General features: G+C 51.4%; 3 protein-coding genes across 6 annotated transcripts; 2 read left to right on the top strand and 1 right to left on the bottom strand.

Moving 5' to 3' along the window:
• Positions 1-15,344: 15,344 nt before the first annotated feature.
• cntrob (centrobin, centrosomal BRCA2 interacting protein) lies at positions 15,345-41,882 on the bottom strand. Of its 3 annotated transcripts, none has more exons than XM_072493324.1 (12): positions 41,783-41,882; positions 40,698-41,379; positions 40,081-40,165; positions 39,577-39,721; positions 37,624-37,810; positions 28,761-28,877; positions 26,582-26,698; positions 25,411-25,509; positions 23,935-24,171; positions 23,617-23,763; positions 19,168-19,301; positions 15,345-15,491 (listed from the first exon to the last, which is right to left on the bottom strand). In XM_072493324.1, exons 2-12 carry the CDS (start codon positions 41,307-41,309, stop codon positions 15,362-15,364), a joined length of 2,010 nt encoding a protein of 669 aa, XP_072349425.1. In that variant the 5' UTR covers positions 41,310-41,379; positions 41,783-41,882; the 3' UTR covers positions 15,345-15,361. The 3 variants fall into 3 exon arrangements, with proteins under 3 accessions (XP_072349425.1, XP_072349426.1, XP_072349427.1); XM_072493325.1 differs by having other exon boundaries at positions 39,616-39,721; XM_072493326.1 differs by lacking the exon at positions 19,168-19,301 and having other exon boundaries at positions 15,346-15,491.
• Positions 41,883-42,012: 130 nt separating this feature from the next.
• Positions 42,013-51,183, top strand: trappc1 (trafficking protein particle complex subunit 1). Its single transcript, XM_072493323.1, has 5 exons — positions 42,013-42,156; positions 43,732-43,830; positions 46,739-46,809; positions 47,816-47,954; positions 50,660-51,183. Exons 2-5 carry the CDS (start codon positions 43,732-43,734, stop codon positions 50,786-50,788), a joined length of 438 nt encoding a protein of 145 aa, XP_072349424.1. The 5' UTR covers positions 42,013-42,156; the 3' UTR covers positions 50,789-51,183.
• Positions 51,184-56,734: 5,551 nt separating this feature from the next.
• Positions 56,735-66,595, top strand: LOC140404671 (uncharacterized). 2 transcript variants are annotated; one of them, XM_072493321.1, is made up of 9 exons: positions 56,739-57,110; positions 57,329-57,388; positions 58,691-58,750; positions 59,489-59,560; positions 59,867-59,985; positions 61,685-61,757; positions 61,935-62,100; positions 63,313-63,510; positions 66,306-66,595. In XM_072493321.1, the coding sequence occupies exons 2-9, from the start codon at positions 57,371-57,373 to the stop codon at positions 66,425-66,427; spliced, it is 828 nt and encodes a 275-aa protein (XP_072349422.1). In that variant the 5' UTR covers positions 56,739-57,110; positions 57,329-57,370; the 3' UTR covers positions 66,428-66,595. The 2 variants fall into 2 exon arrangements, with proteins under 2 accessions (XP_072349423.1, XP_072349422.1); XM_072493322.1 differs by lacking the exon at positions 63,313-63,510 and having other exon boundaries at positions 56,735-57,110.
• Positions 66,596-70,688: the final 4,093 nt, after the last annotated feature.

Here is a 70,688-nt window from a genome sequence, read left to right as displayed (position 1 = left end):
TATGTACATCTCTCTCAGTACTACCCTGGGAGTGTGGATCTGGATTATGTACATCCCTCTCAGTGCTACCCTGGGAGTGTGGATCTGGATTATGTACATCACTCTCAGTACTACCCTGGGAGTGTGGATCTGGATTATGTACATCTCTCTCAGTACTACCCTGGGAGTGTCAGCCTGGATTATGTACATCTCTCTCAGTACCACCCGGGGGGTGTGGATCTGGATTATGTACATCACTCTCAGTACTACCCTGGGAGTGTGGATCTGGATTATGTACATCTCTCTCAGTTCTACCCTGGGAGTGTCAACCTGGATTATGTACATCTCTCTCAGTGCTACCCTGGGAGTGTCAACCTGGATTATGTACATCTCTCTCAGTACTACCCTGGGGGTGTGGATCTGGATTATGTACATCTCTCATAGTGCTACCCTGGGGGTGTGGATCTGGATTATGTACATCAATCTCTCAGTACAACCCTGGGAGTGTGGATCTGGATTATGTACATCACTCTCAGTACTACCCTGGGAGTGTGGATCTGGATTCTGTACATCACTCTCAGTACTACCCTGGGAGTGTGGATCTGGATTATGTACATCTCTCTCAGTACTACCCTGGGAGTGTGGATCTGGATTATGTACATCTCTCTCAGTACTACCCTGGGGGTGTGGATCTGGATTATGTACATCTCTCTCAGTGCTACCCTGGGAGTGTGGATCTGGATTATGTACATCTCTCTCAGTGCTACCCTGGGGGTGTGGATCTGGATTATGTACATCACTCTCAGTGCTACCTTGGGAGTGTCAGCCTGGATTATGTACATCACTCTCAGTACTACCCTGGGAGTGTGGATCTGGATTATGTACATCCCTCTCAGTACTACCCTGGGAGTGTCAGCCTGGATTATGTACATCTCTCTCAGTGCTACCCTGGGAGTGTGGATCTGGATTATGTACATCTCTCTCGATGCTACCCTGGGGGTGTCAGCCTGGATTATGTACATCTCTCTCAGTGCTACCCTGGGAGTGTGGATCTGGATTATGTACATCTCTCTCAGTACTGCCCTGGGAGGGTGGATCTGGATTATGTACATCAATCTCTCAGTGCTACCCTGGGAGTGTGGATCTGGATTATGTACATCTCACTCAGTGCTACCCTGGGAGTGTGGATCAGGATTCTGTACATCTCTCTCAGTACTACCCTGGGAGTGTGGATCCGGATTATGTACATCACTCTCAGTACTACCCTGGGAGTGTGGATCTGGATTATGTACATCTCTCTCAGTACTACCCTGGGCGTGTGGATCTGGATTATGTACATCTCTCTCAGTACTGCCCTGGGAGTGTGGATCTGGATTATGTACATCAATCTCTCAGTGCTACCCTGGGAGTGTGGATCTGGATTCTGTACATCTCACTCAGTGCTACCCTGGGAGTGTGGATCAGGATTCTGTACATCTCTCTCAGTACGACCCTGGGAGTGTGGATCCGGATTATGTACATCACTCTCAGTACTACCCTGGGAGTGTGGATCTGGATTATGTACATCAATCTCTCAGTGCTACCCTGGGAGTGTGGATCTGGATTATGTACATCTCACTCAGTGCTACCCTGGGAGTGTGGATCAGGATTCTGTACATCTCTCTCAGTACTACCCTGGGAGTGTGGATCCGGATTATGTACATCACTCTCAGTACTACCCTGGGAGTGTGGATCTGGATTATGTACATCTCTCTCAGTACTACCCTGGGAGTGTGGATCTGGATTATGTACATCTCTCTCAAGTACTGCCCTGGGAGCGTTGATCTGGATTATGTACATCGTTCTCAGTGCTACCCTGGGAGTGTGGATCTGGATTATGTACATCACTCTCAGTACTACCCTGGGAGTGTGGATCTGGATTATGTACATCTCTCTCAGTACTACCCTGGGAGTGTCAGCCTGGATTATGTACATCTCTCTCAGTGCTACCCAGGGGGTGTGGATCTGGATTATGTACATCACTCTCAGTACGACCCTGGGAGTGTGGATCTGGATTATGTACATCTCTCTCAGTACTACCCTGGGAGTGTCAGCCTGGATTATGTACATCTCACTCAGTGCTACCCTGGGGGTGTGGATCTGGATTATGTACATCTCTCTCAGTGCTACTCTGGGAGGGTGGATCTGGATTATGTACATCTCTCTCAGTACTACCCTGGGAGTGTGGATCTGGATTATGTACATCTCTCTCAGTGCTACCCTGGGAGTGTGGATCTGGATTATGTACATCTCTCTCAGTGCTACCCTGGGCGTGTGGATCTGGATTATGTACATCTCTCTCAGTGCTACCCTGGGAGGGTGGATCTGGATTATGTGCATCTCTCTCAGTACTACCCTGGGAGTGTCAGCCTGGATTATGTACATCTCTCTCAGTACTACCCTGGGAGTGTGGATCTGGATTATGTACATCTCTCTCAATGCTACCCTGGGGGTGTGGATCTGGATTATGTACATCTCTCTCAGTGCTACCCTGGGAGGGTGGATCTGGATTATGTGCATCTCTCTCAGTACTACCCTGGGAGTGTCAGCCTGGATTATGTACATCACTCTCAGTACTACCCTGGGAGTGTGGATCTGGATTATGTACATCTCTCTCAGTGCTACCCTGGGAGTGTGGATCTGGATTATGTACATCTCTCTCAGTGCTACCCTGGGAGTGTGGATCTGGATTATGTACATCTCTATCAGTACTGCCCTGGGAGCGTTGATCTGGATTATGTACATCGTTCTCAGTGCTACCCTGGGAGTGTGGATCTGGATTATGTACATCACTCTCAGTACTACCCTGGGAGTGTGGATCTGGATTATGTACATCTCTCTCAGTACTACCCTGGGAGTGTCAGCCTGGATTATGTACATCTCTCTCAGTGCTACCCAGGGGGTGTGGATCTGGATTATGTACATCACTCTCAGTACGACCCTGGGAGTGTGGATCTGGATTATGTACATCTCTCTCAGTACTACCCTGGGAGTGTCAGCCTGGATTATGTACATCTCACTCAGTGCTACCCTGGGGGTGTGGATCTGGATTATGTACATCTCTCTCAGTGCTACTCTGGGAGGGTGGATCTGGATTATGTACATCTCTCTCAGTACTACCCTGGGAGTGTGGATCTGGATTATGTACATCTCTCTCAGTGCTACCCTGGGAGTGTGGATCTGGATTATGTGCATCTCTCTCAGTACTACCCTGGGAGTGTCAGCCTGGATTATGTACATCTCTCTCAGTACTACCCTGGGAGTGTGGATCTGGATTATGTACATCTCTCTCAATGCTACCCTGGGGGTGTGGATCTGGATTATGTACATCTCTCTCAGTGCTACCCTGGGAGGGTGGATCTGGATTATGTGCATCTCTCTCAGTACTACCCTGGGAGTGTCAGCCTGGATTATGTACATCACTCTCAGTACTACCCTGGGAGTGTGGATCTGGATTATGTACATCTCTCTCAGTGCTACCCTGGGAGTGTGGATCTGGATTATGTACATCTCTCTCAGTGCTACCCTGGGAGTGTGGATCTGGATTATGTACATCTCTCTCAGTGCTACCCTGGGAGTGTGGATCTGGATTATGTACATCTCTCTCAGTACTACCCTGGGCGTGTGGATCTGGATTATGTACATCTCTCTCAGTACTACCCTAGGAGTGTGGATCTGGATTATGTACATCACTCTCAGTGCTACCCTGGGAGTGTCAGCCTGGATTATGTACATCTCTCTCAGTGCTACCCTAGGAGTGTAGATCTGGATTATGTACATCACTCTCAGTGCTACCCTGGGAGTGTCAGCCTGGATTATGTACATCTCTCTCAGTGCTACCCTGGGAGTGTGGATCTGGATTATGTACATCTCTCTCAGTACTACCCTGGGATTGTGGATCTGGATTATGTACATCCCTCTCAGTGCTACCCTGGGAGTGTGGATCTGGATTATGTACATCACTCTCAGTACTACCCTGGGCTGTGTGGATCTGGATTATGTACATCTCTCTCAGTACTACCCTGGGGGTGTGGATCTGGATTATGTACATCTCTCTCAGTACTACCCTGGGAGTGTGGATCTGGATTATGTACATCCCTCTCAGTGCTACCCTGGGAGTGTGGATCTGGATTATGTACATCACTCTCAGTACTACCCTGGGAGTGTGGATCTGGATTATGTACATCTCTCTCAGTACTACCCTGGGAGTGTCAGCCTGGATTATGTACATCTCTCTCAGTACCACCCGGGGGGTGTGGATCTGGATTATGTACATCACTCTCAGTACTACCCTGGGAGTGTGGATCTGGATTATGTACATCTCTCTCAGTTCTACCCTGGGAGTGTCAACCTGGATTATGTACATCTCTCTCAGTGCTACCCTGGGAGTGTCAACCTGGATTATGTACATCTCTCTCAGTACTACCCTGGGGGTGTGGATCTGGATTATGTACATCTCTCATAGTGCTACCCTGGGGGTGTGGATCTGGATTATGTACATCAATCTCTCAGTACAACCCTGGGAGTGTGGATCTGGATTATGTACATCACTCTCAGTACTACCCTGGGAGTGTGGATCTGGATTCTGTACATCACTCTCAGTACTACCCTGGGAGTGTGGATCTGGATTATGTACATCTCTCTCAGTACTACCCTGGGAGTGTGGATCTGGATTATGTACATCTCTCTCAGTACTACCCTGGGGGTGTGGATCTGGATTATGTACATCTCTCTCAGTGCTACCCTGGGAGTGTGGATCTGGATTATGTACATCTCTCTCAGTGCTACCCTGGGGGTGTGGATCTGGATTATGTACATCACTCTCAGTGCTACCTTGGGAGTGTCAGCCTGGATTATGTACATCACTCTCAGTACTACCCTGGGAGTGTGGATCTGGATTATGTACATCCCTCTCAGTACTACCCTGGGAGTGTCAGCCTGGATTATGTACATCTCTCTCAGTGCTACCCTGGGAGTGTGGATCTGGATTATGTACATCTCTCTCGATGCTACCCTGGGGGTGTCAGCCTGGATTATGTACATCTCTCTCAGTGCTACCCTGGGAGTGTGGATCTGGATTATGGACATCTCTCTCAGTACTGCCCTGGGAGGGTGGATCTGGATTATGTACATCAATCTCTCAGTGCTACCCTGGGAGTGTGGATCTGGATTATGTACATCTCACTCAGTGCTACCCTGGGAGTGTGGATCAGGATTCTGTACATCTCTCTCAGTACTACCCTGGGAGTGTGGATCCGGATTATGTACATCACTCTCAGTACTACCCTGGGAGTGTGGATCTGGATTATGTACATCTCTCTCAGTACTACCCTGGGCGTGTGGATCTGGATTATGTACATCTCTCTCAGTACTGCCCTGGGAGTGTGGATCTGGATTATGTACATCAATCTCTCAGTGCTACCCTGGGAGTGTGGATCTGGATTATGTACATCTCACTCAGTGCTACCCTGGGAGTGTGGATCAGGATTCTGTACATCTCTCTCAGTACAACCCTGGGAGTGTGGATCCGGATTATGTACATCACTCTCAGTACTACCCTGGGAGTGTGGATCTGGATTATGTACATCTCACTCAGTGCTACCCTGGGAGTGTGGATCAGGATTCTGTACATCTCACTCAGTGCTACCCTGTGAGTGTGGATCAGGATTCTGTACATCTCTCTCAGTACGACCCTGGGAGTGTGGATCCGGATTATGTACATCACTCTCAGTACTACCCTGGGAGTGTGGATCTGGATTATGTACATCAATCTCTCAGTGCTACCCTGGGAGTGTGGATCTGGATTATGTACATCTCACTCAGTGCTACCCTGGGAGTGTGGATCAGGATTCTGTACATCTCTCTCAGTACTACCCTGGGAGTGTGGATCCGGATTATGTACATCACTCTCAGTACTACCCTGGGAGTGTGGATCTGGATTATGTACATCTCTCTCAGTACTACCCTGGGAGTGTGGATCTGGATTATGTACATCTCTCTCAAGTACTGCCCTGGGAGCGTTGATCTGGATTATGTACATCGTTCTCAGTGCTACCCTGGGAGTGTGGATCTGGATTATGTACATCACTCTCAGTACTACCCTGGGAGTGTGGATCTGGATTATGTACATCTCTCTCAGTACTACCCTGGGAGTGTCAGCCTGGATTATGTACATCTCTCTCAGTGCTACCCAGGGGGTGTGGATCTGGATTATGTACATCACTCTCAGTACGACCCTGGGAGTGTGGATCTGGATTATGTACATCTCTCTCAGTACTACCCTGGGAGTGTCAGCCTGGATTATGTACATCTCACTCAGTGCTACCCTGGGGGTGTGGATCTGGATTATGTACATCTCTCTCAGTGCTACTCTGGGAGGGTGGATCTGGATTATGTACATCTCTCTCAGTACTACCCTGGGAGTGTGGATCTGGATTATGTACATCTCTCTCAGTGCTACCCTGGGAGTGTGGATCTGGATTATGTACATCTCTCTCAGTGCTACCCTGGGCGTGTGGATCTGGATTATGTACATCTCTCTCAGTGCTACCCTGGGAGGGTGGATCTGGATTATGTGCATCTCTCTCAGTACTACCCTGGGAGTGTCAGCCTGGATTATGTACATCTCTCTCAGTACTACCCTGGGAGTGTGGATCTGGATTATGTACATCTCTCTCAATGCTACCCTGGGGGTGTGGATCTGGATTATGTACATCTCTCTCAGTGCTACCCTGGGAGGGTGGATCTGGATTATGTGCATCTCTCTCAGTACTACCCTGGGAGTGTCAGCCTGGATTATGTACATCACTCTCAGTACTACCCTGGGAGTGTGGATCTGGATTATGTACATCTCTCTCAGTGCTACCCTGGGAGTGTGGATCTGGATTATGTACATCTCTCTCAGTGCTACCCTGGGAGTGTGGATCTGGATTATGTACATCTCTATCAGTACTGCCCTGGGAGCGTTGATCTGGATTATGTACATCGTTCTCAGTGCTACCCTGGGAGTGTGGATCTGGATTATGTACATCACTCTCAGTACTACCCTGGGAGTGTGGATCTGGATTATGTACATCTCTCTCAGTACTACCCTGGGAGTGTCAGCCTGGATTATGTACATCTCTCTCAGTGCTACCCAGGGGGTGTGGATCTGGATTATGTACATCACTCTCAGTACGACCCTGGGAGTGTGGATCTGGATTATGTACATCTCTCTCAGTACTACCCTGGGAGTGTCAGCCTGGATTATGTACATCTCACTCAGTGCTACCCTGGGGGTGTGGATCTGGATTATGTACATCTCTCTCAGTGCTACTCTGGGAGGGTGGATCTGGATTATGTACATCTCTCTCAGTACTACCCTGGGAGTGTGGATCTGGATTATGTACATCTCTCTCAGTGCTACCCTGGGAGTGTGGATCTGGATTATGTACATCTCTCTCAGTGCTACCCTGGGCGTGTGGATCTGGATTATGTACATCTCTCTCAGTGCTACCCTGGGAGGGTGGATCTGGATTATGTGCATCTCTCTCAGTACTACCCTGGGAGTGTCAGCCTGGATTATGTACATCTCTCTCAGTACTACCCTGGGAGTGTGGATCTGGATTATGTACATCTCTCTCAATGCTACCCTGGGGGTGTGGATCTGGATTATGTACATCTCTCTCAGTGCTACCCTGGGAGGGTGGATCTGGATTATGTGCATCTCTCTCAGTACTACCCTGGGAGTGTCAGCCTGGATTATGTACATCACTCTCAGTACTACCCTGGGAGTGTGGATCTGGATTATGTACATCTCTCTCAGTGCTACCCTGGGAGTGTGGATCTGGATTATGTACATCTCTCTCAGTGCTACCCTGGGAGTGTGGATCTGGATTATGTACATCTCTCTCAGTGCTACCCTGGGAGTGTGGATCTGGATTATGTACATCTCTCTCAGTACTACCCTGGGCGTGTGGATCTGGATTATGTACATCTCTCTCAGTACTACCCTGGGAGTGTCAGCCTGGATTATGTACATCTCTCCCAGTACTACTCTGGGAGTGTGGATCTGAATTATGTACATCTCTCTCAGTACTACCCTGGGAGTGTCAGCCTGGATTATGTACATCTCTCTCAGTGCTACCCTGGGAGTGTGGATCTGGATTATGTACATCTCTCTCAGTACTACCCTGGGGGTGTGGATCTGGATTATGTACATCTCTCTCAGTACTACCCTGGGAGTGTGGATCTGGATTATGTACATCCCTCTCAGTGCTACCCTGGGAGTGTGGATCTGGATTATGTACATCACTCTCAGTACTACCCTGGGAGTGTGGATCTGGATTATGTACATCTCTCTCAGTACTACCCTGGGAGTGTCAGCCTGGATTATGTACATCTCTCTCAGTACAACCCGGGGGGTGTGGATCTGGATTATGGACATCACTCTCAGTACTACCCTGGGAGTGTGGATCTGGATTATGTACATCTCTCTCAGTGCTACCCTGGGAGTGTCAACCTGGAGTATGTACATCTCTCTCAGTGCTACCCTGGGAGTGTCAACCTGGATTATGTACATCTCTCTCAGTACTACCCTGGGGGTGTGGATCTGGATTATGTACATCACTCTCAGTACTACCCTGGGAGTGTCAGCCTGGATTATGTACATCTCTCTCAGTGCTACCCTGGGAGGGTGGATCTGGATTATGTACATCAATCTCTCAGTACAACCCTGGGAGTGTGGATCTGGATTATGTACATCACTCTCAGTGCTACCCTGGGAGGGTGGATCTGGATTATGTACATCTCTCTCAGTACTACCCTGGGCGTGTGGATCTGGATTATGTACATCACTCTCAGTCCTACCCTGGGAGTGTCAGCCTGGATTATGTACATCTCTCTCAGTACTACCCTGGGGGTGTGGATCTGGATTATGTACATCTCTCTCAGTGCTACCCTGGGGGTGTGGATCTGGATTATGTACATCAATCTCTCAGTACAACCCTGGGAGTGTGGATCTGGATTATGTACATCACTCTCAGTACTACCCTGGGAGTGTGGAACTGGATTCTGTACATCACTCTCAGTACTACCCTGGGAGTGTGGATCTGGATTATGTACATCTCTCTCAGTACTACCCTGGGACTGTGGATCTGGATTATGTACATCTCTCTCAGTACTACCCTGGGGGTGTGGATCTGGATTATGTACATCTCTCTCAGTGCTACCCTGGGAGTGTGGATCTGGATTATGTACATCTCTCTCAGTGCTACCCTGGGGGTGTGGATCTGGATTATGTACATCACTCTCAGTGCTACCTTGGGAGTGTCAGCCTGGATTATGTACATCACTCTCAGTACTACCCTGGGAGTGTGGATCTGGATTATGTACATCCCTCTCAGTACTACCCTGGGAGTGTCAGCCTGGATTATGTACATCTCTCTCAGTGCTACCCTGGGAGTGTGGATCTGGATTATGTACATCTCTCTCGATGCTACCCTGGGGGTGTCAGCCTGGATTATGTACATCTCTCTCAGTGCTACCCTGGGAGTGTGGATCTGGATTATGTACATCTCTCTCAGTACTGCCCTGGGAGTGTGGATCTGGATTATGTACATCAATCTCTCAGTGCTACCCTGGGAGTGTGGATCTGGATTATGTACATCTCACTCAGTGCTACCCTGGGAGTGTGGATCAGGATTCTGTACATCTCTCTCAGTACTACCCTGGGAGTGTGGATCCGGATTATGTACATCACTCTCAGTACTACCCTGGGAGTGTGGATCTGGATTATGTACATCTCTCTCAGTACTACCCTGGGCGTGTGGATCTGGATTATGTACATCTCTCTCAGTACTGCCCTGGGAGTGTGGATCTGGATTATGTACATCAATCTCTCAGTGCTACCCTGGGAGTGTGGATCTGGATTATGTACATCTCACTCAGTGCTACCCTGGGAGTGTGGATCAGGATTCTGTACATCTCTCTCAGTACGACCCTGGGAGTGTGGATCCGGATTATGTACATCACTCTCAGTACTACCCTGGGAGTGTGGATTTGGATTATGTACATCTCTCTCAGTACTATCCTGGGAGTGTGGATCTGGATTATGTACATCTCTCTCAGTACTACCCTGGGAGCGTGGATCTGGACTATGTATATCTCTCTCAGTCCTACCCTGGGAGTGTCAGCCTGGATTATGTACATCTCTCTCAGTACTACCCTGGGAGTGTCAGCCTGGGTTATGTACATCTCTCTCAGTACTACCCTGGGCGTGTGGATCTGGATTATGTACATCACTCTCAGTACTACCCTGGGGGTGTGGATCTGGATTATGTACATCCCTCTCAGTGCTACCCTGGGAGTGTCAGCCTGGATTATGTACATCTCTCTCAGTGCTACCCTAGGAGTGTGGATCTGGATTATGTACATCACTCTCAGTGCTACCCTGGGAGTGTCAGCCTGGATTATGTACATCTCTCTCAGTGCTACCCTAGGAGTGTGGATCTGGATTATGTACATCACTCTCAGTGCTACCCTGGGAGTGTCAGCCTGGATTATGTACATCTCTCTCAGTGCTACCCTGGGAGTGTGGATCTGGATTATGTACATCTCTCTCAGTACTACCCTGGGAGTGTGGATCTGGATTATGTACATCCCTCTCAGTGCTACCCTGGGAGTGTGGATCTGGATTATGTACATCACTCTCAGTACTACCCTGGGAGTGTGGATCTGGATTATGTACATCTCTCTCAGTACTACCCTGGGGGTGTGGATCTGGATTATGTACATCTCTCTCAGTACTACCCTGGGAGTGTGGATCTGGATTATGTACATCCCTCTCAGTGCTACCCTGGGAGTGTGGATCTGGATTATGTACATCACTCTCAGTACTACCCTGGGAGTGTGGATCTGGATTATGTACATCTCTCTCAGTACTACCCTGGGAGTGTCAGCCTGGATTATGTACATCTCTCTCAGTACAACCCGGGGGGTGTGGATCTGGATTATGTACATCACTCTCAGTACTACCCTGGGAGTGTGGATCTGGATTTTGTACATCTCTCTCAGTGCTACCCTGGGAGTGTCAACCTGGATTATGTACATCTCTCTCAGTGCTACCCTGGGAGTGTCAACCTGGATTATGTACATCTCTCTCAGTACTACCCTGGGGGTGTGGATCTGGATTATGTACATCTCTCTCAGTGCTACCCTGGGAGTGTCAACCTGGATTATGTACATCTCTCTCAGTACTACCCTGGGAGTGTGGATCTGGATTATGTACATCAATCTCTCAGTACAACCCTGGGAGTGTGGATCTGGATTATGTACATCACTCTCAGTGCTACCCTGGGAGGGTGGATCTGGATTATGTACATCTCTCTCAGTGCTACCCTGGGAGTGTGGATCTGGATTATGTACATCACTCTCAGTCCTACCCTGGGAGTGTCAGCCTGGATTATGTACATCTCTCTCAGTACTACCCTGGGGGTGTGGATCTGGATTATGTACATCAATCTCTCAGTACAACCCTGGGAGTGTGGATCTGGATTATGTACATCACTCTCAGTACTACCCTGGGAGTGTGGATCTGGATTCTGTACATCACTCTCAGTACTACCCTGGGAGTGTGGATCTGGATTATGTACATCTCTCTCAGTACTACCCTGGGAGTGTGGATCTGGATTATGTACATCTCTCTCAGTACTACCCTGGGGGTGTGGATCTGGATTATGTACATCTCTCTCAGTGCTACCCTGGGAGTGTGGATCTGGATTATGTACATCTCTCTCAGTGCTACCCTGGGGGTGTGGATCTGGATTATGTACATCACTCTCAGTGCTACCTTGGGAGTGTCAGCCTGGATTATGTACATCACTCTCAGTACTACCCTGGGAGTGTGGATCTGGATTATGTACATCCCTCTCAGTACTACCCTGGGAGTGTCAGCCTGGATTATGTACATCTCTCTCAGTGCTACCCTGGGAGTGTGGATCTGGATTATGTACATCTCTCTCGATGCTACCCTGGGGGTGTCAGCCTGGATTATGTACATCTCTCTCAGTGCTACCCTGGGAGTGTCAACCTGGATTATGTACATCTCTCTCAGTGCTACCCTGGGAGTGTCAACCTGGATTATGTACATCTCTCTCAGTACTACCCTGGGGGTGTGGATCTGGATTATGTACATCACTCTCAGTACTACCCTGGGAGTGTCAGCCTGGATTATGTACATCTCTCTCAGTACTACCCTGGGGGTGTGGATCTGGATTATGTACATCAATCTCTCAGTACAACCCTGGGAGTGTGGATCTGGATTATGTACATCACTCTCAGTGCTACCCTGGGAGGGTGGATCTGGATTATGTACATCTCTCTCAGTACTACCCTGGGCGTGTGGATCTGGATTATGTACATCACTCTCAGTCCTACCCTGGGAGTGTCAGCCTGGATTATGTACATCTCTCTCAGTACTACCCTGGGGGTGTGGATCTGGATTATGTACATCAATCTCTCAGTACAACCCTGGGAGTGTGGATCTGGATTATGTACATCACTCTCAGTACTACCCTGGGAGTGTGGATCTGGATTCTGTACATCACTCTCAGTACTACCCTGGGAGTGTGGATCTGGATTATGTACATCTCTCTCAGTACTACCCTGGGAGTGTGGATCTGGATTATGTACATCTCTCTCAGTACTACCCTGGGGGTGTGGATCTGGATTATGTACATCTCTCTCAGTGCTACCCTGGGAGTGTGGATCTGGATTATGTACATCTCTCTCAGTGCTACCCTGGGGGTGTGGATCTGGATTATGTACATCACTCTCAGTGCTACCTTGGGAGTGTCAGCCTGGATTATGTACATCACTCTCAGTACTACCCTGGGAGTGTGGATCTGGATTATGTACATCCCTCTCAGTACTACCCTGGGAGTGTCAGCCTGGATTATGTACATCTCTCTCAGTGCTACCCTGGGAGTGTGGATCTGGATTATGTACATCTCTCTCGATGCTACCCTGGGGGTGTCAGCCTGGATTATGTACATCTCTCTCAGTGCTACCCTGGGAGTGTGGATCAGGATTCTGTACATCTCTCTCAGTACTACCCTGGGAGTGTGGATCCGGATTATGTACATCACTCTCAGTACTACCCTGGGAGTGTGGATCTGGATTATGTACATCTCTCTCAGTACTACCCTGGGCGTGTGGATCTGGATTATGTACATCTCTCTCAGTACTGCCCTGGGAGTGTGGATCTGGATTATGTACATCAATCTCTCAGTGCTACCCTGGGAGTGTGGATCTGGATTATGTACATCTCACTCAGTGCTACCCTGGGAGTGTGGATCAGGATTCTGTACATCTCTCTCAGTACGACCCTGGGAGTGTGGATCCGGATTATGTACATCACTCTCAGTACTACCCTGGGAGTGTGGATTTGGATTATGTACATCTCTCTCAGTACTATCCTGGGAGTGTGGATCTGGATTATGTACATCTCTCTCAGCACTACCCTGGGAGCGTGGATCTGGACTATGTATATCTCTCTCAGTCCTACCCTGGGAGTGTCAGCCTGGATTATGTACATCTCTCTCAGTACTACCCTGGGAGTGTCAGCCTGGGTTATGTACATCTCTCTCAGTACTACCCTGGGCGTGTGGATCTGGATTATGTACATCACTCTCAGTACTACCCTGGGGGTGTGGATCTGGATTATGTACATCCCTCTCAGTGCTACCCTGGGAGTGTCAGCCTGGATTATGTACATCTCTCTCAGTGCTACCCTAGGAGTGTGGATCTGGATTATGTACATCACTCTCAGTGCTACCCTGGGAGTGTCAGCCTGGATTATGTACATCTCTCTCAGTGCTACCCTAGGAGTGTGGATCTGGATTATGTACATCACTCTCAGTGCTACCCTGGGAGTGTCAGCCTGGATTATGTACATCTCTCTCAGTGCTACCCTGGGAGTGTGGATCTGGATTATGTACATCTCTCTCAGTACTACCCTGGGAGTGTGGATCTGGATTATGTACATCCCTCTCAGTGCTACCCTGGGAGTGTGGATCTGGATTATGTACATCTCTCTCAGTACTACCCTGGGAGCGTGGATCTGGACTATGTACATCTCTCTCAGTACTACCCTGGGAGTGTCAGCCTGGATTATGTACAGCTCTCTGTGCTACCCTGGGAGTGTGGATCTGGATTATGTCCATCACTCTCAGTACTACCCTGGGAGTGTGGATCTGGATTATGTCCATCCCTCTCAGTGCTACCCTGGGAGTGTGGATCTGGATTATGTACATCCCTCTCAGTGCTACCCTGGGAGCGTGGATCTGGATTATGTACATCTCTCTCAGTACTACCCTGGGAGTGTCAGCCTGGATTATGTACATCTCTCTGTGCTACCCTGGGAGTGTGGATCTGGATTATGTACATCCCTCTCAGTGCTACCCTGGGAGTGTGGATCTGGATTATGTACATCTCTCTCAGTACTACCCTGGGAACGTGGATCTGGACTATGTACATCTCTCTCAGTACTACCCTGGGAGTGTCAGCCTGGATTATGTACAGCTCTCTGTGCTACCCTGGGAGTGTGGATCTGGATTATGTCCATCACTCTCAGTACTACCCTGGGAGTGTGGATCTGGATTATGTCCATCCCTCTCAGTGCTACCCTGGGAGTGTGGATCTGGATTATGTACATCCCTCTCAGTGCTACCCTGGGAGCGTGGATCTGGATTATGTACATCTCTCTCAGTACTACCCTGGGAGTGTCAGCCTGGATTATGTACATCGCTCTGTGCTACCCTGGGAGTGTGGATCTGGATTATGTCCATCACTCTCAGTACTACCCTGTGAGTGTGGATCTGGATTATGTCCATCCCTCTCAGTGCTACCCTGGGAGCGTGGATCTGGATTATGTACATCCCTCTCAGTGCTACCTTGGGAGCGTGGTTCTGGATTATGTACATCTCTCTCAGTGCTACCCTGGGCGTGTGGATCTGGATTATGTACATCCCTCTCAGTGCTACCTTGGGAGCGTGGTTCTGGATTATGTACATCACTCTCAGTACTACCCTGGGAGTGTCAGTCCCCCTTCGAACACTCGCCCTTCAATGCGACGCTCCAGAATGTTTCCTCGAAGCTGGGACACAAACAGAACAGCCCCGACCTTATCAAATGGTGCAGCAGGCCTAAGGGGCCGAATGGCCTACTTATGCTCTTATTTCGGATGTTTGAAGTTATGTGGCAATTAGGAACTACTGCATGGTGCGAGGAGGCCCAGAAACGCAAAGATAAATTAGAGAGAGCGTCAGTGGCAACCAAGTGGATACCAGAGTCGAGGCTTTTCCTCCTACCTCATCTCGTAGCCTTCAATTAGGCGACGGTACTTCTCGTCCCGTTCCTGCAGTTCCAATCTGAACTCGGCTAACTGCTTACCCATCTCATGCTCATGTTGGGCAGTCAGCTCCATGGTCTGTTTCCTAAACAGCAACACAGAGAACAAAAAGAGGAATCAAAGCACGGGTTCAACTTCAGACGCTGCCTGCCGAGGGTGAAAGGCTTCGACCACAAGGTTTACGTTAGCATTCTCTGGCAAAGTTCTTTGGCGGCTCCAGTGAGCAAGGAAGGTGAAGGTTCACTTCAGCCGTCAAGAGCGAAAATCAGAGGATCCGAGCGCTGTCTGGGTCAGGACGAATGCGGATTTAAATTGCATCATTCACAACATCAGGGTGTCTCATCATGAACACCGGAGAACTTCCTTTGACGTTCAGTCGCTGAGGTGGTGTCTGCGAGGCAGCAGTCAATTTACGCACAAACTCCCACACACGATAATGGCCTGCTTGTCCATTTGTTCGGCATAGAATTTACAGTGCAGAAGGAGGCCATTCGGCCCATCGAGACTGCACCGGCTCTTTGAAATAACACCCTACCCAATCCCACACCTCCACCCTATCCCCATAACCCAGTAACCCCACCCAACACCAAGGGCAATTTTGGACACTATGGGCAATTTATCACGGCCAATCCACCTAACCTGCGCGTCTTTGGGCTGTGGGAGGAAACCGGAGCACCCGGAGGAAACCCACGCACACACGGGGAGAACGTGCAGACTCCGCACAGACAATGACCCAGCGGGGAATCGAACCTGGGACTCTGGCGCTGCGAAGCAACAGTGCTGGCCACTTGTGCTACCCGTGTACTCAAATCCCACACCCTACTTGCTAGTTGATATTTTTTCAATTGAGGCAGAGAAATAAAGCATAAAGGCAGTGTCCAGTCTGCATGCTAGATGTACCCTTGTCATACAGAAGGACCCGAGGTTAAAGATTGATACAGATGAGGAAAGCCATTTGGCCCATACTATCTCATCCAGAATCTACAATTCCACATCATAGTAATAATAATCACTTATTGTCACAAGTAGGCTTTAATGAAGTTACTGTGAAAAGCCCTATTCGCCATATTCCGCCGCCTGTTCGGGGAGGCCGGTACGGGAATTCAACCCACCCTGGTGCCTTGTTCTGCATTACAAGCCAGCTGTCCATAGAATTTACAGTGCAGAAGGAGGCCATTCGGCCCATCGAGTCTGCACCGGCTCTTGGAAAGAGCACCTTATCCAAGGTCAACACCTCCACCCTATCCCCATAACCCAGTAACCCCACTCAACACCAAGGGCAATTTTGGAAACGAAGGACAATTTATCATGGCCAATCCACCGAACCTGCGCATCTTTGGACTGTGGGAGGAAACCGGAGCACCCGGAGGAAACCCACGCAGACACGGGGAGGATGTGCAGACTCCGCACAGACAGTGACCCAAGCCGGAATCGAACCTGGGACCCTGGAGCTGTGAAGCAATTGTGCTATCCACAATGCTACCGTGCTGCCCCCACAATGCTACCATGCTGCCCACTGTGCTAAACCATCCAACTGTCTCTTTGAAATATCCCTGAATGTTTCTCTCCGTCACCCTATTCCTCATGTGCGAATCGTTTGGTTATTAATCCAGAGCTGGACCAGGTATCACGGGGAAGCAGGGTGGATAGGGGTGGATAGAGGAGAACCAGTAGATGTAATGTATTTAGATTTCCAAAAGGCATTCAGTGAGAGCAGAGCTTGCAGTAGTGAGGGTAAAAGATAGGTGGAGGGGCAGGTAGTATGGAGGAGGTGGGGAGGCTGCAGAAAGATTTAGACAGTTTAAGAGAGTGGTCCAAGAAATGGCTGGTGAAATTCAACGTGGGCAAGTGCGAGGTCTTGCACTTTGGAAAAAAGAATAGAGGCATGGACTATTTTCTAAACGGTGACAAAATTCATAATGCTGAAGTGCAAAGGGACTTGGGAGTCCTAGTCCAGGATTCTCTGAAGGTAAACTTGCAGGTTGAGTCCGTAATTAAGAAAGCAAATGCAATGTTGTCATTTATCTCAAGAGGCTTGGAATATAAAAGCAGGGATGTACTTCTGAAGCTTTATAAAGCATTAGTTAGGCCCCATTTAGAATACTGTGAGCAATTTTGGGCCCCACACCTCAGGAAGGACATACTGGCACTGGAGCGGGACCAGCGGAGATTCACACGGATGATCCCAGGAATGGTAGGCCTAACATACGATGAACGTCTGAGGATCCTGGGATTATATTCATTGGAGTTTAGGAGGTTGAGGGGAGATCTAATAGAAACTTACAAGATAATGAATGGCTTAGATAGGGTGGACGTAGGGAAGTTGTTTCCATTAGCAGGGGAGACTAGGACCCGGGGGGACAGCCTTAGAATAAAAGGGAGTCACTTTAGAACAGAGATGAGGAGAAATTTCTTCAGCCAGAGTGGTGGGTCTGTGGAATTCGTTGCCACAGAGGGCGGTGGAGGCCGGGACGTTGAGTGTCTTTAAGACAGAAGTTGATAAATTCTTGATTTCTCGAGGAGTTAAGGGCTATGGAGAGAGAGCGGGTAAATGGAGTTGAAATCAGCCATGATTGAATGGTGGAGTGGACACGATGGGCCGAATGGCCTTACTTCCGCTCCTATGTCTTATGGTCTTAATAGGTGTCCGCATGGATAGAGGTGGTTAGCTAACCTAACAGGGAACGGAGTCAGGATAGATGGGTCGTTTTCAGATTAGCGAATTAACTGGCGAGTGCCACAGCGTTCGCTGCTGGAGCCTTCAAATACTTTGAATATGTATTAATGACCTGGATGAAGGGGCGGGGTATCCTGCGGTCAAACTGGCTCAGTACTACCCTGGGAGTGTCAGCCTGGATTCTGTACATGATTGAATATATTCAAGATTGAGTCAGAGAGATTGTTCACCGACAAGGGAGCTGAGGGTTACAAAGGGAGGAAAGTGTTCAAGGCGACAATCAGATGAGCCATCATTTTACCGAATGGCGTACCAGGCTCGAGGTCTGGTCGCGTTTAGGGTCGTCTTTCCCGTGCCGATTTCCGAACTTTCTGGGAGGAGATTTGACCGTGGCGATGACAGGTCTGGACAGAGTAGACGGGGAGGAACTGTCCCCGCTTGCGAAAGGATCGATAGGGCACAGATTTTAAAGTAATTGGCAAAAGCGACACGAGGAGAAACGGGTTTTCGCGCGGCGAGTGGTTAAGGTCGGAAATGTGTTGCCCGAGAGGGTGCAGGAGGCAAGAGTCAATCGAGGCCTTCGAAAGGGGATTAAAGGAGGATGAATCTGCAGGGCCACATGGAGGGGCCGGGGGGGGCGGGGGGGGCAGATATGACGGGCCGAATGGCCTTCTCTGGCTCTAACCATTCTGTGATACTGTCAGATATCAATGGGTACACCTGCTTCTCACTGCAGAGTCTGTCTATCCTTGGCAGGAGAGTGGAAAGAAGACGAGGGAAGAAAGGGGAGAGCAGGACTATGGGAGATGGATGTGAGCAGAGAAACTCCTCTCAGCCATCGCTTACTCACGCACCCTGGCTTTCCAACCCTGCCAAAGGTCTCTTCCGGTCCCCTGCCCGAGGCTCCAGGGATCCAGAACCGCAGCCCTCAGCTTTCCGGAGCTGGGAGCTTTTCATCATTGGGAAAATGAATACTGCGGATCGCACATGGAGCGCAGGCCGTGTGGGGGCGGGCGAAACAGCGGAGCTCCACGAGGCAACAGCACGAATGCAGCTGGCACTAGCGAGACGGGGCGGGGTTTACCTGTGCTGCTCGCGGACTGCGGACGCCTGCCGGGTGCTTTCTTCGTGGACGGTGGTTAGTCGCTCAGTCACCTGCTGCTCCAGGGTCATCTTGAACTCTGTCTCACTCTTGACTCGCTGCGATTCAAAGCGGGCCTGGAGCAGAGACAGATTGTTTCAATAGTCAACGCCGAAGAAGCAGTTTTTACAGCAAGTCTTCTCTCCCCCTCTTTTCCCGAAGGTAGCCATGATGTGGAGATGCTGACGTTGGACTGGGGTGAGCGCAGTAAGAAGTCTTACAACACCAGGTTAAAGTCCAACAGGTTTGTTTCGATGTCACTAGCTTTCGGAGCACTGCTCCTTCCTCAGGTGAATGAAGAGGAATGTTCCAGAAACACATACATAGACAAATTCAAAGATGCCAGACAATGCTTGGAATGCGAGCATTAGCAGGTGATTAAATCTTTACAGATCCAGAGATGGGGTAACCCCAGGTTAAAGAGGTGTGAATTGTACCAAGCCAGGACAGTTGGTAGCATTTCGCAGGCCAGATGGTGGGGATGAATGTAATGCGACATGAATCCCAGGTCCCGGTTGAGGCCGCACTCATGTGTGCGGAACTTGGCTATAAGTTTCTGCTCGGCGATTCTGCGTTGTCGCGCGTCCTGAAGGCCGCCTTGGAGAACACTTACCTGGAGATCAGAGGTTGAATGCCCTTGACTGCTGAAGTGTTCCCCGACTGGAAGGGAAAATTCCTGCCTGGTGATTGTCGCGCGATGTCCATTCATTCATTGTCGCAGCGTATGCATGGTCTCGCCAATGTACCACGCTTCGGGACATCCTTTCCTGCAGCGTATGAGGTAGACAACGTTGGCCGAGTCGCACGAGTATGTGCTGCGTACCTGGCTGTTGCAGTACTCAACACCGACAACTGTCAATCTCCAGACGCAATTCTGCAACTCATCCGCTTCATTCTGGATTACAACGTCTTCACCTTCGACAACAAGTTCTTCATCCAGATGCACGGAACAGCCATGGGGACCAAGTTCGCACCCCAATACACCAACATCGTCATGCACAAGTTTGAACAGGACCTACTCACCGCACAGGACCTTCAACCGATGTTATACACCAGATACATCGATGACATTTTTTTCCTTTGGACCCACGGCGAAGAATCACTGAAACGACTACACGATGACATCAATAAGTTCCATCCAACCATCAGACTCACCATGGACTACTCTCCAAAATCAGTTGCATTCTTGGACACACTCGTCTCCATCAAGGGTGGTCACCTGAGCACTTCGCTTTACCGCAAACCCACGGATAACCTCACGATGCTCCACTTCTCCAGCTTCCACCCTAAACACATTAAAGAAGCCATCCCCTATGGACAAGCTCTCCGTATACACAGGATCTGCTCATATGAGGAGGAGCGTAACAGACATCTACAGACGTTGAAAGATGCCCTCGTATGAACGGGATATGGCACTCGACTCATTGATCGACAGTTCCAACGCGCCACAGCAAAAAACCGCACCGACCTCCTCAGAAGACAAACATGGGACACAACCGACAGAATTCCCTTTGTCGTCCAGTACTTCCCCGGAGCGGGGAAACTACGCCATCTTCTTCGCAGCCTTCAACACGTCATCGATGAAGACGAATATCTTGCCAAGGCCATCCCCACACCCCCACTACTTGCCTTCAAACAACCATGCAACCTCAAACAGACCATTGTTTGCAGCATACTCCAAAGCCTTCAGGAGAACAGCGACCACGACACCACACAACCCTGCCATGGCAATCTCTGCAAGATGTGCCAGATCATCAACATGGGTACCACCATGACACATAAGAACACCACCCACCAGGGACGCAGTACATACTTGTGCAACTTGGCCAAAGTTGTCTACCTCATACGCTGCAGGAAAGGATGTCCCGAAGCGTAGTACATTGGCGAGACCATGCAGACGCTGCGACAACGAATGAATGGACATCGCGCGACAATCACCAGGCAGGAATGTTCCCTTCCAGTCTGGGAAAACTTCAGCAGTCAAGGGCATTCAGCCTCTGATCTCCGGGTAAGCGTTCTCCAAGGCGGCCTTCAGGCCGCGCGGTAGCGCAGAATCGCCGAGCAGAAACTTATAGCCAAGTTCCGCACACATGAGTGCGGCCTCAACCGGGACCTGGGATTCATGTCGCATTACATTCATCCCCCACCATCTGGCCTGCGAAATCCTACCAACTGTCCTGGCTTGACACAATTCACACCTCTTTAACCTGGTGTTGTAAGACTTCTTACTGAGCTTTTCCCGAAGGTACAGATTCGACTGGGGTACCAATCAGCAAGTGCTAGGCGCCCTCCCTCTAACGTCAGGCTGAGGCCTCGAGTGTTGACCGGCTGTTTGACCATGGGGTGCTTATTATTTTACTTCATCCATAGGGTGTGGGCATCGCTGGCTAAGCCAACATTCATTGTCCATCCCTAATTGCCCCTTGAGAAGATGGTGGTGAGCTGCCTTCTTGAACCGCTCCAGCCCTGTTAGGGAGGGTGTTCCAGGATTTTGACCCAGTGACAGTGAAGGAACGGCCGATATATTTCCCAGGCGGGGCGGTGAGTGACTCGGAGGGGAACCTCCGGGTGGTGGGGTTCCCAGGTATCTGCTGCTCTTGTCCTTCTAGATGGTAGCGGTCGTGGGTTTGGAAGGTGCTGCCTAAGGAGCCTCGGTGAGTTGCTGCAGTGCATCTTGTAGACGGTACGCACGGCTGCCACTGTGCGTTGGTGGTGGAGGGAGTGAATGTTTAAGGTGTTGGATGAGGGTTGCAATCAAGCGGGGCTACTTTATCCTGGATGGTGTCGAGCTTCTAGAGTGTTGTTGGGGCTGCGCTCATCCAGGCAAGTGGAGAGTATCCCATCATACTCCTAACTTGTAGATGGTGGACTGGCTTTGGGGGGGTCAGGAGGCGAGTTACTCGCCGTGGAATTCCGTGGCTCGGACCTGCTCTGGTCGCAACACTAACAATATGACTGGTTCAGTTCAGTTTCTGGTCAGTGGTAACCCCCCCAGGATGTTGATAGTGGGAGATTCAGCGATGTTAATGCCATTGAACATCATGGGGAGATGACACACACACACACACACGATACAAAATTTTTTTTATTTTTTTTTAAATCCCTGAACCCAATCGGCGGTACTCCAAATACTCTCAGCATCAGCTAACTCAGTCCAGTCGCCTGGGAGATGGAAAAAGTCTCTCTTGCGCGACCTCCCCTTGCAGCATGGGAACTGGACCGACTGGATTGCTCTACAGAGGGCCAGCATGAACGCAAATGGGCCGAAAGGCCTGCGTCTGTGCTGCAATACTTTATCCCACCCAGCAGTTTTCTCCCTCCTGCTCACAGTCATCAGCCTGGCTGGCTTTTCTCCCCTCACTGCTTCAGGGGAGCTGCGTCCCGTTGGGCAGCGGCTATAGCTTCAGCCCAGATAGAGCAGCTCGACACAGCCAAGGCTTACCTGGAGTGAGAGGCTGAGTGAATCGGGGCCTATACTCTCTGGAGTTTAGGACAAGGAGCCAATCATTCAGGACTGAGCTGAGGAGAAACGCCTTCATTCAAAGGGTTGCGAATCATTGGAATTCTCTCGCTCGGGGGGTGTGGGAGCTCCAACCTTGCGTATATTTGAGGCTGAGACAGAGTCTCTCAGGGGAATCGAGGGCCACAGGGAGCAGGCAGGAAAGAGAAGGCGCAGCCAATGATCAGGCAGGGTCGGCGGGGCAGGCTCGAGGCGCTGATGTCATGAGAATGTCGCTTTAAGAAATGTTTGGCTGCTCATATTACTGCAGTGATGTCAGAGAGTGGGTGGAGCTGGGCTGTCCGTCAGCATTTTACTTTCGTTTTAGGCTTTTTGCTGCAGGGTGTGTTTTAGTTTCATTTTCAGTGTTGGAGCTGAAGCCAGACAGAGCAGGTGTACTGCTGTTCTCTCTGCCATCAAAAGACTATCTCGATCATTTGGTGAATTCAGAACTATAAATATTCTCAGCAGTGAATGTAAACCTGATGTGCTTCTGGTAAAAGGTGTTTCTTGTGTCTTCTGGATGAAGTTATTAAGGATTATTCAGCGTTGTATTCTTTGGGGGTTGTATTTGAATTAATGTTGCTAAGATGTTCACTGTATGTTTTAAAAAGGTGAACTTGAGTTCATAGAATAAACATTGTTTTGCTTTAAAAAAATACTTTTCCAGTTCTGCTGTACCTGTAGAGTGGGCCGTGTGCGCCCCATTCCACAATCTATTAAAAGATGTGGGTCAGGGGAACTCCATGATACACTTTGGGGTTCTCTAAACACTGGCCCATTACACTGAACGGGATAATCCCGCGCCTATTTCTTACGCTCCGGGCTCCTTTCCTGCACAGGATGGTCGCCCTGACCAACAGAGATATCAGAAAATGATGCGCGTGCTTCACCTTGACCAGGCTGAGATCCATCTGCAGATTTTCCTTGTCGCGTTTGGCCGCGTCCAGCTCGATTTCCAGCCGCTGGAGCTCTGTCTGGACGGAGGCGAGGACCTGCTGTGCGTCCTGGGCCCTTTGCGTTTCGCGCTGAGCGCACACCTGTGCAACAGACACAAACAAAATTCAAACCCAAACAGGAATCCGAAATGCAGTCAGGACGGCGGGGAAGGGAGTCAGAAATTTCAGGGAAATGAGACCGGGAAACCCCCCCCCCCCTCCACCCCCACAGCTGGCCAGATGGTCACCCCGTCTACCACCCCCCCCCCCCACCTTCTCTCTTTCCAGCTGCTTCTGAAGTTCTTCCTCCCGCTCGGCGTTCCTCTGCTCCAGCTGCTTCTCCCGTTGGCTGCCCACTTCGCGCTCCTCCCCCAGCTTGGCGAGCAGGCCCTCGGCCTGCTTCCGCTCATGCTGCCTGCCGCTCTCCGCCCCGTCCCGCTCGCTCTGCAGCCTCTGGCAGCGCTGCTGCTCCGTTTCCAGAACCTTCTGCAGCTTCCGGTTCTTCTCCTCCTGCAGGATGGGGGGGGGGGGGGGGGTAGTGACAAAAGCCAGAAACGTCAAGTAATTGCTTCATTTCTGATAATATTTTACCATAAATGAGTCATTGCAACAACCCCGACTCGGTAAAAGACACTTCGGAACATCAAACACATGCAACGGGTTAAAAGGTGTTTCTTTTGTCTTCTGGATGTTGTTTGGGAAGTTATTAAGGATTACTTAGTGTTGTATTCTTTGGGGGGTTGCATTTGTATTAATGGTTGCTAAGATGTTCACTGTATGTTTTAAAAAGGTTAACTTGAGTTCATAGAATAAACATTGTTTTGCCTTAAAAAACACTTTTCCATTTCTGCTGTCCCACGCCTGTAGAGTGGGCCGTGTGCTCCCCATACCACAATCTAGTAAACGTTGTGGGTCAGGTGAACTGCATGATACACTTTGGGGTTCTCTAAACCCTGGCCCATAACAAGACACGTGCAAACGTACAGGATTTGTTAAAGGATTGGACAGGGTTGATGCCGAGAGGCTGTCTGGCCGGAGAGTTTGGACGATGGTGTAACGGCCTCAGGATGGGGGCCGGCTCTACCCCAGTGAGCTGCGCTTGCTCCGCCATTGCGTTTAATCGACACAGAGACGGACAGATTTGGGGACACCAAAGGGATATGGGGATTGGATAAGAAGGTGGAATTGAGGTAGAAAATCAGCCATGATCATATTGAATGGTGGAACAGGATGGAGGGGCCGAATGGCCGACTCATTTATCCTGCCCTCTTACACCACCGTTCAAACCAGATAGGACTCGGGTCAGTTCCAATCCCTGGGCCGCGACCCGTTAACTATTCGCAGTGACGGGGCACTATATTTGACCCGTGTGATAGGGGAAGGGGGTCTGGACAGGGCTCCTGATACAATACCTCCTGGCCCTGGCTCAGTGGGTAACTTTCCCGCTTAGGAGTCAGAAGGTCGTGAGTTCACGTCGCACTCAGGAAACATGTACATATCCCAGGCCGACATTCTTCGAGCAGGCAAGGCCTCGGTTTGACATCCCGCCCGAAAGACAGCGCCTCCGACACTGCAGCACTCCCCCAGCAGCCGTGTCAGCCCACTGAGTGCTCACGTCTCTGGAGCGAGGCTCGAGCCCTTAGGCTTGTGGCTCAGAAGCAAGAGAGAGTTGGCCACTGCGCCACAACACAGATCCAAATTGTAATTTAGTTTATCTGATGTCAGTCAGGGGACAGCACTTTCCCTTACCAACACGCTCCTCTCCTCCTCCAGCAGACCCTTCTCTTGCTGCTCTTTGGCCAGTGTTTGATTTGCTTGCGTTAAATGGTGCTCCAAACTGAACAGCGCCTGGGAAGAAAGTGGAAATACTGCATCACTTTTATTGTCAGCTTCTGATGGGGAGGCCCCTTTCCCTTCTTGCCAAAGACAGCGATCCCTCCCGAGCAAATGGCTCAAAGAATTTCCTCACAGATTATGGAACGAGCAAACTGAGGAATTCTGATCAATAGCGGTGCCGTGAGGCACCACTGTCGCTGGGGCAACATCCTGGAATTCCCTCCCAAACAGCACCTACACCACACGGACTGCAGCGTCTCAAGAAGGCGGCTCACCCACCACCTTCTCAAGGGGCAATTTGAGGTGGGCAAAACATGCTGACCACACGCACATGCGTACACACACGTGCGCGCACGCACACACACACACAAACATGCACATACACACACGAGGGCGCACACGCACACAAACACACACACACACACACACACACACACACACACACACACACACACACACACACACACACACACGGGCAGGGCAGCACACATAAATGAGGACGCAGGACGCACACTAAACTGTAGCCCTGGGGCAGAGGGGCATTACAGCATCACTGGGACATCCCTGCTTCCAAATTCGTCGTGGAGTCCAGGATAGAGTTTCCTCCACAACTCAACAGCGATTGTCACGAGGGGAGGTTTCCTGTGGAAATCGGCCCGTCGCGGATGAGAGAGGGGAAAATAAAGCCAGGTAGAAGTGGGAGAATTAAATTCCGGACTTCCCTCCCGAAACCTCCCTCTACTCCTTTAACAAGCTCGTTAACACCTACCTCTGCAACTGAGCTTGGTGTCAGGCTTGGCGTCAGATATTGCTCGATAACATTCCCGTGGAGCACCTCGGGAGGTTTTACTAAGTTCAAGGCGCTGTGCAAATGCAAAGTGTTGTTGAGAATTAGAAGAATGAAAACAGGGCAGGAGGAGGTGATGGTGGGAGGGCGACAGTTTTAAAGCTAGCAGAAATAAGCGCGCACACACACTCAAGCTACCCCAAGCAAGTTAGAGGAGGCAGAGGCCTCGGAAAAGCCACGGGGTCAGCCAAGGGTTGTAGTCCCTCAGCAAAGGACCCCCCCATTCAGAGGCCCTACCTGTTGCTGCTTGCCTCGCCTCCTCTCGGAGGCCTCACGTTCCTCCTGCAGTTGCCTCAAGGCCTCCGATTTCTCGGTGTCATGTTTCTTCCAGCCGTCCACGACCTTCACCAGAGTCTGTCCACAGTTTCAACAAGGGGCAAATATTTGAACATGGTCAACAAAGCGATAATGATTTGGGGCTCAAAAGCGGTGAATCCCTCCTCGCCCAGCCATGGGGTCAGTGGGGAGTGAACCGGTGTCTCGAGATTCAGAAGGTTGTGGGTTCAAGCCCTTCCCCCGGCCTTGTCAAACTTGCTGGAGACAGATTAATTGATCCTTGCTGTGTGTGTGGGAGCTTAGAGTGAGCTACTTTATCCTGCAAAAGTGACGCTTCCAAAGAATTTTATTGACTGGAAAGAATTTTGAGATCCCAAGATTTTGATGGGTGCTATAGAAATGCAGTGACCAATAGGTGTCTTTTATAGTAAAACAAATTTTAATTTAAAGACAGGATTAACCATATTGACAGCAAAGAAATAGCTTTACAATTAACAGTTAAAACAGTTCTAAAATAAAAGAGAGGGGGGGGGAACTATTTTCCAACAAAGCAACTCAACACAGTTCAAATGCCACTTATAAATAAATTTAACAATCAGGGTTACTCATTTCTCTCTGCAGACCTTTGGGGAGACACCCTTCCAGGAACAACTCCCGTTCAACTTAAATTCTTATAACAGACTGCAAAACTACAGACAGCCTCCTCTCATTAATTACATCATCTGTATCCCAAGCATAAGACATTCTCCAGTCTCCTCACACTAAGATACCCCATGATCTCAAAAAATTATCTACGCCCAGGGATCCTCCAAAAGATAAAAAATATTCCATTAGCCATCTATATGTAAACAAGCAAATGGTTAAAAATCAATGATTACTTTTGTGAGGGCCACGAAGAATCCAGCACAAGTTTTAAGGATACAAAGTAATAACATTTATTTACAATAACATATATATATATATATATATATAATATATATATAAAACAGCAGCAGCTTCCCTTGCTGCACACTCCTTCCTGCTGGTTCCTGAACTGGCCAGCTTTATTTATACTAGGAGTTTACTAATGGTTTCTCCGCCCCCCTCATTGGGGAAGCTCATACTCCCACAGGATTGTGGGATTGTCATTAGTCCCCAGCCAATGGTAAGTAGGCAGGTTATAACAATTACCTCACTTTTATGACTCCTTAATCACAGATTTAGCAGACATATTGCCTGTCAGCATTTTAACCCAGGGTTTTTTAATTACATTCATCACAGTCCTGATAGGGGAAGAGATCGAGCAGAGTGGGCTCATAGTCTCTGGAGTTTAGAAGAGCGAGAGGCTCTCGCTCGTTGAAACGCATGAACTTCGCCCAGGGTTTGCAGAGTGGATGTGGGGAGACCGTTTCCCCCTGGCTGGAGAGTCCAAGTCTCGGGGGGGGGGGGGGGGGGGGGGGGGGGGGGGAAGGAGAGCAGGGCAGGAAAGTGGATACCAAATAGAAGGTTGACCACAATCTTATGGGATGGCGCAACAGGCTTAAGGGCCGAGATGGGCTAATCCTGCTCCGGATGGTGGAAGCGAGGTGAGAGGCGAGTGGTTTACTCCGCTCCCATCACAAGAATCCTCACAGCCAGAAGTAGGCCATTCGGCCCATCGCGTCTGCGTCAGCTCTCCAAAGGAGCAACGCACTTTTGTGCCACTCCCCCGCCTTCTCGCCGTTACCCTGCACATTCTTCTTTTTCAGATAATGATCCAATTCCTTTATGAAAGCATCGATTGAACCTGCCTCCACCACACTCTCAGGCAGAGCATTCCAGATCCTCACCCCTCGCTGGGTCTCTATCACTTCTTTAGCCAAACCCTTAAACCTGTGCCCCTCTCGTTCTCGATCCTTCCATCAGTGGGATCTCCCCCTCTACTGTCCGTACCTCTCAACCTCGATCAACTCTCCTCTCAACCTTCCCTTCTCAATGGGAGGCCATCCCCACATCTTCAGTCTAAATAGCTGAGGTCCCTCATCCGTGGAACCATTCTCATGAATCTTTTCTGCGCCCCCGCCTTCACACCTAGTCCTTCATCAGAAAGATGGTCTCGCGAGTCCGCCAGGATGCCACAGCGGAGTGGGGAGGGAGCACGGCTGAATTTTGAACCCCGTACCTTATCCAGCTGTTCGATCATGATGTCCTTCTTCCGGTCAGCTGACACTGCCACAGCCAGTTGCTGCTGGAGTTCCAAGATCTTGTTCTGCAGGCTCTGGATCTGCCTCTCACAGTGCTGCGACGGGATTGGTCAAGAGGAGAAAGAGAACACCAATCAGAGTTTAGCAATACCTGGTAAGCGCGGGGGGGGGGGGGGGGTCGCGCGCGAGGCTATCAGCGGGTAGGCAGGATGCAGTTACTTTCAGATAACCATGATCTTAATAAACCGCGGAACACGCTGAAGGGGCCGAGTGGCCTATTACTGCTCCTTGTTCGTGAGAGCGGTGTGTCTAACCATTTAACCTCCGCCACCAATTCAGAGAGGGCCCACAAGATTTCATTCTGAGCATGTGGCAGGGTCAAGTGGGCAGGCTGGACCAACCAGGGCTCAACAGCGACTAAAGTGAGGGTTTGGGTGCATGCGACAGAAATGCAAAAAGAAATCTGCACTCATAATGGTGCCTCTCACATAATTATCAGATAGACGAACGTCATAATGTCACAAGCTTGTCAAATCTAGCAGGCGAAGACGGTTCTGCGGCCTGGTGGAAAAGTGTGTAGCATCCCTGCCTCAGATGCTCCAGGTTCGAATCTCACCCAGGATTTGATGGTCAAAATAGGCGCGTTCACTACGCGGTCAGACAGGCTGATCATCAATCTGTAAATCTTTCCAACACACCTCTGGCAGGGGACAAGATGGCAGAGACTCCCCGTCAGCCCTGCTCGGTGCAGTCAGGTTATAGTCGCTGGCTTCAGCCAAACGGCCCTCAGCTCCCGGAAAAGCGAGGTATTGGGTGACCAAAGGTTTGGTCAGTTTAAAGAAGTGCCTTGGAAGGAGGAGGGAGAGACCGAGGGGTTGGGAGAGAGGGGATTCCAGAACCGAGGGTCCAAAGAGCTGAAGGCACGACTACCAATGGTGAAGTGATGAAAGTCAGGGGAGCGCACAAGGAGCCGGAAATGGAGGGACACAGAAATCTGGGTCTCTGAATCGAGGAACATTTGATAAACAATATTCTCTGTCAACAGATGAAGCGTTTCCAAGGAATTAATGGATTGCTTCTCATTAAAGCTGCAGAAATTAAAGCATAAATCCTCTTTAAATATTGCGATACAGCTAGGACAGAGAGGGCAAGTCGCTCGTTATTTTACACATAAACCACCCTGAATCCCTCGATTAGATTCCAGTCTGTACCTCACTCCCTGGTCTCTGTTATTCTATATATAAACCACCCCGAACCCCTCGATTAGATTCCAGTCTGTAACTCACTCCCGGGTATCTGTTATTCTATATATAAACCACCCTGAACCCCTCGATTAGATTCCAGTCTGTAACTCACTCCCGGGTATCTGTTATTCTATATATAAACCACCCCGAACCCCTCGATTAGATTCCAGTCTGTAACTCACTCCCGGGTATCTGTTATTCTATATATAAACCACCCCGAACCCCTCGATTAGATTCCAGTCTGTAATTCACTCCCGGGTATCTGTTATTCTATATATAAACCACTCTGAACCCCTCGATTAGATTCCAGTCTGTAACTCACTCTCGGGTATCTGTTATTCTATATATAAACCACCCTGAACCCCTCGATTAGATTCCAGTCTGTAACTCACTCCCGGGTATCTGTTATTCTATATATAAACCACCCTGAACCCCTCGATTAGATTCCAATCTATAACTCACTCCTGGGTATCTGTTATTCTATATCTAAACCACCCCGAACCCTTCCATTAGATTCCAGTCTGTAACTCACTCCCGGGTATCTGTTATTCTATATATAAACCACCCCGAACCCCTCGATTAGATTCCAGTCTGTAACTCACTCCCGGGTATCTGTTATTCTATATATAAACCACCCCGAACCCCTCGATTAGATTACAGTCTGTAACTCACTCCCGGGTATCTGTTATTCTATATATAAACCACCCCGAACCCCTCGATTAGATTCCAGTCTGTAACTCACTCCCGGGTATCTGTTATTCTATATATAAACCATTCCGAACCCCTCGATTAGATTCCAGCCTGCAATTCGCTCCCGGAGAATCTGTTAATTTGACGAAGCATCCAGAATCAAACACAGCTGATTTAATATTGGTGATAACACAGTTTGGTGCATTCATAGGATTCCCACACACGCAGCTCTACAAATGGGGGGGATATTTGCAGTTGAGGGGGAGCAGTGATAAAGCTGATTCAGTTAGTCAAAGATGGAACTCAGGGACTTCCTGTTGTGGCGATGCACTGCTAAGCCGCACGTTTCGGCACCTCCCGTTCCAACGGACGTTTGGGCTCTTATCGGGAGCCCCAACTGAATTTTTTTTCGACCCAACCCAGTGTGAGGTGACGAAGGAAGGAGTCCCCCCGGGTGTGGATAGAAAGGAGCGACAGTAGTGGCCAGATTGCAGAGGATCCTTTGGAGCAGCGGCAGAGAAGAGAAGGGAGAAGCAAGATGGCGGTCGAGGGAGCCCAGATGGTATGGGGCCCGGAGCAGCAGGAGTTTCTCCGACGATGTGTGGAGGAGCTCAAGAAAGAGGTGCTGGCGCCGATGTTACTGGCAATCGAGGGATTGAAGGAAACACAAAAGGTCCAGGCGATGGAGCTCCGTGGAGTGAAGGCAAAGGCAGCCGAGAATGAAGATGAGATACAGGGCCTGGTGGTAAAAACGGAGACACACGAGGCACTACATAAGAGGTGCATAGAAAGGCTGGAAGCCCTGGAGAACAGCTCGAACAGCCTACGGATTTTAGGTCTCCCCGAAGGAACGGAGGGAGCTGATGCTGGGGCGTATGTGAGCACGATGCTCCATACACTAATGGGAGCTGAGGCCCCAACGGGCCCCCTGGAAGTGGAGGGAGCGTACCGGGTCCTCGTGAGAAGACCAAAGGCAGGTGAAACACCAAGAGCAATAGTGGTGAAGTTCCATCGCTACAGGGACAGAGAGATGGTCCTGAGCTGGACCAAGAAGGCACGGAGTAGCAAATGGGAGAATGCGGTGATACGTGTGTATCAAGACTGGAATGCGGAGGTGGCGAGAAGGAGGGCGAGCTTTAACCGGGCCAAGGCGGTGCTCCATAGGAAGAAAGTTAATTTTGGGATGCTGAAGCCGGCGCGACTGTGGGTCACGCATCAGGGCAAACACCACTACTTCGAGACGGCGGAGGAGGCATGGGCATTCATCCAAGAAGAGAAACTGGACTAGATTTGAGAGTTTGATGTTTGGAGAGAAGCAGCGAGGTGGTGGTACAGAAATGTAAAGTGGGGAAAGGGGAGGGCTACTGTATAACAATGTTGGACGGGGAATTTTTCTCCCCCTGATGGGGGGGGACACGAAGAAATGTGGGCGCCAGTGGGGAAAAAGGGACAGGGAAGGGGAATGAGGGAACTGCGCCATAGGGGGCGGGGCCGAGAGGAAAGCGCGGGCATTTTCCCGCGCTATGGAAATTATAGCGGGAAAAGAGGCGCAGGAAGGAAGGGAGCCTCACACGCAGGGAGGTCAAAGAGTGAACGGGGGAAGCCGAGGTCAGCCAGAGTTAGCTGACTTCCGGAAGCAATATGGGGGGAGTAATCAAGCTAGAGGGGGATCTAGCGGGGGGGAGGGGGGGGGATTAACTGGGTTGCTGCTGCTGAGTGCAAGGGGGAGCTGGTACGAGACGAGGTGGTCGGGGCGGGAGGGCGCTGCCTGGGGGACAGGCGGGTGCGCGGGACCTGGATGAGGAGATGGCCTAAAAAAGGGGATGGCTAGTCGACGAGGGGGGTGGGTGTGAATGGCCCCCCCAATCCGGCTGATCACGTGGAATGTGAGAGGTTTAAATGGGCCGATTAAGAGGGTACGGGTGTTTGCGCACTTAAAGAGACTGAAGGCGGACGTAGTCATGCTCCAGGAGATGCACCTGAAGTTGGCGGATCAGGTTAGACTAAGGAAAGGATGGGTGGGACAGGTATTCCACTCAGGGTTGGACGCGAAAAACAGAGGGGTGGCAATATTGGTGGGGAAACGTGTATCATTCGAGGCTAAGAATATAGTGGTGGATAGTGGGGGCAGATATGCGATGGTGAGTGGCAGACTGCAGGGCGAGGCGGTTGTGCTGGTGAATGTATATGCCCCGAATTGGGATGACGCGGGATTCATGAAGCGAATGCTGGGACGTATCCCGGACCTGGAGGTGGGGAACTTGATAATGGGGGAGGACTTTAACACAGTGCTGGGTCCAGGGCTAGACCGGTCCAGATCCAGGACCGGGTGAAGGCCGGCAGCGGCCAAGGTGCTTAAGGGATTTATGGAACAAATGGGGGGAGTGGATCCGTGGAGATTCGCCAGACCGATGGGTAAAGAGTTCTCCTTTTTCTCCCATGTCCACAAGGTATACTCCCGGATAGACTTTTTCGTTTTGGGAAGGGCGCTGATCCCGAAGGTGGCAGGAACGGAGTACTCGGCCATAGCCGTTTCAGATCACGCCCCGCATTGGGTGGATCTGGAACTAGGAGAGGAAAGGGAGCATGCCCACTCTGGCGACTAGATATGGGACTACTGGCGGACGAGGGGGTATGCGGAAGGGTGAGGGGATGTATTGAGCGATACCTGGAGGTCAATGACGATGGGGAGGTTCAGGTGGGGGTAGTATGGGAAGCGCTGAAGGCAGTGGTTAGAGGAGAGCTGATCTCCATCAGAGCCCACAAGGGGGAACAAGAGGGCAAAGAAAGAGAGAGATTAGTGGGGGAAATTTTGAGGGTGGATACAAAATATGCGGAGGCCCCAGACGAAGGGCTATACAGGGAAAGACGAAGACTACAGACGGAGTTTGACCTGCTGACTACAGGAAAGGCAGAGGCACAGTGGAGGAAGGCACAGGGGATACAATATGAGTATGGGGAAAAGGCGAGCCGGCTGCTGGCCCAACAACTTCGGAAGAGGGGGGCGGCGAGAGAGATCGGAGGAGTTAGGGACGAAACGGGAAATATGGAGCAGAGAGCAGGGAAAGTGAACGAGGTGTTCAAGACCTTCTATGAGAGGCTGTACAAGTCCCAACCCCCGGGGGGAAAAGAAGGAATGCTACACTTTCTGGACCAGCTAAGGTTCCCGAGGGTGGAGGGGCAGGAGGTGGCAGGTCTGGGGGCGCTAATCGAGGTGGATGAGGTGATTAAAGGACTAGGGAACATGCAGACAGGGAAGGCCCCGGGACCAGATGGGTTTCCGGTGGAATTTTACAGGAATTATATGGACCTGTTGGCCCCGCTTTTGGCAAGAACCTTTAATGAGGCTAAGGAAAGGGGGATGCTACCCCCGACAATGTCGGAGGCGACGATATCGCTAATCCTGAAACGAGATAAAGACCCGCTGCAGTGCGGGTCATACAGGCCCATCTCACTCCTAAATGTAGACGCCAAACTGCTGGCCAAAGTAATGGCGACAAGGATAGAGGATTGTGTCCCAGGGGTGGTGCATGACGATCAGACAGGGTTTGTAAAGGGGAGACAAATGAATGCTAATGTACAAAGGTTGCTGGGGGTGATGATGATGCCCCCACCGGAAGGGGAGGCAGAGATAGTGGTGGCGATGGATGCAGAGAAGGCATTCGATAGGGTGGAGTGGGACTATCTGTGGGAGGTGCTGAAGAGGTTTGGGTTCGGTGAGGGGTTTATTAGATGGGTCAGACTCTTATATGGGGCCCCGATGGCAAGCGTCGTTACAAACAGGCAAAGAACGGGATACTTTCGACTACATAGGGGTACAAGACAAGGGTGCCCCCTGTACCCGTTACTGTTCGCGTTGGCAATTGAACCATTGGCCATAGCGCTGAGGGATTCTAAGAAGTGGAGGGGGTGCTTAGAGGGGGAGAGGAACACCGAGTGTCGCTATACGCAGATGATCTACTGCTATATGTAGCGGACCCGGTAGAGGGGATGCCAGAGGTAATGTAGATACTTAGGGAGTTTGGAGAGTTCTCAGGATACAAACTAAATATGGGGAAGAGTGAGCTTTTTGTGATGCACCCCGGGAAACAGGGCAGGGGGATAGATGCTCTGCCGCTGAGGAGAGTGGTAAGGAACTTCCGATACCTGGGGATTCAGGTGGCCAGGAACTGGGGAACCCTGCATAGACTTAACCTGACGCGACTGGTGGAGCAGATGGAGGAGGACTTTAAGAGGTGGCATATGGTGCCCCTGTCATTGGCGGGCAGAGTGCAGGCGGTTAAAATTGTGGTCCTCACGAGGTTTCTTTTCATGTTTCAGTGCCTCCCCATCCTGATCACAAAGGCCTTTTTCAAAAAAATAGACAGGAGTATTATGAGCTTTGTGTGGGCGGGAAAGACCCCGAGGGTAAAGAGGGGGTTCCTGCAGCGCAGTAGGGACAGAGGGGGACTGGCACTGCCGAGTCTGAGCGACTACTACTGGGCCGCCAATGTCTCGATGGTCTGTCAGTGGATGAGGGAGGAAGAGGGTGCGGCGTGGAAAAAGCTAGAGATGGCGTCCTGTAAGGGAACGAGCCTAAAAGCGCTGGTGACGGCGCCGCTGCTGTTCTCTCCGAAAAGGTACACCACAAACCCAGTGGTGGTGGCGACCTTGAAGATCTGGGGGCAGTGGAGGCGACACAGGGGAGTGACGGGTGCCTCGGTGTGGTCCCCGATAAGGAATAACCACAGGTTCGTCCCGGGGAGGATAGATGGGGGATTCCAGGGTTGGCAGCGAGCAGGAATTAGGAAGCTGAGGGACCTGTTTATAGACGGGACGTTTGCAAGTCTGGGAGCACTAGAAGAAAAATATAAGTTGCCACCAGGGAATGCCTTCCGATACATGCAAGTGAGGGCATTTATGAGGCAACAGGTGAGGGAATTTCCGCAGCTCCCGACGCAAGGGATCCAAGATAGAGTGATTTCGGAGGCATGGGTTGGAGAAGGCAAAGTGTCCGAAATATACCGGGACGGGGAGGCGATGATAGAGGAGCTAAAGGGAAAATGGGAAGAAGAGCTGGGGGAAGAGATCGAGGAGGGGCTATGGGCAGATGCCCTACATAGGGTAAACTCGTCCTCATGTGCCAGGCTTAGCCTGATTCAATGTAAGGTTCTACATAGAGCACATATGACGGGAGCAAGACTGAACAGATTTTTCGGGGTGGGGGACAGGTGTGGGAGGTGCTCGGGAAGCTCGGCGAACCACACACACATGATCTGGTCGTGTCCGGCACTGCACGAGTTCTGGGAGGGTGTGGCAAGAGTGATTTCAAAGGTGGTGGGGGTCCGGGTCAAACCAGGCTGGGGGTTAGCTATATTCGGGGTTGCAGAAGAACCGGGAGTGCAGGAGGCGAAAGAGGCCGACATTCTTGCCTTTGCGTCCCTAGTAGCCCGGCGAAGGATTCTACTTATGTGGAAGGAAGCAAAGCCCCCGGGCGTGGAGGCCTGGATAAACAACATGGCAGGGTTCATAAGATTGGAACTAATAAAATTTGCGTTGAGAGGATCGGCTCAGGGGTTCACCAGGCGGTGGCAACCATTCCTTGACTATCTCGCGGAACGCTAATGAAAAGACAGAAGGGACAGCAGCAGCAACCCAGGGTGGAGGGGGGGGGAGCACTATTTCGTGTTTTTGTTTTTGCTATTAGTTGCTATTTGTTTTTTCTTTTCTAGTTTGCTGTTAGCTCACTATATTATTTAAATAATGTTTAATGTATATTCCTTTGTTGAGTTGTAAAAACGGAAACATTTTTGTTTGAAAAATTTCAATAAAATATATATTTTTTTAAAAGATGGAACTCAGAAGGGAGTTTAAAACCAGGGCTTGCATGCAGTGATGAAGCAGTAAACTAGCTGTGTCTCGAAATAAGCCCACTCTAAAGCTCCAGAGTCACTGGACGGGAGGTGACTGAAGTTGAGCCCACGAGGCACTTTCAAACATACAGCAAATATCAAGGAGAAAGGATTGGGTGTGCCTGCAAAGAGGATTAGAGATGGATTGACTTTCTAAGTCCAACCAGCTGGCAAGCAAGGGAGTCAGGGCCCCCAATCCGCTTATCGCCACGTGAGCGTTTTTCAGGCAGTTTGTGATTATCCAGCAAGGTGATAGAACACAGAACAGTACAGCACAGAACAGGAGCAGGGAAAGAGCGGCAAGCGGCATCAACCCCGATCATACACCAACTAGCAATCAGTCAGCGGCTGAGCACAGTACTTGCTGCAGCTTTAACATGTGACCAGGAGAAAAACAAAAGGGCAAACGTCTTCACAATTTACTTAAAAAAAGAAATGCACCATTTGAACAGAACACTCTCCAGTTCTGAATGCTCCTGTCGGTGACTCATGTACAGGCTGGTTTCGTGCAAACGTTCAGCTTTCTCAGAGGATCGCTGATTAAGGGTGTCATCTCGTGCAGAACTGAGCCAGAGGGCAGGATCGCTCTCCGTTTGATCGAAGCAATTGCTGACTTTTTTCCGGAAATGACCGCAGAACCCGAACTGTCGCCAAACGCACAGAGGCCCTCGAAGCACGGCGGATATTTTATTGGCACATCCCAGATTTTAAAATCGCTCCACCGCTGGCGGCCGTGCCGTCAGCTGCCCGGCCCAAAGCCTTGGCGCCTCCCCACCTTAAACCTCTCCTCATTGAAGAGGCTCCTTCAGAATCGGCCTTGTCGATCAGGCTTTTGGTCACATGTCCCATTGCAGTTCAGTCTCAGGTTGTTGCTCCAGTGAACATTTCACTCCCAGAAGGTGCTATAGAAAGGCACGTGGTTGTTGGGAATCAGGAGAAGTCCCAGTGGGAAGGGGGGATTTGAAAAGGCTGAAGACAGGTGGAGGGGTCGCTGATGGGAGGGCGCCGTTATTTACCTTCCTCCTCGTGCGCTCTTTGTCGAGAGTGTCCTTCAGGATCTGACACTCGAAGAGGGAGGATTCGGCCGCCATCCCCTCGCCTGTCCCCATCCGCATCCGGGAATACCGAGGGAAGAGAGCAGCTTCATCCAATCCCAGGATGGACATCGGCGGGGACACCGATATCTCCTGCAACGGTTTGGCACTGAAATAATTAACAACAGGTCAGAGAGAGGCTGCACCACAGAAATGAGGCCATTCAGCCCGTCACCTCCCTGTCAGCTCTCTGCAAAAGCAACTCTCTCTTCAGATAATTATCCAACTCCCTTTTGAAAGCCCCGATTGAACCGGTCTCCACCGCACTCTCAGGCAGCACATTCCCCATCCTGACCATCCACTGGTAGAAGTTCTACATGTCACTGTCGTTCAGTTTACGAATCACATTAAATCAGTGTCCTCTGCTTCTCCTTTCCACCAATGGGAACTGTTTTACGCTATTCTCCCGGCGGACAGCCCCCCTAACTCTGAATACCGCTTACAAATTTGGACTGTGGAAGGAAACCGGAGCATCGGAGGAAACCCATGGAGACACGGGGAGAATGCGCAAAATCTCCACAGTCACCCAAGGTTGGAATCGAACCGGGGTCCCTGCTGTTGCGAGGCAGCAGTGCTAACCACTGGGCCACCTTACCAGCATCCCCCCCCCCCCCCCCCCCCCCCACAATGTATCTTTTCTTTTTTGCATCCACTCTCATTGCCTTCACATCCTGTCCAACGCATCGATTTAAACGCCGTCAAGCTGGGCAGGTTTGGGGTCAAAACAAAAACTTCAAAAGATGTCCCTGGTTTCCCGTGGCCCTTTTTTTTGGTTTTGGTTTATTTATTGAGGGCGCTGCCCTCGTGAAGATACCGGGGATCCGCCATATTCAACAGCTGCCAGCCCCACCCGGCAGCGCGGTGCTCCCATTTTTAAAACAGTTTCCATCACAGTTTGCTACGACCCAGCGGCTCGCTCTGCCATTCCAGAGGTGCCGTTAATAATCAACTGCGTTGCCGCGGGACTGGAGTCACGCGTCCACCGCACCAGGCAAGGATGATTCTGGGTGGAAGTTGTGGGGAATCCAAAATTGGCGCCGATAATTTCAAACCCAGGTTCGCGGAGAGCGAGTCCCTGGCAGAGCCCAGAGCGAGGGGGTCCTGGGCGAGAGGGAGAGGATCCCTGGCAAAGCCCAGAGCGAGGGGGTCCAGGGCGTGGCCCAGAGCGAGGGGAAGTCCCAGGCGAGAGCGAGTGGCGCCCTAGGCACGGCCCAGAGCGGGTTTGTGTTTGGATGTCGAGAGAGCTGGAGGTGAAATGACAGGCATTGCACCTCTTGTGATTGTCACGATAAAAGTGGCAAAGGGACAGGAGGGGATGTTTGAGGGTGACTGAGGAATGGACCAGGGCGTCGCAGAGGGAACGAGCCCTTCGGAAGACCTATTCCTTTTGTTATTAGACCAAGTCTTCCAGAGGCTGACAGCTCGTCTCACTCACACCATCCACCACCCCCCCCGCCAGCCCCCAGGCAATGCGACTAATTCTCTAATTGGCCTTGGTGATAACGCGCTGACTCCACCCAATGGATTGTGGTTCCCAGTCCCCACTCCAGACTTGGGCCCCTCACTCAGGCAGTGCCAGCGCTGAAGATGTGCTGCATTGTCTGGCGGTTGAATGTCAAACTGAAGCCCCCACTGCACTGATTTCCCCCCCCCCCCCCCCCCCCTCCCAAGTCTGCTCAGCGTTGCTCAGTAGGGGAGTGGGAGGGTTCTCCCTGACGTCCTGGTCAATATTTATCCCTCATCCTCGGGAATTACGAAGAAATCAGATTATCCTGCCTTTGGAGCCACTCGGGTAACGCTGCACGCGACTGTCCGAGTAGCAGTTCTCCCCACCCTCCCAAAAATAAAAGGCATTGATTCGCAAAGGCCGCCTACCCGACCACGGCAGGTGCTGCCGCGACTCCGACAGCCCACCTGAGTAAGGTGCTGGTGCAGTCGCTCTCGAACGAATCGTCATCCCGCTGATCCTCTGCTGCCTTCTGCGCCGGCGTTGGAGAGGTCGGACTGACAGCGGCGTCCCCTGCAAGGAGGGAATGGGACGAGGCCCGGGTTAATTCACGGAGGAACACAATTCACACTGCTTTGCCTGAATCGGAGTTCTCATCGCCAGACTCCTAATACCCGATGCTTGTTCTTGAGGCAGGGCTGTGTCTGGCCCCCCCGCTGAACAGCTCTCTGAGGAACACACTCCACCCCATGCCCCCACTGAACCGCTCTCTGAGGAGCGCACTCAGCCCATGCCTGAAGATATTGCGGCTTTCTGTAACCTCATGGAGGACACAAAGGCGGTGGAGGGGGGGGCAGGAAAACACCATGGCATTCACCCTGCGCCCACCCTCCCATTAAGCATCAGCTTGCGATGCAGGATTAGATACTCACTGTAGGTGAGCTCCTGAGAAAGCTTCAACATGTTCTGTAGATGGGAACGCACCGACTCCATCTCCGAGACGTGCCTGGATCCAGTCTGAGGAGGAAGAATGGACAAGGTGAGCAAAGTGGGGTGAAACCTCACCAAGGCGATTTCGGGGGTGATTAAGCTACTGGTTCTACTAATCCCGAGGGCTTGGTCTGTCAACTCAGGTACAAGCCCTGGTGTCACAGGTTCAGAACCGGAATTAAATTTCGTCCAATCCGCAAATAAACGACACGGAAAATCATTTTTTTAAAAAAAAAGAGCATGAGGGTGGCGAATCCAACAGGCTCACTGATTCCTTCAGCCCGGGAAACATGAAAGCTGCCATGGGCCCATCCCACACCAACACCAGAAGTAGCCTGGCAGAGGCCCTTAGTGGAACAGAACTAGGGGTGGGCGGTAGATGCCAGCCTTGCCAGCAATGTCCGCAGCCCTATCTACGATTGAAGAGCACAGAAACAGGACATTCGGCCCAACTGGTCCACACTAGTTTATGCCACCTCCCAACCCTACTTCTCCATTCCCTTCGCCCACGAATGGTTCCCACGCAGGACAGGCTGACGATGAACTGCCAGAGAATTACCTTTGCCCCGTTGCTGCCTTCCACCTTCTTGAACAGTCGCTGGGTCATCTGCACAACAGGTTCTTCCAGCTCAGAGGATGCCAACTGTGCGGGCCCCTCCTCGGCGAACTGGACGGACCTTGAGTGGCGGGAGGTGGCTGTTTCGGAGTGGCTGGCAGAAACCATGTCACGCACGAGGCCAGGCCTGGCGTGGCTCCTGCTGATGGTGGCCAGCTTGGCCGTGGGGTCTGGGGGCTGCGTGCGGGAGTGAGGCCCAATGAGTGCAGGATTGGGCCTGTCGCTGTGGACCGACGCCTCTTTGTGCTGGGAGGTGTCGACCTGTTTGGGGGAGGTGCACTGGGGAGGTGGCAAGCAGCGGGCAGCCCCCAACTCACAGCCCATCTGCAGCGACGCGTACAGCCTGGTGGTGAGCTCGGACGAGGAGGCGAGGCTGGCACATGGGCTGCTGGGCAGAGAGCGGGAGACAGCGGTCGAGGCAGGGCGATCAAAGCAGGGCATGCTGGCGGCGGCAGCCCAGGCAGCGTGCGGGCTGGCTGATGCAGAGCTGGGTGCGGAGGCCGGTAGGGGCTCGACATCGCTCATCAAGTCCTCAGGTCGAATTGGGGAATCCATCGTCTGGTGTCGGACAGTCGAAACCCAGCGGGAATCTCTCCACCTCACACAGCAGTCTCACGGCCACAACCTGTTGGCGAGAAACAGTATTTGAAGGCATCGCTAAAAGTGGATTATTACCGAGTTTTGCACCGACTTTAAAAATGCCGTGTGGCAAACACACTACATACTCAAAGTGGCCCAATGTCTTGATCCACTCTTCCCCAGCCCTCCCTCCCTCCCCACCCATTACACCCCCCCTACCACCCATTCCCAAATCCCCCACCCATCCTCGCCTCCTTCACCAGGCCTACTCCCCTCTGCCAACCTCTCTTCCCACCTCATTTATCCCTCCCCTCCATTTACCTCACCTTTCCACATTTACCCCCCTCCTCAATTTACCCCTCCTCTCCTCATTTACCTCCCCTCATTTACCTCCCCTCCCCTCATTTACCTCCCCTCCCCTCATTTACCCCTCTCCTCCCCTCATTTACCTGTCCCCCTCTCTCTCCGCTCCGGGGACACTCTGTCTCTCCCTGTCCCCCCTTCCCGCGTTCGCAGCCGCCATAGCAACCGCGCTCCATCAGCGTCATCAGCGCCGCGCCGGCACGGCGGGAAAGGACCCCAACGGTCGACATGGGGCTGCCCGGAACTCCGCCTGAGCCAAACCACACGCCCCGGTCCCAGCGAGAGGTGGGGGATTATCATGAGGGCAGTGAGGCCGGGAATCCCGTTCATTGGATCCCAGGGGAGGCGCCTTTGAAGCTATTTCCTCATAAAGCTCAGAGCGACCGGTTGTGAGGGAGGACCCGGTTCCGGGGCTGTCTAGCGCGCTGCCTGACTCCCCGGCGTCGGATAGAAGAGTGAGGTAAATACTCCCTCAGTGCGGCACTCCCTCAGTACTGACCCTCTGACAGTGCGGCACTCCCTCAGTACTGACCCTCTGACAGTGCGGCACTCCCTCAGTACTGACCCTCTGACAGTGCGGCACTCCCTCAGTACTGACCCTCTGACAGTGCGGCACTCACTCAGTACTGACCCTCTGACAGTGCGGCACTCCCTCAGTACTGACCCTCTGACAGTGCAGCACTCCCTCAGTACTGACCCTCTGACAGTGCGGCACTCCCTCAGTACTGACCCTCTGACAGTGCGGCACTCCCTCAGTACTGACCCTCTGACAGTGCGGCTCTCACTCAGTACTGACCCTCTGACAGTGCGGCACTCCCTCAGTACTGACCCTCTGACAGTGCGGCACTCCCTCAGTACTGTGCCTCTGACAGTGCGGCACTCCCTCAGTACTGACCCTCTGACAGTGCGGCACTCCCTCAGTACTGACCCTCTGACAGTGCAGCACACCCTCAGTACTGACCCTCTGACAGTACGGCACTCCCTCAGTACTGACCCTCTGACAGTGCAGCACTCCCTCAGTACTGACCCTCTGACAGTACGGCACTCCCTCAGTACTGACCCTCTGACAGTGCAGCACTCCCTCAGTACTGACCCTCTGACAGTACGGCACTCCCTCAGTACTGACCCTCTGACAGTGCAGCACACCCTCAGTACTGACCCTCTGACAGTGCGGCACTCCCTCAGTACTGACCCTCTGACAGTGCGGCACTCCCTCAGTACTGACCCTCTGACAGTGCGGCACTCCCTCAGTACTGACCCTCTGACAGTGCGGCACTCCCTCAGTACTGACCCTCTGACAGTGCGGCACTCCCTCCGTACTGGAGCATCAGCCTTGGTTTAGTGCTCAGAGCACGAGTGAGACTCCAAACCTGAACTGTCTGATGTGGGGAGGTGGGACGGGGAGGTGGGTTCAAATTAATGCTGCCCTTCGAGCCCTAGGTCTTGGTCTGGAGTAGAAGTTGGGCCGGGAAGTCAGGATATCTGTGAGGGATGTTGGCGATTAAAACCTGGCTGAAGTGATTCACGAGAATAATCCGATCAGGCCGTATGAGGGCCTTTGTATCTAAAGGAACTTGTATTTTAACCATCTGCCCATGCAGCTGTCAGTGTATCGCTACGTCACCCCAATATCTGTGGCCCATTGTGACTTTGAATAACATTGTGCACAAGTAACTCTTCGAAGATATTTTTAGTGGTCGGTGAGGAGAGTAACCGAGTGGGTCGGGTGAGGTGGGGCTGCACAGAAACTGAAAGCAGAACAGCTAGACGATAGGAAAGGTAGCCAGATTCATCTCCAAGTGGGTGGCAAGCTTCGGTTTTGATTTATAAGGTGATATATTTCAGGGCGGGACGTGGGGACGGTGCTGCTCTGCTTATTTCAGAGGAGGCCGTGGGCCTCGATGTGCTTGGCACCGATGGTCACCGACCGTTGCGAGGGTTCCAGGACTTGGGGCTGGCTCCCGTTGTCCTGCGAAGCTCCTCCGACCCATGGGATTGCTCCTGCCTCCTGACTGAATTTGTGTTTCCCCTCCAGATGACCGTCCACAACCTGTACATCTTTGACAAGAATGGGGTATGCCTCCATTACAGCGAGTGGAACCGCAAGAAGCACGCCGGCATCTCCAGGGACCAGGTGAGTGGCTTGCCCCGGGGTCTCTGCCCGTGATCACCTTGGCGTTGCTGGGGTCTTGCGGTGCGCAAAATGCGGTGTGTCTGGAGTTGGACTATTCCGACACCCACCCTTGAGATGGATAATTGACTCTTGACAGCAGTAGCAAATAAGGTTGACGGCAGCGTCTTTCCTGCCAGCTCACTCGCCCTGTTTACTGGCTTGGACCTTCCAGTCACCTCTTATCCCTTCAGTTCAAACATCTTTGGAGGGGAGGAGCAGCATAAACACCAGCACAGACCAATTGGGCCAGACGGCCAGTTCTTGTTCTGTTCCTTGCATCACGCCACACAGTATTTGCAGTAGAGAAACGGGCCACTTGGCCCAACTGGTCCATGCCAGCTCTTTTGTGGTGATTGGCGCGTGATGTGGATTCCATACCATCCTTCCCTGTTACTAATTTTACTGAATTATGTTTGTTGCAATAGTCCGTATCCTCTCTCTCTCTCCTTTCTATGGTGACTCTGTCCCCATTTGATGCCCTGAATCAATTGTTGGACAACTGTGAAGGGGAAACATGTTGCTGAACATGGAGACTAGGAGCAGGCGGAGGCAGTTCTGCTCCTCCCACTCCGCCGTTCAAAAAGGTCATGGCTGATCTGTTTGTATTTCGAATTCCACATTCGGAAAGCCTTAGGTTACAGGATATAGACAGGCTGGTTAGACGGGTAGAACAGCGGCAAAAGGAATTTAACCCTGAAAAGTGTGCGGTGATGCATTTTGGGAAGACTAACGAGGCCGGGGAATACACGATGAAAGGTGGAACACTCGCAACTACAGAGAACCAGGGGGGCCTTGGGGAGCATGTCCAGAGATCCCTGAAAGGGGGCAGCACGGTGGCGCAGAGGGTTAGCCCTGCTGCCTCACGGCGCCGAGGTCCCAGGTTCGATCCCGGCTCTGGGTCACTGTCCGTGTGGAGTTTGCACATTCTCCCCCGTGCCTGCGTGGGTTTCGCCCCCACAACCCAAAGATGTGCAGGGTAGGTGGATTGGCCACGCTAAATTGCCCCTTAATTGGAAAAAATGAATTAGGTACGCTTAATTTAAAGAAACAATGATCCCTGAAGGCAGCAAGACAGGTAGATAAGGCAGTTAAGAAGGCCTATGGGATACTTGCCTTTATTAACCGAGGTATAGAATATAAGAGCAGGGAGGTTATGATGGAGCTGTATAAAACGCTGGTTAGGCCGCAGCTACAGTACTGTGTGCCGTTCTCGTCGCCACACTATAGGGAGGATGTGGTTGCGCTGGAGAGGGTGCAGAGGAGATTCACCAGGATGCTGCCTGGGCTGGAGCGCCTCAGCTATGGGGAGAGGCTGGTTAGGCCGGGGTTGTTTTTCTTGGAGCAGAGAAGGCCGAGGGGGGACCTGATCGAGGGGAACAAAATTATGATGGCACGGTAGCACAATGGTTAGCACAGCGCCAGAGACCCGGCTTCGATTCCCGGCTTGGGTCACTGTCTGTGCGGAGTCTGCACGTTCTCCCCGTGTCTGCGTGGGTTTCCTCCGGGTGCTCCGGTTTCCTCCCTCAAGTCCCAAAAGACGTGCTTGTTAGGTGAATGGGACATTCTGAATTCTCCCTCCGTGTTCCCGAACAGGCGCTGGAGTGTAGCGACTAGGGGATTTTCACAGTAACTTCATTGCGTTAATGTGAGCCTACTTGTGACCCTAATGAACATTATTAGATAGGGTGGGTCGGAAGGAACCATTCCCCTTAGTAGAGGGGTCAATAACCAAGGGGCAGATTTAAGGTCAGGGGCAGGAGATTTGGAGGGGATTTGAGGGAACACCTTCTCCCCCAGAGGATGCTGGGAATCTGGAACTCGCTGCCTGAAAGGGTGGGAGAGGCGGGAACCCCCGCAACATTTAAGAAGCATTTAGATGAGCAATTGGAACTCCGCAGCAAACAAGGCGGCGGACCAAGTGCTGGGAAACGGGATTAGAATGGAGAGGGGCTTGATGGCCGACACACACACGATGGGCCGAATGGCCTCTTTCTGTGCTGTAAAACACGATGACTCTTAAGATCAAACATCCTCTTCACATCCACCTTGCCATTCAGGACCCCTCACACTTCAATCAAGTCGCCCCGCACTCTTCTAAACTCCAGTTGAAACCACCCAGCCTGTCCAAGCTTTCCCCGCTCGTTCCAGGTACCAATTGAGTAAACCTGAAGCTTATCATCTGGCACACATCAGGATCACAACAATTTATACTGCAGGAGAAAAGAGTGCTGATTGGTTGACGTGTTGACTCTGATTGGCTGAGGTGTTGCCAAGGAGGAAACGGCAGAGAACTAAACGCTTAGCAAGCTCTTCAAAAAAGGTCCCTACATTTGAATGTGTGTCACCTCTAGAAATATGACTGAGCCCAAGTTATGAGCTTGATACATTATCTTAAACTGGTTGTTAGTGCAGCGATTCGCGCACTCTGGATTGTTCGACAAGTGCTGCCCAATCGCGGAATCACATTGAACATCAGGCGTTCTGCTCGGGTTTGATCCGCCTGCTACGAACAATCAAAAGAGCATGCTGTTTGATTCGATCAGCGAATCGCTGGGGCATATGGCCTACATACCTGACGTTGCTTCGGCACTGAAACTCGGGTACATTGGCGAACCTATAGTTCCCCGTTACGTTCTCCATGGCAACACCTCGGCCAATCAGAGGTGACTTGCCAACCAATCAGCACTCGTTTCTCTTCCGTGGTATAAACTGTGATGATTGTTTGAAATTTGGCATTTTTGCATTTGTCCTAATTGAGTGCGAGCTGAAAAACCTCAGCAGCGTTTCGGCAATACTCAAGTTGTGCATGGCCAACAGGTTGGGGGGAGGGGGTGTGAAACGAATGACTTGTTGTATCCGTCTCCTCTAGGAATACCAGCTGATGTACGGAATGCTCTTCTCCATCCGATCCTTTGTCAACAAGATGTCTCCTGTTGATTTGTATCCTTTGCTGCCATGTCCTAACGCCAACCCGCCTGCACGTTTTTATAAAAGCAAAGTACCGCAGATGCTGGAAATCTGAAATAAAAACAGGAAATGCTGAATAAACTCAACAGGTCTGGCAGCATCTGTGCTGGGGGAGCAACATAGTTAACATTTCTAGGAATCATACGGACTCAACATTAACTCTCACCACAGACATGCTGAGCTTATCCAGTATTTTCTGTTTTTATTGCACATTGTTATAATCCGGCATGCAATAATTGCCGCACAAACCATATCCCAAAGGGAAACTTGGTAAACTATCACAACTCTTTTTTGTGTTTTGACCACATAAAGAATGTGTACTGAAGTCGGAAGCCACAAATTCCAGTAACTCGTTTTTGGAGATTTTTAACAAACGTTAACAAAAGAAAACTTAACACACAAGAGTCACATTTACACAGTTAAACGTAGTCTTACAGAACGTTCCCCCAAAAAAGATTTCCTGCGTGATTAAACTCAAATAAACATCTCCAAGTAACAATTCCTTGTATATATTTAATCTGTAAAAGTTCCCCCAAGGCAAAGCTACTATCTCACTCCTCGCTTTCACTCTGCTGTGGAAGTTCAAACTTCAGATCTGGAAAACGGGCACTTTCTGGGTTGGTTGGGAATTGCTTCACTTTGTTTCTTCCTGGTTCCTTCCCAGCACAGAGCAGCACTCTGAGATCTTTCATGGCCGCTCCCAAACAGAGCTCCGAACCCCCTCTTTTTAAATAGGGGAGAGTTCTCCCCGTGTCCTTATCAACAATTATCCCCTCAGCCAGCTTCACTTCAAACAAAGGCATAATCTGGATGTTATCATATTGCTGTGGGATCTTGCTGTTCACAATTTGGCTGCTGCGTTTCCCAAATTGCAACGGCGATTACACTTCAAAAAGTACCACGCTGGCGGGGGAGACGTCCTGAGGATGTGAGAGGCGCGATATATATGCAGGTTCCTGTCCTTAACCCCTCGAAACAGTAAAGATGGTTTCCTGTCCTTTCAAACAAGCAAGTACAAGCTCCACTATTACGAGACGGCAACCGGCATTAAAATCGTCATGAACACAGACCTCGGGGTCGCAAACATCCGCGATGTCCTCAGTCAGATCTACAGTACGGTGAGTCCTTCGCAAATCTGTCTTGACAACTGCCCCACTGCCTCACCACCCCCTCCCCCACCCGCCAATCCCCCAAACTATATAATATAATCTATTCTTCCTGAAGATGTGTTCCGCACTTCCATGGTGACTGCTCTCCTTTGTCAGCATTGTCACAGACACATTATCTCATCATTATTACAGTGCTGTTTATGGGAGCTTCCGGTGGCAAATTGGGTGGCACACCTCAAACAAAGTGCTGAGTTGGTTGGAAAGCACTTTGCGATGCCCGGTGGTCGTGACGGGCGCCATATCAAGACCAATCTTTCTTTTTGATGCATACTGTCTGGGCTCGCTGTATGTGGAGTGGCCACTAGGAGGGGCTGGAGAGCAGCTGCTGCCCGTTAAGGTTACATTGTTACCCAGTGAATGAATGGGCCTGAGGAACCAAAGGCTGCCTGTGCCCCCAGTGTTCAAAATTATAAAATTTATATATAGAATAACCGATACCCGCGAGTGAGTTACAGACTGGAATCTAATCAAGGGATTTTGGGGTGGTTTATATATAGAATAACCGATACCCGCGAGTGAGTTACAGACTGGAATCTAATCGAGGGGTTCGGGGTGGTTTATATATAGAATAACAAATACCCGGGAGTGAGTTACAGACTGGAATCTAATCGAGGGGTTCAGGATGGTTTATATATAGAATAACAGATACCCGGGAGTGAGTTACAGACTGGAATCTAATCGAGGGTTTGGGGTGATTTGTATATAGAATAACAGATACCGGGAATGAGTTACAGACTGGAATCTAATCGAGGGGTTCAGGGTGGTTTATATATAGAATAACAAATACCCGGGAGTGAGTTACAGACTGGAATCTAATCGAGGGGTTCGGGGTGGTTTATATATAGAATAACAGATACCGGGAATGAGTTACAGACTGGAATCTAATCGAGGGGTTCAGGGTGGTTTATATATAGAATAACAAATACCCGGGAGTGAGTTACAGACTGGAATCTAATCGAGGGGTTCGGGGTGGTTTATATATAGAATAACAGATACCGGGAATGAGTTACAGACTGGAATCTAATCGAGGGGTTCAGGGTGGTTTATATATAGAATAACAGATACCCGGGAGGGAGTTACACACTGGAATCTAATCGAGGGGTTCGGGGTGGTTTATATATAGAATAACAGATACCCGGGAGTGAGTTGCACACTGGAATCTAATCAAGGGGTTCGGGGTGGTTTATATATAGAATAACAGATACCCGGGAGTGAGTTACACACTGGAATCTAATCGAGGGGTTCAGGGTGGTTTATATATAGAATAACTGATACCCGGGAGTGAGTTACAGATTGGAATCTAATCGAGGGGTTCGGAATGGTTTATATATAGAATAACAGATACCCGGGGGTGAGTTACAGACTGGAATCTAATCAAGGGATTTTGGGGTGGTTTATATATAGAATAACCGATACCCGCGAGTGAGTTACAGACTGGAATCTAATCGAGGGGTTCGGGGTGGTTTATATATAGAATAACAAATACCCGGGAGTGAGTTACAGACTGGAATCTAATCGAGGGGTTCAGGATGGTTTATATATAGAATAACAGATACCCGGGAGTGAGTTACAGACTGGAATCTAATCGAGGGTTTGGGGTGATTTGTATATAGAATAACAGATACCGGGAATGAGTTACAGACTGGAATCTAATCGAGGGGTTCAGGGTGGTTTATATATAGAATAACAAATACCCGGGAGTGAGTTACAGACTGGAATCTAATCGAGGGGTTCGGGGTGGTTTATATATAGAATAACAGATACCGGGAATGAGTTACAGACTGGAATCTAATCGAGGGGTTCAGGGTGGTTTATATATAGAATAACAAATACCCGGGAGTGAGTTACAGACTGGAATCTAATCGAGGGGTTCGGGGTGGTTTATATATAGAATAACAGATACCGGGAATGAGTTACAGACTGGAATCTAATCGAGGGGTTCAGGGTGGTTTATATATAGAATAACAGATACCCGGGAGTGAGTTACACACTGGAATCTAATCGAGGGGTTCGGGGTGGTTTATATATAGAATAACAGATACCCGGGAGTGAGTTGCACACTGGAATCTAATCAAGGGGTTCGGGGTGGTTTATATATAGAATAACAGATACCCGGGAGTGAGTTACACACTGGAATCTAATCGAGGGGTTCAGGGTGGTTTATATATAGAATAACTGATACCCGGGAGTGAGTTACAGATTGGAATCTAATCGAGGGGTTCGGAATGGTTTATATATAGAATAACAGATACCCGGGGGTGAGTTACAGACTGGAATCTAATCGAGGGGTTTAGGGTGGTTTATATATAGAATAACAGATACCCGGGAGTGAGTTACAGACTGGAATCTAATCGAGGGGTTCGGGGTGGTTTATATATAGAATAACAGATACCGGAGAGTGAGTTACAGACTGGAATCTAATCGAGGGGTTCGGGGTGGTTTATATATAGAATAACAGACACCCGGGAGTGAGTTACAGACTGGAATCTAATTGAGGGGTTTGGGGTGGTTTATACATAGAATAACAGATACCCGGGAGTGAGTTACAGACTGGAATCTAATCGAGGGGTTCGGGGTGGTTTATATATAGAATAACAGATACCCGGGAGTGAGTTACAGACTGGAATCTAATTTCCTTTTCCTATCTCTCGCAGATTTTTGTCGAGCTTGTTGTGAAGAACCCTTTGTGCAGCATGAACGAGCCCATTCAGAGCGAATTGTTCCGCACCAAACTGGACAGTTTTGTCCGCGGCCTGCCCTTCTTCTCTGCCCGCGCTGGTTGACCCGCTCCTGGTCCGATTAATGCCGAGTGTGGCTTGGGAACGCTGAGGAAAAACTTACGAGGAACTGTGTCGCAGCGAGGCCCAGAATAGTCCCAGGCGGAATCCATTCCATAGTGTCTACTCTGCACCGAATTGTCACCCCCCCCCCCCCCTGCACCCCCTCCCTTTCCACCAAGCCTTACGGGTTCGGACCCAGTTTGTTTCTCTCTCTTCACCCCCCCCCCCCCCTCTCCTCGCCCAGCTTATATTCTCAGCCTGTTTACGGCACGCCAGTTACTATGACTACAGACCATTGGTGGTGGGAAGCAGTTTGTTTGTTTATTCCTTTAGAGAGGAAGTTTCTCCCTGTTAATTTATGAAATAAACCTGGCCGACGGGGCGGTGCATTTGTCCAATTTGCATCATTATTCTCCGCGCTGACTCGAGCTTCGGTCCTCCAAGGTGTCGGATCACGGGTGGCCATTTTGTGTCAGGTTAGTGGCGGTAGAATAATGGCCGCTGCAGGTTTGTCAGCCCACGCCGGCAGAATTGTCTTCGAATCTCTGAGAAGGGGAGGTATCGGAGCCAGAGGAGGCTATTCAGTTCCACGAGCCTGTCCCCGCCATTCAATAAGACCATGATTGACCAACCTCGACCCCGTCGCCCCTCCCGGTTCCCGAACCGTTTCTTTTCCTTTTGTGTCTGAAAATCTATCGATCGGCGTCTTGAGAAGTGGAAACCCCCCGGCTGACACTGCAATGCCGCTCTGCGGGAGCGTGGCTCTTGTCGGGAAGCGTGACACCTTTCCGGTCAGACGTTAACTGAAGCTCACGGCAACTGTTTTGAAGAAGACTAGAGAGGTTCTCCCCGATTGTCGTGGGACCTATTTGTCCCTCCATGAACATCATAAAAACTCAGATAATCTGGTCACCCGCCCTGTGCTGCCTGTGGGAGCTTTCCATCCGCAAATTGGCTGTTGCTTTTCCTGCTTTGCTGCAGTACTCGATCTCGTACATGGATGCTGAAAAATCAGTTTGGTTTTTACTCTCCTGGTTTCATTTTGTGTTTCTCAAAATGGGGGCGAAAAGGGCAGCTCACGCATCAACCAATCTGGTCAGTGGAAATTCTGTGAGCCTTCTGATTGGCTGCGGGAGGGCAGTGCGCTTTGAGGATGGAGATCCGAGGATGGTTCTGTCGGGGGACCAATGGTGGTCGGAGCTGGGAAGGTCATGTGGCAATGCATTCTGGGATATGTCCAATCAAGAGTTGGCACTCCTCCTCTCCTGACATAGGTCTCAGCTCGTCCCGTTGTTATGGGCCAGGGTTTAGAGAACCCCAAAGTGTACCATGGAGTTCCCCTGACCCACAACTTTTACTAGATTGTGGTATGGGGAGCACACGGCCCACTCTACAGGTGTGGGACAGCAGAAATGGAAAAGTATTTTTTTAAAGCAAAACAATGTTTATTCTATGAACTCCAGTTAACCTTTTTAAAACATACAGTGAACATCTTAGCAACCATTAATTCAAATACAACCCCCAAAGAATACAACACTACGTAATCCTTAATAACTTCCCAAACAACATCCAGACAAAAGAAACACCTTTTAACAGAAGCACATTAGGTTTACATTCACTACTGAGAACATTTATAATTCTGAATTCACCAAATGATCAAGAGATAGTCTTTTCATGGCAGAGAGATCAACAGTACAGCTGCTCTGTCTGGCTTCAGCTCCAACACTGAAAACAAAACTAAAACACACCCTGCAGCAAACAGCCTAAAACGAAAGTAAAATGCTGACGGACAGCCCAGCTCCACCCACACTCTGACATCACTGCAGTAACATGAGCAGCCAAACATTTCTTAAAGCGACATTCTCATGACACCGTTACTGCTAACCTTCGCGGACGTTGCATTACAAGGGCCATTCGCTCCATCCAGTCTACACTGGTGTTTGTGCTCCACTCTTGCTTCCTCTCTTTCCTCACCTAAATATCCCATCGTAACCCTTTATCCCCTTCTCCAGTTTTCCCTTAAATTCACCTCGACCGCTCCCCGTGGGAACGGGTCCCTTCCCCTCGACCGCTCAGATGTTTCTCGTGGATTGCTATCAAATGGGGAGCAAGTGACGACAATTATTACTCACTTTTTTTTTGTTTCAAAGAAAAGTCTGTTTTGCTTGCTGCTTTTTTTTTTTCGAAAGCTGTGTACGTACCCCAGTACATACCCCTAGTGTGTACCCCCAAGAGGACCACAGCAAAACGTGCGACCAAGTCCCAGGTGGAACTCTCCCACTCTGGAATGCCGTAAGATTCTGGGTTCAAGTCCCAGTCCAGACACCGCCCCCTCCCAGTGCCAGTCCTGAGGGGGGCGCTGCCCTGATGGGAGGGCAATGCCTCTCGGGTGGGTGTAAAACATCCCGCAGCCGCTATTTCAAACAGGGGGGCATTCCCTCGGGTGTCTTGGCCCAATATTTATCCTTCCACCAATTTGCTTGCTGTGTACCAATTGGCTGCCACATTTCAATATTAGAGCTATGACTGCACTCTGGGACATCTGTACTTAATAATGGCGCTGCGCAATCGCAAATGTACAGATTGTACTTTTGTGGATCTGTCTGATTTTTGTCGACATTCCTGGGAAGTCGGCGTTCCGTTCTTCCCGGGCTGGGGGCCTCGCTGGCGAGTTGCCCGTCTCTGATAGCTCCCTCGAAACTGTGTGGTTCGGCTGGCCACCTCCCGGGGGCATTTTAGAGTCCGCCACATCTGGGGTGACATGGGGGCCAGACCAGGTAAGGATGGCAGATTTCCTTCCCGAAGTGATGTCCGTGAACCCAGGTGGGCCTTCCATCAAATGCTTTGCAAACGCCGTTGTGCTGAAATCCTTTCTGAGGGAGAATCCAGCAGCGTTTCCTGAACCTGACTTCCCTGCACTTCGCACTCCCGACAACGTGGCCACATCGACAAGGGAGATCAAAATGGAAAGTGCCGGAAGGTCTCGATCGGCACGCCTGAGGAGAGAAAGCCAGTCAAGTAGATGACCTTGTGTTGGAGCTGGCACAAGTAGGGATTTAGCTGTTTCCAAATGAACAAGCAGGGAGAGGGATAAAAGAGCAGAACAAAGAACATAAGGCAATGTAAGAAACAGTAATATTAACTCCCCTGGTGTCCAAAAATCTGTTGAGAAATGTCTTGAATGTACTTAATAACTTGGCATCTACAGTTCCCTGGGGGCAGAGAATGACAAACATTCACAACCGTTTGAAGAAATTTCTCCTCACCTCAGTCCAAAATGGCCGACGCCTTATCTCTATCCTGTAATCTAAATTTCCCCCACCATCACCTCCGGGTGCCAGGCCATTGGCAACCATGGAGGATCCCCCCCCCCCCTTACCGCGTACCATCAGGCATATCGCAAAGACGCTAATCAACCTTCTTGGCCACCTGCCGAACCCGAAGTGGGGGCTTGAACCCGAAACCTTTAGCGCAGCAGTCGGGACACAACCACTGCACCACAGTACTAGATACCCTCATCAGGGGGGAACCATTTTGTTAGCAGCTGTTTCTTTCTCCCCCCAACCGCGCCCCCCCCCCCCCCTCCCGGCAACTCAGTCTGCGGCAGGATGGAAGGCAGGAGTGATGCGAGGCAATAGGGTGGGCAGCAAGCGGGTCCTCATTCATGAGTCACCAACACGCAGGTACAGCCGATAATAAAGCAAATGGAATCCTGGACCCTGGTCTCAGAATCAACTACCTCACAACCATAAAGGGTGCAATTGAGGTGTTCTACAAAAGATGGCAGCCTTTATTCTTTGAAGAGTAGTCACCGTCAGCTGTTGAAGGGGGGGGGGGTATTGTTGTTTTTTGGTTTGTCTTTCCTGTTTATTGTTTTGTACTTAAAATGTTTAATAAAAATATAATTAATCTACCTCATTATTCACCTTGATAAAAAATTCCATCATATTATGGTCACTCTTCCCCAAGGATTCTCTCACAACTTCATTGCCAACTAATCCTTTCTCATCTTCCAGTCCAATGTGGCCTGTTCCTTTGTTGGTTCCTCAATCTATGGAATCTATGGAATTCCTTGCCCAGTGAAGCAGTAGAGGCTCCTTCATTAAATGTTTTTAAGATAAAGATAGATATTTTTTTGAAGAATAAAGGGATTAAGGGTTATGGTGTTCGGGCTGCAAAGTGGAGCTGAGTCCACAAAAGATCAGCCATGATCTCATTGAATGGTGGAGCAGGCTCGAGGGGCCAGATGGCCTACTCCTGCTCCTAGTTCTTATGTTCAACGTATTGGTCCAGAAAACCATTCGGTACACACTCCAGAAATTCCTCCTCTATTGCACTGTGATTAATTTGACTCACCCAAACTATATGCAGATTAAAGTCACCCATAATTACAGATGTTCTTTTGTCACATGCATCTCTGATTTCCTGCCTAAAGCTATTCCAAACATTACCACTGCAGTTTGGTGGACTGTATACCATCCCTACGGATGTTTTTTACCCCTTGTGTTTCTTAACTTGACCCATGCAAATTCCACATCATCTGTGCTTATATCTTTCCTCAATATTGTATCACTACTGTGGCACCAAGCTGCAGTGTCATCCTCCCAACACAGGGAGACGCAGAGGTACTCCGCTGCAGTGAGTTCTTCCCACGACAGGGGAGCGCTGAGGCACCAAGCTGCAGTTGAGGTCCTCCCAACACCAGGGGGGGGAGTGCTGTGGCACCAAGTGGCAATGTAGTCCTCCCAACACTGAGGCACTGTGGCACCAAGCTGCAGTGAGGTCCTCCCAAGGTCAGGTGGAGCACTGTGGCACCAAGCGGCAGTGTAGTCCTCCCAACACTGGGGCACTGTGGCACCAAGCTGCAGTGAGGTCCTCCCAACACTGGAGCGCTGTGGCACCAAGCTGCAGTGTGGTCCTCCCAACAAAGGGGGGGGGGGCTATGTCACCAAGCTGCAGTGAGGCCTTCCCAACACAGGTGGTGCAGAGGCACCAAACTGCAGTGAGGTCCTCCCAACACAGGGGGCGCAGAGGCACCAAGCTGCAGTGAGGACCTCCCAATGCCAGGGAGGCACTGTGGCACCAAGCTGCAGTGGGGTCTTCCCAACACTGGGGGTGCTGTGGCACTGGGCTGCAGTGAGGGCCTCCCACATAGGGCACTGTGGCACCATGCTGCAGTGAGGACCTCCCAAAACCAGGTGGAGCACTGGCACAAAGCTGCAGTGAGGTCCTTCCAACGCCAGGTGGAGCACAGTGGCACCAAGCTGCAGCGAGCTCCTCCCAAACAGGGGGGCGCTATAGCATCAAGCTGCAGTGAAGTCCTCCCAACGCAGAGGCACCAAACTGCAGTGAGGTCCTCCCAACACCAATGAGGCGCTGTGGCACCAATGTGTAGTCAAGTCGCCCAACACAAGGTGGCGCGTTGTAGCACCAAGCTGCAGTGAGCTCCTCCCAAACAGGGGGGCGCTATAGCATCAAGCGGCAGTGACGTCCTCCCAAAACAGGAGACACTGCGGCACTCTGCTGCAGTGAAGTCCTCCCAACACAGAGGGCGCAGAGGCACCAAGCTGCAGTGAGGTCCTCCCAACACGAAGGAGGCGCTGTGGCACCAAGGTGCCGTCAGGTCCTCCCAACACAAGGTGGAGCATTGTCACACCAAGCTACCGTGAGGGTCTCCCAACACACGGTGGAGCGCTATGGTACCAAGCTACAATCAGGTCCTCCCAGCACAGGGGGGCGCAGAGGCACCAAGCTGCAATCAGGTCCTCCCAGCACAGGGGGCGCAGAGGCACCCAGCTGCAGTGTGGTCCTCCCAGCACAGGGGGCGCAGAGGCACCAAGCTGCAGTGTGGTCCTCCCAGCACAGGGGGCGCAGAGGCACCAAGCTGCAGTGTGGTCCTCCCAGCACAGGGGGCGCAGAGGCACCAAGCTGCAGTGTGGTCCTCCCAGCACAGCGGGCGCAGAGGCTCCCGGCAGTAACGCTTGTATTTTCACGTTAACATCCGAAAGAGCGAGCACAAGCAACTAATAATGGTTAAATATATATGTGCGAGGGAGGGCTAAACTCTCCAGCTTGGTTATCTGTGTAAAACATTCAAAGTTACTTCACTGTACCATCTTGCGGCGGTTGCAGCGCTCGTTGGCGTGGTCCTCCCTCACCAGCCTGGATCTGGTTGCTAGGGGAGACGGGGCCCAGTTGCTCTGGGATACCCTCTCCATCCCTTCCTATTGTCTTTATTTGCGAAGAATTCAATGCTGCAGAATTCCTGTCCAGTTGATGCAGTCCCAACATTGAGAAGTCAGCCTCTGAACATCCTATTGCAAAGGTTAGTGGCTCAGCCAATAGAATTTGCTGCAAAGGCAATAAATAATCAGCAAAAAATGAATCTGGGAATAGATCAAAATAACCCAGGGGCAAATTGCAATCGGAAAAAATACACAAAGCTGAAATTGTAACGGTACCAGCATTTAGAACATCGAAGGAGACGCCTGCAGTCTGTAATTCTGCTCTCAAACTGAAATGTTTTATTTTTCCTCCCCCCAGTTTCATGTTTCCGCCTCCTCGCTTCGAGCAGGAGATTTGATCATGAGTTCAGCAGCGGAGGTAAGTCACCTTTTATTCCTGCCGTCATGCCACCCTTTTACTAACTGTTGACTATTCGCCCTCGTTTTTCTATCCATAAGGTACTGCATTTGTGTGCCGCCTTCCCCAGCCTTGAGGGCCGGCCAAATTCGCTACTCAAGCCATGGCGTGCTTTCTGAAGTCGCCGTGGAGCCGTTGTAATATCGGAAACCCGGCAGCCCCTTGGCGCACCGATTTGACAGAGGGCAACACAGGTGGAGAAGGTAGTCAAGAAGGCATACGGCATGCTTGCCTTCATTGGCCAGGGCATTGAGTATAAGAATTGGCAAGTCATGTTGCAGCTGTATAGCACCTTAGTTAGGCCACACTTGGAGTACAGTGTTCAATTCTGGTCGCCACACTACCAGAAGGATGTGGAGGCTTTAGAGATGGTGCAGAAGAGATTTACCAGGATGTTCCCTGGTATGGAGGGCATTAGCTATGAGGAGCGGTTGAATAAACACCGTTTGTTCTCACTGGAACGATGGAGGTTGAGGGGCGACCTGATAGAGGTCTACAAAATTATGAGGGGCATAGATAGAGTGGATAGTCAGAGGCTTTTTCCCAGGGTAGAGGGGTCAATTACTAGGGGGCATAGGTTTAAGGTGAGAGGGGCAAGGTTTAGAGTAGATGTACGAGACAAGTTTTTTACACAGAGGGTAGTGGGTGCCTGGAACTTGCTACCGGAGGAGGTGGTGGAAGCAGGGACGATAGTGACATTTAAGGGGCATCTTGACAAATACATGAATAGGATGGGAATAGAGGGATACGGACCCAGGAAGTGTAGAAGATTGTAGTTTAGTCGGGCAGTATGGTCGGCACAGGATTGGAGGGCCGAAGGGCCTGTTCCTGTGCTGTACTTCTGTTCTTTGTTCCAAAATTCTGACAGGTTTAGATAAGGTTCCCGTTGGGTTCACGAACCGGGAGACGCAGATTTAAAAGTCTTGGACGAGAAAGCGAGGGGGGATGTAAGGGAGAACTATTTTATACTGGTAATGACCCGGAGCTCGCTGTCCATAAAAGGGGTGGAAGAGACGATGAATGATTTCGAAAGGAGATCTTGAGCTAAATAAACTTGCAGGGATACACGAAGAATGGGACTGACTGTACGGAGAGCTGGGATGGACTTGACGGACTACAATGACATAGCAACCGCTCACAAGCGGCAGTGTGATCATTGACCTCCGCTCGTGATGTTGGTTGAGGGATAAATGAGGACCATCATTTCTCAACTGCTTTGTTTCCCCACTCCCAAGTCCTCCTAATTCGATTCTGTGCTCCTAGGACAAGATGAAAAGACTTCAGGACTTCCTCGGAGATTTGACGGTACTGGGATCACTGCAGGTAAGGGGATTTGGAAAGAGAGCGAAGGAACGTCAGGTTTCTGTACTTGTCTTTGAGGCTCTGTCAGGACTTTATGAATGAAATACCTTCTTGTCTGAAGCTGTAATAACCTTGAATATAAAAACTGAAAGGATAGGAGCTGGAGTTCGCCAGTCCGCTCCCCAATTCAGTACGATTGTAGCTGAATAGTCTGGCACCACCAAGGTGTCACTACCAGCTGGCAGTGAACACTGCCAGGGTACCAGGTTGCACTGTCAAGCTGCCATTTTTCACGCGGCGATGATCGGGCCAGGGGTGCCCTGCGCAGGTCTTGGAGGAGTGTGGTTAGGGGGCCTAGTGACCCCTGATAGTGAGTTGGGGCTTGGGGGTCGAGGGTCGGGTCGAGGCTCCAGAGAGCGTGACGCCATTTTAAAATGGCGTCCCGATCACTCTAAAGTGGGCGGCACGGTGGTACAGCGGTTAGCACTGAGTCCTACCGCGCCAGGGACCCGGGTTCAATTCCGGCCTCGGCTCACTGTCTGTGTGGAGTTTGCACGTCCCCCCCCCCCCCCTCCCCCCCCGTGCCTGCGTGGGTTTCCTCCGGGTGCTCCGGTTTCCTCCCACTTGAATTCCCCACCTTCTGGCCGCTGTCAGGCTTTCTGAGTCCGCGCCGGTGGAGGACGTAACGATGAGAGGACGCCGTGACTCCGAGGAGCCATCCAATAACTGCGACTGTTTGCCCTCTCCTCCCTTTCGCAGGGTTTCCGCTACTTCCAGCCCTGGCTGAGGGGCCGTGAGGAGCTGCTGTTGACCGTGGTGAACGAGGATATCGTGAGTACTGTCCTCAGCTGCCTGCCGGCACTTTCCCATAAATCCTAATCCTGTCCGTGAATATCAAACCCATCCATTGATGCTGCAGGACCTGCTGCGTTTTTCCAGCATTTTCTGTTTTTGTTTCAGCTCTCCCGTCTCTGCAGTATTTTGCCTTTATTTTAGCTTTGCATGACGGTTTTTTCCGCGGTGCTTTCTATGTGTTTCTAGCACACACAGAATGGGCAGAAAGGCCTCCTTCTCTTGCTGCAACCTCTCTCCCTCTGTACCAAGAATCTTTATCTCTTCCCTTTTGTATCTTTCCAGAGCTGGCCATCGGCTAGTTTCCCTAGGAGTCTTGTCAATTCTCCCAGCGAGGATTTGGGAGCTGCTGAGCTCCCTTACGCGGACCAATCTCTGCTGATGTCACTGCGATCACAAAAGAGGTACGATGAATCCCACCACCCCCCCGGACCGCCGCAGGGGTCAGGTTTACTGGCGAGCATTGGGGAATCCACTGACGAGCAACGTAACGATTGGGGCCGTTGACAGTGCCGGGAAAGTCCCCAAAACAGAAACGGGAAATGTGCACAATTCATGGCAGGGCAATCAACATCGGAAAGAGGGACAAGACGGTTTGTGTGTGCCCGAATCTAAACCAGAGTTTGACCTTTCCTCTTCCCAGAAGAGCTACCCCGTTGGTGGTCAAAGGGCAGCACGGCAGCATTGTGGATAGCACAATTGCTTCACAGCTCCAGGTTCCCAGGTTCGATTCCGTCTTGGGTCTGTGCGGAGTCTGCACATCCTCCCCGTGTGTGCGTGGGTTTCCTCCGGGTGCTCCGGTTTCCTCCCACAGTCCAAAGATGTGCAGGTTAGGTGGATTGGCCATGATAAATTGCCCTTCGTGTCCAAAATTGTCCTTTGTGTTGGGTGGGGTTACTGAGTTATGGGGATAGGGTGGAGGTGTTGACCTTGGGTAGGGTGCTCTTTCCAAGAGCCGGTGCAGACTCGATGGGCCGAATGGCCTCCTTCTGTACTGTAAATTCTATGAAAGGGCAGATCTCAGATTTTCCCTCAGTCACGCGTCAAACCCGGTGGGGGCCAATGAGGGTAAACCACCACCATTTAACTGCCTGGCGTGAATTCTGGGCCTGGCGTCATGTCCGGGATTCCCTATAAGCGGCGACCCCCTCGGGAACGCCCACAGGGATCACCTTCGGCTAGATAGGGAGGTCCTGCCAACACGAACGACCAGATACTACCACCCCCCCCCCCCAATTTATGTTCAAAAGCTTACGGCATCCTGACCTGTATCACAAGAACAAAAATAAATAAGGCTTGCTCCGATTATTCAGGGATTCGGTGAGATCACACCTGGAATGAGGGCCGTAATTTTGGTCTCCATATCTGAAGAAGGTTAGGCCCACATTGGAGGTGATTCAACCACACGTCACTGGATTGGTCCCTGGGCTGTCCCCTGACGAGAAGCTGAGTAAATTGGGCCTACACTCTCTGGAGTTTGGGAAAACCAGAGGCCTGCTCTGTTTTGGTTTTGCGAAATGCAATCATTACTAAGTGTACCCTCCTGCCTTGCCACAGCCGAGTGATCGCTGCCACGGGAAAAAGACCAGGGCCAGCCAGCGATGAAAAGAAGTTCATCATAGACCTGCTGTGGCGAAGAGGCACAGCTGTCCATTAAAGATGACACCATCTGACTCAAAAGAGACAAGATTGTGAAGGAGGTTTGACGTGGGGGGTGGGGGACACACCGAGAGATTGTTTCCGGGGGAAACTAAAAGGGGTGGGGCACTCGCAGGATAAGGGAGTCGGCCATTTTGGGACCGAGATGAGGGGAAATTTCTTCACTCGAAAGGGTTTTGTGAATCTTCGGAATTCTTCACCCCAGAGGTTTGTGGGTGCTTCATTGTCGAATACATTTTGGTCTCGGGGAATTCAGGGAGACGGGAAGCGGGCGGGAAAAAGGAATCGAGGCCTCCCAAGACCAGCCAGAATCGTGTTGAATTGCAGAGCAGGCTGGATGGGCCATATAGTCCACTCCTCTTATTTCTGATGCCCCCATGCTCATCCTTCCCTCCTTCCATCGTGTTTTCTCTCTCGTATTAACGATGTCTTTTCCTTCCTCAGAATGAGTGGGGGCGGACACGCGGACATGGGGCTGCCTCCAGCATCTCCCTGTGACCGAGAAATCGCGCTCCCAGTAAGTAAGCGACTGGTGCCTTCCTCCTGGTGCCCGATTTCAGGGAGCGGCGGTCTGATGCTCTCGCTCTGCTGCTCTCTCTTCTGTTTACTGTGCCTCGCGCGAGCTCTCTGTTGACGTTGGTCCTGGGCCGCATGTGAAGAGGTCGCCCTAATGGCCCGCCTGTCTCCCCAACAGGAGCTGAACTGCACCCTCTTCCTGTTGGCGTGCTACGCCAAGTACCAGTGCCCGTACGTGTGGATCCGATCCAACCACGAGCGCCTCGTCAAAACGGCCGGCGGGTCCTGGGCGGCCAGGGACAGCCCTCTGCAGCTGGACGCCACTCGGGATTGGCACCGGAATGGTAACGTTTTTGACCGCGTGCTTGTCCGTAAATCGCATCAATTGAGCTTCACTTCAGCCCCGATGCTTCGCCTGAGCGACCCTGTGGGCGGACAGTGAATGACAACACCAACAGGCACGACCCCTCACCTCTGTGTGCGCCCCCCCCCCCCTCCCCAACCTTGTGCACTGTCACTCGACGCCCATCAGGAATTAACCTGTGGCCACCTATTCCCAGTTCATGGTGCAGCTACACCATTGCCCTGTTAAGAAGGAGATGGTGGCGTGCGGGCAATGTCACTGGGCCAGTAATCCAGAGGCCCAGGCTAACGTTCTGGGGTTCAGGGGTTCAAACCCCAACCCCGGCGTTAAATTCGATGAATAAATCTGGAATGTGAAGCTAGTCCCGGCAATGGTCACCACAACATCGATTGTTGCAGAAACCCACCCAGTTCACCGATGTCCCCTTTAGGGAAGGGGAAATCTGCCGTCCTTACCCCGGTCTGGCCTCCACGTGACTCCAGACCCCACGGTCAATGGGGTTGACTCTTAACCGGCCCCTCTGAATTGGCCGAGCGAGACACTCAGTTCAGGGGCTATTCGGGATGGGGACCAAATGCTGGGCCTTGTCAACCCCTTTGGCTGAAACTGCGCCCCCCCCCCCCCCCCCCCCCCCCGTTCTAGATTCTCCCACTGCGGAGTCTGCACGTTCTCCCCCGTGTGTGCGTGGGTTTCCTCCCACAGTCCAAAGACGTGCAGGTTAGGTGGGTTGGCCGTGATAAATTGACCCTTAGTGTCCAAAAAGGTTGGGTGGGGATAGGGTGGAGGTGTGGGCTTGGGGAGGGCACTCTTTCCAAGGGCTGGTGCGGACCCGATGGGCCGAATGGCCTCCTTCTGCACTGTAAATTCTATGATTCGTTGAATCTCGCCTGAGGTGTGGTGATCCTCGGGTTAAATCACCAGCAGTCAGCTCTCCCCCTCAAAAGGGAAACCCGCCTGTAGGCCCCAGGAACCGTGCTGACTTGCATCTTTTCTTCAGTAAGGCGAGCAGAAGAGTACACGGTATTTTAGGTGTGGCTTCACCAATGCCCTGTACAGCTGTGACAAGGTGCGATTCAAATGCAGACTTTCCCCGTGTAAACAGGGGAGACAGCCACCTCATCAGCCTCACTGCCTTCTGCGACGTCTCCATTCCTCCCTCTCAGCAGCGTTCTCGCGCTCTGTCTCTCCACAGACGGGCAGATTTGGGAGATTGTGACGGAGCTGGTGGAACTCTGCACGAGGCCGCCGCCCTCGAACCCGTTCACCCTGGACATCAGGTACTTCGAGAGCCTCCCCCGGACGGAGAGGTACCTGGCATCCGGGGCTATGGTCAGCTTCCTCCAGAGGATCGTAATCTATGGAAACCGAGAGAAGCTCTATTACACCAAAGGTAATGTGTGTGGCCGTGCATGGTTAAAGGACAGCCATTCTACGACACCTGTTTATAACTCTGAGTCTTACTTTTCTCTTTATGAAAGTTGCGACATTATCTTTCTGATGTTACCGTGTGAAGTGGGCCCACAAATATCCGATTCGCACTGATAAATCCAGTGGGAACTTCAGGAGAAACCTCTCTTCCCAGAGACGGGGGAGAATGTGAGACTCGCTCCCACAGGGAGTGAGGAGAATGTGGGACTCGCTCCCACGGGGAGTGGGGAGAATGTGGGACTCGCTCCCACAGGGAGTGGGGAGAATGTGGAACTCGCTCCCACGGGGAGTGGGGAGAATGTGGGACTCGCTCCCACAGGGAGTGGGGAGAATGTGGGACTCGCTCGCACGGGGAGTGGGGAGAATGTGGGACTCGCTCCCACAGGGAGTGAGGAGAATGTGGGACTCGCTCCCACGGGGAGTGGGGAGAATGTGGGACTCGCTCCCACAGGGAGTGGGGAGAATGTGGGACTCGCTCCCACGGGGAGTGCGGAGAATGTGGAACTCGCTCCCACAGGGGAGTGGGGAGAATGTGAGACTCGCTCCCACAGGGAGTGAGGAGAATGTGGGACTCGCTCCCACAGGGAGTGGGGAGAATGTGGGACTCGTTCCCAAGGGGAGTGGGGAGAATGTGGGACTCGCTCCCACGGGGAGTGGGGAGAATGTGGGACTCGCTCCCCCAACAGGGGAGTGGGGAGAATGTGGGACTCACTCCCACGGGGAGTGGGGAGAATGTGGGACTCGCTCCCACAGGGAGTGGGGAGAATGTGGGACTCGCTCCCACGGGGAGTGGGGTGAATGTGGGACTCGCTCCCACGGGGAGTGGGGAGAATGTGGGACTCACTCCCACGGGGAGTGGGGAGAATGTGGGACTCGCTCCCACTGGGAGTGGGGAGAATGTGGGACTCGCTCCCACGGGGAGTGGGGAGAATGTGGGACTCGCACCCACAGGGAGTGAGGAGAATGTGGGACTCACTCCCACGGTGAGTGGGGAGAATGTGGGACTCGCTCCCACGGGGAGTGGGGGAGAATGTGGGACTCGCTCCCACGGGGAGGGGGGGAGAATGTGGGACTCACTCCCACAGGGAGTGGGGAGAATGTGGGACTCGCTCCCACGGGGAGTGGGGAGAATGTGGGACTCGCTCCCACGGGGAGTGGGGAGAATGTGGGACTCACTCCCACGGGGGAGTGGGGAGAATGTGGGTCTCGCTCCCACAGGGAGTGGGGAGAATGTGGGACTCGCTCCCACGGGGAGTGGGGAGAATGTGGAACAATCAGACTGTTTCTTTGCTGTAAATGCTCTGACGTATGGAGACCATCTCCTCTCCCCGACCCCTTCCAGTCTTCGGCCCTGCTACCTTGCCACCAAACTCCGACCCTCCCCAGTGACACCCTCCAACACCCAAACCCAATGCTGAGCTCGCTCCTGTGGCCGTTGCTGCTCCCGCACCCGCTGTAAAACTGCAGGGGAGCCGGCCTCCCCATCACTCCTGCTTCCCTCCAGCCCTGTGCTCCCCCGAGCTGGGGGCAGGGGGGAAGTAACAGAGAGGGACAGAGAAAGAAAGAGGAAAGAGAGTGGGGAGAGAGAGATAACGGGGAGCATGGGGGAGAGTGTGAGTGAGGAGTTAGAGTGTCTTCAAGACGGAGAAAATCACTGTGTCTTTAAGACAGAGATAGATAGGTTCTTGAGTAATTCGGGGATCAGGGGTTAAGGGGAGAAGGCAGGAGAATGGGGATGAGAAAAATATCAGCCATGATTGAATGGCGGAGCAGACTCGATGGGCCGAGTGGCCTAATTCTGATCCTATGTCTTATGGTCTTACAGAGAGGGAGTGTGGAGAGAGTGGGACTCGCTCACAGGGAGTGGGAGAGAGTTGTGGGCAGTGTGGGGGGGGGGGGGGGGAGGTGGCAGGGGGAACTCCTGCAATCTTTGGAGGAAGTGGGGGGTGGATGGGAGGATTGGGGTGCGGCAGTTAAGAAGATGGTGGGGGAGTGAAGTTACCAGGGATAAAACCGCTACACTGCCTACAGGGGGGCGCCATTGGGGGGGGTAATCCTATAACAGATAGGTTGTCAAGAAAAACAGAAAACTAGTTGATCAAAACATACGTTAAAACAAAGTCTGATTTTTCGAAAGTCAGTTCAGCTTCAGAATGTTTGAAGCTTTCGATATTCAGCGATGCGGAAAATAAACACCGTGACCGTTTTAGGGGTGAGAATGCGCGGGTAAATCGTTCTGCCCATTGCAAATGTTCGAGCGCTGCGGTTTTGGGAGAAATTGATGGCGATGATGTCACTTATGCTACTAGCTAATGTCAAATGATAGCTCAGTGATTGCTTCTGAGCGCAAGTGTTGCCAAATGGAGCGTGCATTCCAGGAAGGACCCGTCGACATTGGACGGACTTCTGCGCAGATTCACAGGAACTAATCTGGGATTTAGAGGGGTAAACTATGAGGGCAGGCCTGACCAGGTGAATGGCCTCCTGCTCCTATGTAAACTTTTCCAATAGAAACTCTGTGTAAACAGTAACGGTGCCATTACAAGCTCTGGCTGGCAGGTGGCGCTGTACATTAAGGGCAGGATTTTGCAGCAACGCAGATAGCACGGGATCTTTGGCCTAAGTTTCTGCAGCCTTCTATTTATTGAATGGCCACAGACACTCTACTCTTGGGCGGGTGGAGCAGTGAGGGGGGGGTTACGGTGATTTCAGATTTAATTCCTGGGATATGTGCGACTGGTGTATTTTATCTTTCAGTTTTGGAAGAGCTGGAGACCCTGAACAGATTGCATGTGAAAGCTCTCCACGAGATTCAGAAACTGAAGCTGAGAGAGATGGAGGAGGAGGCGGGGATGGAGGAGGGGCCTGTGAATACATGATTGACAGCAGCCCATCCAACGGCGAGTGACTGGCAGACCATCCCCCAAACCCTGGAACAAAGCCGATCAAGACCAGTGAAGGCCAGGAGACGACAAGGATTGAGGGAGTGTCCGGAACGGGAATTGATTCGGATCTGATGAATGTCGGTATTGTGTGTGCGGCGGGGGGGGGGGGGGGGGGGGGGGGGGGGGCTCCCTAACTGAGGGAGGGGAGATGGAGGCCTGACTGACTGAGGGAGGGGAGATGGAGGGAGAGACAGATTGAGGGGTGGGAGATGGAGGGAGAGACTGATTGAGGGAGGGGAGATGGAGGGAGAGACTGATTGAGGGGCGGGTGATGGAGGGCTGACTGATTGAGGGGCGGGAGATGGAGGGCTGACTGATTGAGGGATGGAAGATGGAGGGCGAGGTTGACTGAGGGGTGGGAGATGGAGGGCTGACTGATTGAGGGAGGGGAGATGGAGGGAGAGACTGATTGAGGGGCGGGAGATGGAGGCCTGACTGACTGAGGGTTGGGAGATGGAGGGAGAGACAGAGCGAGGGATGGGAGATGGAGAATGGAGGGAGAGACAGAGCGAGGGATGAGAGATGGAGAATGGAGGGAGAGACAGAGCGAGAGATGGGAGATGGAGAATGGAGGGAGAGACAGAGCGAGGGATGGGAGATGGAGAATGGAGGGAGAGACAGAGCGAGGGATGAGAGATGGAGAATGGAGAGAGACGCGGGATGAGAGATGGAGAATGGAGGGAGGGACAGAGCAAGGGATGGGAGATGGAGAATGGAGGGAGAGACAGAGCAAGGGATGGGAGATGGAGAATGGAGGGAGGGACACACCGAGGGATGAGAGATGGAGAATGGAGGGAGAGACAGAGTGGGAGATGGAGAATGGAGGGAGGGACAGAGCGAGGGATGAGAGATGGAGAATGGAGGGAGGGACACAGTGAGGGATGAGAGATGGAGAATGGAGGGAGGGACAGAGTGAGGGATGGGAGATGGAGAATGGAGGGAGAGACAGAGCGAGAGATGGGAGATGGAGAATGGAGGGAGGGACACACCGAGGGATGGGAGATGGAGAATGGAGGGATGGGAGATGGAGAATGGAGGGAGAGACTGAGCGAGGGATGGGAGATGGAGAATGGCGGGAGAGACAGAGCGAGGGATGAGAGATGGAGAATGGAGGGAGAGACAGAGCGAGGGATGAGAGATGGAGAATGGAGGGAGGGCCAGAGCGAGGGATAAGTGATGGAGAATGGAGGGAGGGACACAATGAGGGATGGGGTTGGAGGGAGAGCCGCTTTGTTGAATTGTTAAACATTATGAATGAAATCAATGCCTGACCAGGAACGAGCTGCTCGGAGGGCTTGACGCTCTGAGCTGAAGGTGACAGACGGAAATGAGCACATCCCACTCTCCGCACGCTCCCCCTGTCCCACGGTGCGTCCTTCCCTGCGTGTGTGCACATTCCCAGTCATTGTCATCACTCCGGTCTTCATGAACTTGTTAGAATAAAGATCCTCACTACATTCAGGCCGAGGGCTACTCCCACTGTTTTTTGTATCTGGACAGCCAATCGTCTTTGCCTCAGTTCCTCGAGATCCAAGAATCGAAAGCAGGGAGCTCAGGGGTAAATTGAGAGATTATGGAGCTAATGCGCACCAGAGATCGCGACCATCTACGATCCTCTGCCACAGTTATCTTCGAATCCCCATCTGTCAGCTTGGAATTGAGGAGCTTCCTTCAGAGGCAGTTAAGAGTCAACCCCATCGCTGTGGGTCTGGAGTCACGTGTAGGCCAGACCGGGTAAGGACGGCGGATTCCCCTCCCTAAAGGGACATTAGTCGCCATCACTGAGACTAGCTTTGAATTCCAGATTTATTTGAATTAACCAATTTGTTTAATGATTAATTAATTGAATTCAAATTCCACCAGCTGCCATGGCGATTCAAATCCTGGGCCTCTGGATTAATAGCCCAGTGATGTTGCCACAGTGCTGCTGGCTCCCGTAAGCAGGCAATTACAGACCGTACCCAGCCCGCCAACACTGGCAAAACCCAGAACAAAATGTCCGCTGTTCGACCTGAGGCGGCAATCGGGCAGCACCCATTGAACAATCCTGAGGGCTGCAATGGCTACCCTAACAACCAGAGTAAGGTAACCAGTCGAGCTCATAACTTGGCTCATTTACGCTCGCTAGAAGCGGCCATTTTGAAATTTGGCACCCTTGCATCCGGCCTGCCGACCGTCATTTTCCAGCAATGTTTCTTACAGACTAGCGGAGCAGGCCCGACGGGCTGAATGGTCTGCTCCTGGTCCTATCCCTTGTGTAAGCTTGTTCAATGAGAGGTTCACAATCTCTGGCCACCTGTATTTGGACAGGTCCCACAGCCGGTGCGAGCTGGGGCAGGAGCAGGCACTGGGTGCGAGCCCCGTGCATTCAACAGCAAAACATGGGAGCCCACCCTGGCGTCTCGTGAGGCCACCCTGCCCTTCAGTAAAGGAGAACGCGCCTTTCAACAGTTCACAACCTCGCCACGTCCAAAAAAGGGCCTTGCAACCTGAGAAGGGGCATTGTTCTGAGATGCAGTCACTGTCGTAACGTCGGAAACGTGACAGGCAATCACTGCACAGCAAGATCCCGCAGGCCGCAACGTGACAGTGACCGAACTAATCTGCTTTAGCGATGTTGGTTGAGGGGTAAACATCGCCCCCAAAAAACCGGGGTATGATGTCTTCAGGTTAAACGACAAAGGTTTATTTTGGCAATCGAATAATGGCCACAAGGTGGCGTACAGCACCTGTGTCCCAGCCGGGACTATGGGCCACGCCAATCCCGGGCCGGGCCGGCTTTTAAGTACCTGGTTCAGTGGTCCCAGCTGCTTGGCCTCTACCTCTCGGGGAGGTGGGGGGGAGCTCGCATCCCGTGGGCCCCACTGGGAGATCACTTGGGCCACCCCCCTGGGCCTGGCGAGGGTTTTAACGCAGGGAGAACTCCCATTCCCCTCTTTCACACAGTGGACGGGACACCCTTTATGGTCGCCTCAGCCGAGTGAGAATCTGGATGGGTGCACAGGAAGCTCGACACCATCCAGGACGAAGCTGCCCCGCTTGATTGGCACCCCGTCCACCGCCCTAAAACATCCGCTCCCTCCACCACCGACGTACCACAGTCACCGTGCGTACCATCCACCGGGTGGAATTCGGCAACTCGCCAAGGCCCCTTCGACAGCACCTTCCGAACCTGCGACCTATAGACGGACAAGGACAGCAGATACATGGGGAACACTACCTCCTGCATGTTCCCAGTCCGAGCCACTCGTCACCTTGGTAATAACCACAACTTCCATTTGTACCTTTAACAGAATAAAACTTCCCAAAGCGCTTCCCAAGAGAGATTTAAGACCTAACTATGACTTCCAGCTACATAAGGAGATTCAGGAACAGCAGCACAGGAACAGGAGGAGGCCATTCAGTCCCTCAAGCCCGTCCCACAATTCAACGGCTGATCGATGACCTAACTCCATATCCCTGCCTTTGGCTCGTATCCCTTAATATCTTTGCTTAACAAAACTATCTCAGCGTTAAAATGAACAACTGTTCCAGCTTCAACTGCTGTTTGTGGGAGGGATTTCCAAACCTCTACCACCCTTAGAGTGACAAAGTTCTTCCCAATATCTCTCCTGAACCGTCTAGCCCTAAATTTTAGACTCTCCTCCCCTAGTTTTAGAATCTCCAGCCATTGGAAATAGTTTATCTTTATCTACCCTGTCATTCCCTGTTAATATCCTGAATACTTCGATCAGATCAACTCTTACACTTCCAAATTCCAGCGAAAACAGGCCTAATTTGTATAATCTCTCCTCGTAATTTAACCCCTGAAATCCAGGTTTCATTTTTGTAAACCTATGCTGTGTTAATCTGGGGCAGGTGCCCACAAACCTGGTGAAGGAAGAAGGATTTGGGGAGTGCTTTGAAGAAATAATAATCTTTATTATTGTCACAAGTAGGCTTACATTAACACTGCAATGAAGTCACTGTGAAAATCCCCTCGTCGCCACATTCCGGGGCCAGTTCGGGTACACGGAGGGAGAATTCAGAATGTCCAATTCGCCCAACAGCACGTCTTTCGGGACTTGTGGGAGGAAACCCACGCAGACACGGGGAGAATGTGCAGACTCCGTGCAGACTCCGCACAGACAGCGACCCAGCGGGGAATCGAACCTGGGACCCCAGCATTGTGCAGCAACAGTGCTAACCACTGTCG

Source organism: Scyliorhinus torazame, chromosome 31 (genome assembly GCF_047496885.1).
Source record: "Scyliorhinus torazame isolate Kashiwa2021f chromosome 31, sScyTor2.1, whole genome shotgun sequence".
Taxonomy (NCBI): domain Eukaryota; kingdom Metazoa; phylum Chordata; class Chondrichthyes; order Carcharhiniformes; family Scyliorhinidae; genus Scyliorhinus; species Scyliorhinus torazame.
The sequence above is the reverse complement of the archived record's forward strand: the minus strand, read 5'-3'. Positions and strand labels throughout refer to the sequence as shown.

Excerpts from the sequence above, each read along its gene's own strand:
- trappc1 (XM_072493323.1), top strand. The coding sequence starts at position 43,732 with ATGACCGTCCACAACCTGTACATCTTTGACAAGAATGGGGTATGCCTC. Across the intron at positions 46,810-47,815 it reads AAGATGTCTCCTGTTGATTT|TAAAGATGGTTTCCTGTCCT; the intron begins GTATCCTTTGCT and ends CCCTCGAAACAG. Across the intron at positions 47,955-50,659 it reads TCAGTCAGATCTACAGTACG|ATTTTTGTCGAGCTTGTTGT; the intron begins GTGAGTCCTTCG and ends TATCTCTCGCAG.
- LOC140404671 (XM_072493321.1), top strand. Across the intron at positions 59,561-59,866 it reads CCGTGGTGAACGAGGATATC|AGCTGGCCATCGGCTAGTTT; the intron begins GTGAGTACTGTC and ends GTATCTTTCCAG. Across the intron at positions 63,511-66,305 it reads GAAGCTCTATTACACCAAAG|TTTTGGAAGAGCTGGAGACC; the intron begins GTAATGTGTGTG and ends TTTATCTTTCAG.
- cntrob (XM_072493324.1), bottom strand. The coding sequence starts at position 41,309 with ATGGATTCCCCAATTCGACCTGAGGACTTGATGAGCGATGTCGAGCCC. Across the intron at positions 19,302-23,616 it reads TGGATCTCAGCCTGGTCAAG|GCCCGCTTTGAATCGCAGCG; the intron begins GTGAAGCACGCG and ends TCTCTGCTCCAG. Across the intron at positions 15,492-19,167 it reads GCAGTCCGCGAGCAGCACAG|GAAACAGACCATGGAGCTGA; the intron begins GTAAACCCCGCC and ends GTTGCTGTTTAG.